Below are 72,089 nucleotides of genomic sequence, written 5' to 3'. Positions count from 1 at the left end.
GTACTCTGGAGCGGGATTGATTTGGAGGTGGAGGGTCTGTCATGGTCTGGGGCGGTGTGTCACAGCATCATCAGACTAAGCTTGTTGTCATTGCAGGCAATCTCAATACTGTGCCTTACAGACATCATCCTCCCTCATGTGGTACCCTTCCTGCAGGCTCATCCTGATATGACCCTCCAGCATGACAATGCCACCAGCCATACTGCTCGTTCTGTGCATGTTTTCCTGCAAGACAGGAATGTCAGAGTTCTCACATGGCCAGCGAAGAGCCCGGATCTCAATCCCATTGAGCACGTCTTAGACTTGTTGGATCGGAGGGTGAGGGCTAGGGCCACTCCCCCCAGAAATGTCCAGGAACTTGCAGGTGCCTTGGTGTGGGGTAACATCTGACAGCAAGAACTGGCAAATCTGGTGCAATCTATGAGGAGGAGATGCACTGCAGTACTTAATGCAGCTGGTGGCCACACCAGATACTGCCTGTTACTTTTGATTTTGACCCCCCTTTGTTCAGGGACACATTATTCCATTTCTGTTAGTCACATGTCTGTGGAACTTGTTCAGTTTATGTCTCAGTTGTTGAATCTTGCTATGTTCATACAAATATTTACACATGCTAAGTTTGCTGAAAATAAACACAGTTGACAGTGAGAAGATGTTTCTTTTTTGCTGAGTTTATAAACGCAACATGCAACAATTTCAAAGATAATACTGAGTTACAGTTCATATAAGGAAATCAGTCAATTGAAATAAATTCATTAGGCCCTAATCTATGAATTTCACATGACTGGGAATACAGATATGCATCTGTTGGTCACAGATACCATTGAAAAAAGGTAGGTGTGTGGATCAGAAAACGAGTCAGTATCTGGTGTGACCACCATTTGCCTCATGCAGTGCGACACATCTCCTTCACATAGAGCTGATCAGGCTGTTGAGTGTGGCCTGTGGAATGTTGTCCTACTCCTCTTCAACGGCTGTGTGAAGTTGCTGGATACTGGCAGAAACTGGAACACGCTGTTGTAACATCGATCCAGAGCATCCCAAACATGCTCAATGAGTGACATGTCTGGTGAGGATGCAGGTCATGGAAGAACTGGGACATTTTCAGCATCAAGGAATTGTGTACAGATCACTGCAACATGGGGATGTGCATTATCATGCCGAAACATGAGATTATGGCGGCAGATGAATGAGACGACAATGGGCCTCAGGAGGTCGTCACTGTATCTCTGTGCATTCAAATTGCCATCAGTAAAATGCAATTGTGTTCGTTGTTCGTAGCTTATGCCTGCCCATATCATAACCCCACCGCCATTATCTGGCACTCTGTTCACAACGTTGACATCAGCAAACAGACAGCCATACACGCTGTCTGTCATCTGTCCCGTTAGAGTTGAAACAGGGATTCATCCATGAAGAGCACACTTCTCCAGCGTTTCAGTCACCATCAAAGGTGAGCATTTTCCCACTGAAGTCGGTTACAATGCAGTACTGAAGTCGGGTCAAGACTCCGGTGAGGACGACGAGCACGCAGTTGAGCTTTCCTGAGATGGTTTCTGACAGATGATGCAGAAATACTTCAGATGTGCAAACCCACAGTTTCATCAGCTGTCCAGTGGCTGGATGTGGAGGTCCTGGGCTGGAGTGTTTACACGTTGTAGTGGTATTGCTAGAGAGGGGTAAAGATAAAGATTTTGTTCAGTTGCCAGGCAAGTATTAACCCTGCCAAAAGGAAAAGAGTAGGATAGAGAGAGTCCCACTACCAGACCCACACACATCAGCAGAAGAAACTGCTTAGAGTGTAGCCTGTTTGCCAGATAGCCATTGGAGATAAAAGATAAAGACACACCATATAAAAAACACATCACAGCACAGGGGTAACCCAACCAATAATACCTCATACAACAATAAGAGCAGAGAAATTGAACGGCAACTTCATAGAAACAATTAACAAGAAGAACCCAGTCATCAACAGAGGATTTGCAATAATCTGTATTTCCTCCCAGGAGGGCAGTGCAGGTGATATGATTGGTGTGGGTGTGTGTTCATAGACCAAACAAAGGCCTTAAAATTTCACCAAATCTTCTCGGCCAAATGTAAATAGTCCCACACCAAATCAATACAGTTCAAACAACAATAAACAATACTCTCACACTAACTCCCTTAACTAAAATATCACACCAAATACAACTGGCAGGGGACTAACAGTCTAACAACACTAAACATCAAAGGGAGCGTATTGACAACAACAAAAAGTCTGCTGCAGTGTAAAGCGCTGGAGCGAGAGAGAGAGAGAGAGAGAGAGAGGCTGTTGACTTCAGGCTTGCATTTGCACTGTCTGTCCGTCTGATGGTTTGTTGGTTTGTATGTCAAAGCTTCGCAACAATGTTGCTACTAATCCATGCGATCAATGACCGGTGCTGACCAAAAAGATACAACACGACCTAGAGTGGTAACACCGGCGATCGAGTTAAACACTTTACAAACTAAGCACACTGAAAATAAACAAGACTTCTGCAGAGTTGCACACACAATCAAACTGCAGCGCCAACTGAGAGCTTCCCACAGAGAGTCAGAAGAGCCATCTTCATTTCCTCCTTCCTGGCTGTTGATGCGCTCTTAAAGTGGCAGCGCATCTTGAAGGCTCCATGCAGGATTTTGCCACAACGTGGTCTGCGAATGTGAGGCCTGTTGGATATACTGCCAAATTCTCTAAAACGATGTTGGAGGCGGCTTATGATAGAGAAATTAACATTAAATTCTCTGGCAACAGCTCTGGTGGACAGCTCTGGTGGCATTCATATTTTTGTTCAGCAAAAATAACGCAAAAACAATATGAAGGAGAGGGATGTAATTATATATATTTTTGAAGTGAACTTATTTAAGTTTCGACCTCAATCATTTTTTGGCAAGCTTGCTATTTTGGTGGGTGTGGTGTGGCACCTTGCTTTATTTGCATGTAGAGTAGGCCTCTCATCGTTAGATTGGCACACCATGGAACCATGAAGTGTCTTTAGGACGTAAGCTGTCCAGTTCGACATGTCTTCAGTATAAATCTTAACAAGTTTTTAAAAACATTTCAGGGTTGAGCAGTCACTAGATAGGTTTAGGCCATGGCTGCAGGGCTAAAAAAGGGGTCTTGGAGAGTGCAGAGTTGTCTTTGTCTTGGCTCAGTTGGTAGAGCATGGCGCTTGCAACGCCAGGGTTGTGGGTTTGTTTCCCACTGGGGACCAGTACAAAAAAAGTATACACTTCCTATTTACTGTAAGTCACTCTGGATAAGAGCGTCTGCTAAATGACTGAAATGCAAAATGTACAATTCAGGAGACCTCCTTAACCATCTGCTCTTCTACCCTATGCCGTGTAATGTCTCCAACCATCGAACACAATAGCAGAAAATCAGCCTTGACAAAAACTTTTTTTTAAATGTAATTTACTTCTTTGATGAAAGTATTGTCTGGCACTGCTGTCCATACACATGTCACCTTAAACTTATTATTACACCTAACCCTCAACCTTACTCTTCAGTAGATCTCACAACCTTGTGCAATGCAATACTCTTTGTCATATCTATGTATTGTCTTCCAAATCAAATCAAAGTTTATTTGTCACGTGCGCCGAATACAGTGAAATGCTTTCCATATCTTACTTTGTTGAAATGTCTATTTGTATAAAGCATTCTGTTGCCAGGAACAAAACCTATTTCCCCCTTAGGGAAGTACTAATGGTTCAATTTCATTTTAAAGTGTTTTTACAACTGAAGCATTTTTTAAGTCAATATTTTGTAATGCCAGCAAGACAAGCATGCAATATGCCATTTACAATGTAGTTGCTCCTGAATGGTTTTAGACCCCTGATAATTTCCATTGTTTTCCCAGTTGTTTGTTTAAGGTTATGTTGAACAAAAACATAAATTGTTGGAAATATTTCTGGAAGTAAAATTTTGGATGGTAAGATGCAGAGCCCTGAGTCGGCCCTAACATTGTGTGGGCCCACTGAGTGATTAACATGTAACAGGAGTATGCATATATAACAAAATCTAAAGAAGAGATGCTGTGGGATGTGGAGATTGAATGGAACGCAAGTTTAGCTTTGGAACACATTTGAGGGATAAAAGTGTATGGGAAAGTTTGATGTTGGTGTGAATTACTCTGTTATCATAAAAGTTTGAAGGTATCGACTCGAAAGCAACTGACACACACCATGGGGAGTCTCTCTCTCTCTCTCTCTCTCTCTCTCTCTCTCTCTCTCTCTCTCGCTCTCATTCTTTTAGTTTTTCATATTTGCCAGCAGGCTTCATAGTTTGTTTCATTCTGACTAAATCATGAACACATTGGTGCATAGCTCAGAGCATTCTAACGCTTTCAATGTCAGCACCAGAGCAAAACATCTACAGTTGAAGTCGGAAGTTTACATACACTTGGGTTGGAGTCATTAAAACTTGTTTTTCAACCACTCCACAAACTATAGTTTTGACAAGTCGGTTAGGACATCTACTTTGTGCATGACACAAGTAACTTTTCCAACAACTGTTTACAGACAGATTATTTCACTTATAATTCACTGTATCACAATTCCAGTGGGTCAGAAGTTTACATACATTAAGTTGACTGTGCCTTTATACAGCTTGGAAAATTCCAGAAAATGATGTCATGGCTTTAGAAGCTTCTGATAGGCTAATTGACATAATTTGAGTCAATTGGAGGTTTACCTGTGGATGTATTTCAAGGCCCACCTTCAAACTCAGTGCCTCTTTGGTTGACATCATGGGAAAATCAAAAGAAATCAGCCAAGACCTCAGAAAAGAAGTTGGAGACCTCCACAAGTCTGGTTCATCATTGGGAGCAATTTTCAAATGCCTGAAAGTACCACGTTCATCTGTAGAAACAATCGTACGCAAGTATGAACACCATGGGACCACGCAGCCGTCATACCACTAAGGAAGGAGACGCGTTCTGTCTCCTAGAGATGAACGTACTTTGGTGCGAAAAGTGCAAATCAATCCCAGAACAACAGCAAAGTTCCTTGTGAAGATGCTGGAGGAAACAGGTACAAAAGTATCTATATCCACAGTAAAACGAGTCCTATATCGACATAACCTGAAAGGCCGCTCAGCAAGGAAGAAGCCACTGCTCCAGAACCACCATAAAAAAAGCCAGACTACGGTTTGCAACTGCACATGGGGACAAAGATTGTACTTTTTGGAGAATTGTCCAGCATCATGTTGTGTGGGTGCTTTGCTGCACGAGGGACTGGTGCACTTCATAAAATAGATGATAACATGAGGTAGGAAAATTCACCCAACTTAATGTGGAAAGCTTGTGAAAAGCTACCCGACACGTTTGACCCAAGTTAAACAATTTCAAGGCAACGCTACCAAATACTAATTGAGTGTATGTAAACTTCTGACCCACTGGGAAATGTGATGAAAGAAATAAAAGCTGAAATAAATCAATCATTCTCTCTACTATTAATCTGACATTTCAGATTCTTAAAATAAAGTGGTGATCCTAACTGACCTAAGACAGGGAATGTGTACTAGGATTAAATGTCAGGAATTGTGAAAAACTGATTTTAAATGTATTTGGCTAAGGTGTATGTAAACTTCCGACTTCAACCGTATGTATACAGTTATTTTTTTGTCTGCAATTGTTTTGCGACTCTTTCTTCCAAATCCAATCATATTCAAATACCGTTTTGGAGTTATTCTGCCTTCTAGTGTGTCCAATTGTTTCTTCATTTGTTGTTCTTTTACAGACCGAAGAATCAATGCCAGTTATGTTACTACATTTTATTAATTTGATTTTGTGGCTGCTGGGAACGGAGGGATAGTTAGGAGACGAGTGGTTTGAAACAATGGACACACAGGCTAGCCTCGTTCGACCATGCTGATCATGCAAGCTTACATTCTGTTTTGTTACTCGGTGTAAAACAAGCTGGCCCTCTCAATCTGACTGGCCTTCAGGACTGTCAATCACCCGCATATTCCAAACAATCAGGATGCTTGGATGCAATCCAGGGCTCTGACACCTCAAGTTAGTGAGTGCTTTCGTTACATGCCATCATAAGAAGAAGAAAGTGTTGTGCTGCCGGACTGTTCACATTTTCCTTCATAACCAAAGTGTTAGTATTTAGTATTTATTAGAATTCCCACTACTCTTCCCGGGGTTCAAACAGGATTAAAACAATTACATCACAACAAAACAACAGCCTACATAAAAAATAAAACAATACATCATACAAGATATTATTACATTATTAGTGTGCGTCCATTGGAATAAGTAACTGTTGTAAATGCTAGTGGGTTAGTGTTGGGTGTAATGTCAGTGAATGGTAGTTACTTTACCATGAAATGTAAATGTGTAGATAATTAATATCATGGTCGGGCCTTAGCGGGCCTGGCCCACCCTATCGCACCTCCTTGCCCATCCAAATAAAATATTGAAATATAGATAATTTAATTTACCAAGACGCACGCCAACAGAAAGCTGCATCAATCTCAGGTAAGCTTCCGAGCTAGTGAAACAGCGGCCCTCTGTCTCATTATGGGTACAACATGTGTCTGATGCTGTCTGGACCAAAAGAGTATGGCATGTCATACTACAGTATTTCTGGCCAGACTGCATCAGATGTATGGGCTACATATGTTATAGTAAGACAGAGGGGCGCTGTTTCGCTCACTCGGATGCTTTCTCCAGTGAGAGAGTTCAGCAGAGAGGAAGAAGCGAAGCGAGGGGGCTAACTCTTGCCAAAATCGGTCCAGAATAAGCCCAATGCATTTCTACAGTATGTGCATAATATGCAGACATAAGCTTGTCCCCTGCCTTACCGCATTTGGGACCACGACTCCAATTGTAACTGAATGCGCGAACGACTGCTTTTAATCAGGGAAAGGTGACCGGAAACATGACCGAATACAAACAGGGTAGCTATTCCCTCTGCAAGGCAATCAAACAAGCTAAGCGTCAGTACAGAGACAAAGCGGAGTCGCAATTCAACGGCTCAGACACGAGAGTTATGTGGCAGGGTCTACAGTCAATCACGGACTACAAAAGAAAAATCAGCCCCGTCGTGGATCACGATGCCTTGCTCCCAGACAGACTGAACAACTTTTTTGCTCGCTTTGAGGACAATACAGTGCCACTGACACGGCCCGCTACCAAAACCTGCGGGCTCTCCTTCACTGTAGCCAACATGAGTAAAACATCTAAACGTGTTAATCCTCGCAAGGCTGCAGGCCCAGACGGCATCCCCGGCCGCATCCTCAGAGCATGCGCAGACCAGCTGGCTGGTGTGTTTACAGACATATTCAATCAATCCTTATCCCAGTCTGCCGTCCCCACATGCTTCTAGAGGGCCACCATTGTTCCTATTCCCAAGAAAGCTAAGGTAACTGAGCAAAATGACTACCGCCCTGTAGCAATCACTTCCGTCATCATGAAGTGCTTTGAGAGACTAGTCAAGGACCATATCACCTTCACCCTACCTGACACCCTAGACCCACTCCAATTTGCTTACCGCCACAATAGGTCCACAGACGACGCAATCGGCATCGCACTGCACATTGCCCTAACCCATCTGGACAAGAGGAATACCTATGTAAGAATGCTGTTCATTGATTACAGCTCAGCATTTAACCTCTATGGGCTAGGTGGGACGCTTTCGTCCCACCTACTCAACAGCCAGTTGAATCCTGTGGCGCGTTATTCAAATACCTTAGATATGCTATTACTTCAATTTTTCAAAAATATGACTATTTTACACCATTTTAAAGATAAGACTCTCGTTAATCTAACCACACTGTCCGATTTCAAAAAGGCTTTACAACGAAAGCAAAACATTAGATTATGTCAGCAGAGTACCCAGCCAGAAATAATCAGACACCCATTTTTCAAGCTAGCATATAATGTCACATAAACCCAAACCACAGCTAAATGTAGCACTAACCTTTGATGATCTTCATCAGATGACAACCCTAGGACATTATGTTATACAATACATGCATGTTTTGTTCAATCAAGTTCATATTTATATCAAAAACCAGCTTTTTACATTAGCATGTGACTAGCATGTGACTAGCATTCCCACCGAACACTGCCGGTGAATTTACTAAATTACTCACGATAAACGTTCACGAAAAGCATAACAATTATTTTAAGAATTATAGATACAGAACTCCTCTATGCACTCGATATGTCCGATTTTAAAATAGCTTTTCGGTGAAAGCACATTTTGCAATATTCTCAGTAGATAGCCCGGCATCACAGGGCTAGCTATTTAGACACCCAGCAAGTTTAGCACTCATCAAAGTCAGATTTACTATAAGAAAAATGTTATTACCTTTGTTGTCTTCGTCAGAATGCACTCCCAGGACTTCTACTTCAATAACAAATGTTGGTTTGGTCCAAAATAATCCATCGTTATATCCAAACAGCGGCGTTTTGTTCGTGCGTTCTAGACACTATCCTAAAGGGTAAATAAGGGTGGCGAGCATGGCGCAATTCGTGACCAAAAAATTCTAAATATTCCATTACCGTACTTCGAAGCATGTCAACCGCTGTTTAAAATCAATTTTTATGCCATTTTTCTCATAAAAAAGCGATAATATTCCGACCGGGAATCTGCTTTTAGGTAAACAGACAAAGGAAAAGAAAGCATTCGGTCGAAGCGGGCACGCGCCTAAGCCCATAGTACTCTGAGTGGCCACTTGCCAAAAGCGATAAAGTGTTTCAGCCAGAGCCTGCCTCGATATCGTTCAGCTTTTTCCCGGGCTCTGAGACCCTATGGAAGCCGTAGGAAGTGTCACGTTATTGCACAGATCCTGAGTCTTCAATAAAAAGAGCCAAGATGAAACACTACTTCTCAGACAGGCCACTTCCTGCTTGAAATATTCTCAGGTTTTGGCCTGCCATATGAGTTCTGTTATACTCACAGACACCATTCAAACAGTTTTAGAAACTTTAGGGTATTTTCTATCGGGGGCAGTATTTACAGTATTTACACGGCCGGATAAAAAACGTACCTGATTTAATCTGGTTATTACTACTGCCCAGAAACTAGAATATGCATATAATTATTGGCTTTGGATAGAAAACACCCTAAAGTTTCTAAAACTGTTTGAATGATGTCTGTGAGTATAACAGAACTCATATGGCAGGCAAAAACCTGAGAAGATTCCTTACAGGAAGTGACCTGTCTGACAATTTCTTGGGCTTCTTCACTCTCTTTATTGAAAACTTAGGATCTCTGCTGTAACGTGACACTTCCTACGGCTCCCATAGGCTCTCAGAAGGCGGCAAAAAGCTGAATGATGTCTTTGCAGCCCCTCTCTGAAAAACATTAGCGCCTTTGGTAAGTGGTCTATCAGAGAACAATGAGACTGAGGCGCGTGCACGAGGCGACCCCATGTTTTTATTTTCTCTCTCTTTGAACGTAAACAGGGTTTCTCGGTCGGAATATTATCGCTTTTTTACGAGAAAAATGGCATAAAAATTGATTTTAAACAGCGGTTGACATGCTTCGAAGTACGGTAATGGAATATTTAGAATTTTTTTGTCACGAAACGCATCGGGCGCGTCACTCTTCTTTACCCTTCTGATAGTGTCTTGAACGCACGAACAAAACAGAGGATATTTGAACATAACTATGGATTATTTTGAACCAAACCAACATTTGTTATTGAAGTAGAAGTCCTGGGAGTGCATTCTGACGAAGAACAGCAAAGGTAATCACATTTTTCTTATAGTAAATCTGACTTTGGTGAGGGCTAAACTTGGTGGGTGTCTAAATAGCTAGCCCGTGATGGCTGGGCTATCTACTCAGAATATTGCAAAATGTGCTTTCACCGAAATCTATTTCAAAATCGGACATAGCGATTGCATAAAGGAGTTCTGTATTTATAATTCTTAAAATAATTGTTATGTTTTTTGTGAACGTTTATCGTGAGTAATTTAGTAAATTCACCGGAAGTTTGCGGTGGGTATGCTAGTTCTGAACGTCACATGCTAATGTAAAAAGCTGGTTTTTGATATAAATATGAACTTGATTGAACAAAACATGCATGTATTGTATAACATAATGTCCTAGGATTGTCATCTGATGAAGATCATCAAAGGTTAGTGCTGCATTTAGCTGTGGTTTGGGTTTATGTGACATTATATGCTAGCTTGAAAAATGGGTGTCTGATTATTTCTGGCTGGGTACTCTGCTGACATAATCTAATGTTTTGCTTTCGTTGTAAAGCCTTTTTGAAATCGGACAGTGTGGTTAGATTAATGAGAGTCTTGTCTTTAAAATGGTGTAAAATAGTCATATGTTTGAGAAATTGAAGTAATAGCATTTCTAAGGTATTTGAATAACGCGCCACGGGATTCCACTGGCTGTTGAGTACCTACCCTAGAGAGGATAACCAATATAATACAACTATTTAAACCTATATAATAAAATTAGTTGTGGTGTATAACTTATGAATACTAATGCTAAACATAAGAGGTTTATATTTATTAACATAGATTGAGCGACATATAATAGATATGACTAACTGGAGGGTTGCTGGCTAGTAGTGTAGGCTGAGTAGACTCGTGACACACACACACAATGCCTGGTTGTTGGGCCGCTCATGGACAGGTGTATGTGAGGAACTGATAGAGGGGAGAATGGCTGTGGCACAAGAACAGGCACTGTCCTTGGGTGTCTGACTCTCGGGTACACACACGAAGATAAGCTAGAAGACAACTATGCTTGGCAACAAAGATGTGTCTAGAGGCTGGGACCAGCCTGCACGCCAACGATAGGCTGGAGTAAGTCTAAACCACACCCAAGCCTCTATTATGACAGGCCCTCAGGGAGAAGGAACTACGTCTGTCAAGAAGTATTTAAGGAAGAACTTATGATGTCATTTCAGTTCTCGGTCTGCCCTGCGAGGTGTTACAGTGAACCCGTATATACGAACATTGCATTTATCACTATTTACTTAGCTTAATAAACAGCTGTGAAACAGTACTAGAGCCCAGAGTTTCTCTTTGTCCTGACACCAGATTCGAATTGACGCAACCTAACAAGCCCCCTATCTACATTGATGGGACAGTAGTGGAGAGGGTGGAAAGTTTTAAGTTCCTCGGCGTACACATCACGGACAAACTGAATTGGTCCACCCACACAGATAGCGTGGTGAAGAAGGCGCAGCAGCGCCTCTTCAACCTCAGGAGGCTGAAGAAATTCGGCTTGTCACCAAAAACACTCACAAACTTTTATAGATGCACAATCGAGAGCATCGTGTCGGGCTGTATCACCGCCTGGTACGGAAGCTGCTCCGCCCATAACCGGAAGGATCTCCAGAGGGTAGTGAGGTCTGCACAACGCATCACCGGGTGCAATCAACATGCCCTCCAGGACACCTACACCACCCGATGTCACAGGAAGGCCAAATACATCATCAAGGACAACAACCACCCGAGCCACTGCCTGTTCACCCCGCTATCATCAAGAAGGCGAGGTCAGTACAGGTGCATCAAAGTGGGGACCGAGAGACTGAAAAACAGCTTCTATCTCAAGGCCATCAGACTGTTAAACAGCCATCACTAACATTGAGTGGCTGCTGCCAACATACTGACTCAACTCCACCCACTTTAATAATGGAAAAATGGATGAAATCAATTTATCACTAGCCACTTTATATTATATAATGTTTACTTACCCTACATTACTCATCTCTTATGTATATACTGCACGCTATACCATCTACTGCATCTTGCCATCTGATGTAATTAAATGTACCACTAGCCACTTTAAACAATGCCACTTTATATAATGTTCTCATACATTACATTGCTCATCTCATATGTATATACTGTACGCTATACCATCTACTGCATCTTGCCATCTTGATGTAAGGTATCACTAGCCACTTTAAACAATGTCACTTCATATAATGTTTTCATACCCTGCATTGCTCATCTCATATATATATATATATATATATATATACTGCTCAAAAAAATAAAGGGAACACTTAAACAACACATCCTAGAATTGAATGAAAGAAATAATCTTATGAAATACTTTTTTCTTTACATAGTTGAATGTGCTGACAACAAAATCACACAAAAATAATCAATGGAAATCCAATTTATCAACCCATGGAGGTCTGGATTTGGAGTCACACTCAAAATTAAAGTGGAAAACCACACTACAGGCTGATCCAACTTTGATGTAATGTCCTTAAAGCAAGTCAAAATGAGGCTCAGTAGTGTGTGTGGCCTCCACGTGCCTGTATGACCTCCCTACAACGCCTGGGCATGCTCCTGATGAGGTGGCGGATGGTCTCCTGAGGAATCTCCTCCCAGACCTGGACTAAAGCATCCGCCAACTCCTGGACAGTCTGTGGTGCAACGTGGCGTTGGTGGATGGAGCGAGACATGATGTCCCAGATGTGCTCAATTGGATTCAGGTCTGGGGAACGGGCGGGCCAGTCCATAGCATCAATGCCTTCCTCTTGCAGCAACTGCTGACACACTCCAGCCACATGAGGTCTAGCATTGTCTTGCATTAGGAGGAACCCAGGGCCAACCGCACCAGCATATGGTCTCACAAGGGGTCTGAGGATCTCATCTCGGTACCTAATGGCAGTCAGGCTACCTCTGGCGAGCACATGGAGGGCTGTGCGGCCCCCCAAAGAAATGCCACCCCACACCATGACTGACCCACTGCCAAACCGGTCATGCTGGAGGATGTTGCAGGCAGCAGAACGTTCTCCACGGCGTCTCCAGACTCTATCACGTCTGTCACGTGCTCAGTGTGAACCTGCTTGCATCTGTGAAGAGCACAGGGCGCCAGTGGCGAATTTGCCAATCTTGGTGTTCTCTGGCAAATGCCAAACATCCTGCACGGTGTTGTGCTGTAAGCACAACCCCCACCTGTGGACATCGGGCCCTCATACCACCCTCATGGAGTCTGTTTCTGACCGTTTGAGCAGACACATGCACATTTGTGGCCTGCAGGAGGTCATTTTGCAGGGCTCTGGCAGTGCTTCTCCTGCTCCACCTTGCACAAAGGCGGAGGTAGCGGTCCTGCTGCTGGGTTGTTGCCCTCCTACGGCTTCCTCCACACCTCCTGATGTACTGGCCTGTCTCCTGGTAGCGCCTCCATGCTCTGGACACTACGCTGACAGACACAGCAAACCTTCTTGCCACAGCTCGCATTGATGTGCCATCCTGGATGAGCTGCACTACCTGAGCCACTTGTGTGGGTTGTAGACTCCGTCTCATGCTACCACTAGAGTGAAAGCACCGCCAGCATTCAAAAGTGACCAAAACATCTGCCAGGAAGCATAGGAACTGAGAAGTGGTCTGTGGTCCCCACCTGCAGAACCACTCCTTTATTGGGGGTGGCTTGCTAATTGCCTATAATTTCCACCTGTTGTCTATTCCATTTGCACAACAGCATGTGAAATGTATTGTCAATCAGTGTTGCTTCCTAAGTGGACAGTTTGATTTCACAGAAGTGTGATTGACTTGGAGTTACATTGTGTTGTTTAAGTGTTCCCTTTATTTTTTTGAGCAGTGTATATATATATATATATATATTCTGTATTCTATATACCGTCTACTGCATCTTGCCTATGCCGTTCGGCCATCACTCATTTATATATTTTTATGTACATATTCGTATTCATTCCTTTACACTTGTGTGTATAAGATAGTTGTTGTGGAATTGTTAGGTTATATTACTTAGTCCCTCCTGCAGCAAAGCACCCACACAACATGATGCTGCCACCCCCGTGCTTCACGGTTGGGATGGTGTTCTTCGGCTTGCAAGCCTCCCCCTTTTTCCCCCAAACATAACATTGGTCATTATGGCCAAACAGTTCAATTTTTGTTTCATCAGAACAGAGGACAATTCTCCAAAAAGTACGATCTTTGTCCCCATGTGCAGTTGCAAACTGTAGTCTGGCTTTTTTTATGGCAGTTTTGGAGCAGTGGCTTCTTCCTTGCTGAGCGGCCTTTCAGGTTATATCGATATAGGACTCGTTTTACTGTGGATAAAGATACTTTTGTACCTGTTTCCTCCAGCATCTTCACAAGGTCCTTTGCTGTTGTTCTGGGATTGATTTGCACTTCTTACAACAAAGTACGTTCGTCTCTAGGAGACAGAACGCGTCTCCTTCCTGAGCGGTATGACGACTGCGTGGTCCCATGGTGTTTATACTTGCGTACTATTGTTTGTACAGTTAGTGTGGTACCTTCAGGCGTTTGGAAATTGCTCCCAAGGATGAACCAGACTTGTGGAGGTCTCCAATTTTTTTCTGAGGTCTTGGCTGATTTCTTTTGATTTTCCCATGATGTCAAACAAAGAGGCACTGAGTTTGAAGGTAGGCCTTTAAATACATCTACAGGTACACCTCAAATTGACTCAAATGATGTCAGTTAGCCTCAGAAGCTTCTAAAGCCATGGCATCATTTTCTGTAATTTTCCAAGCCATTTAAAGGCACAGTCAACTTAGTGTATGTAAACTTCTGACCCACTGCAATTGAGATATAGTGAATTATAAGTGAAATAATCTGTCTGCAAACAATTGTTGGAAAAATGTATTGTGTCATTCACAATGTAGATGCCCTAACCGACTTGCCAAAACTATAGTTTGTTAACAAGAAATTTGTGGAGTGGTTGAAAAACGAGTTTTAATGACTCCAACCAGAGTGTATGTAAACTTCCGACTTCAACTGTATAAGCTTAAGTAACAAATGACCACCATGGTTGTAATAACACTTTAAAAGGTCGTTTTTGAATGTGTTTGTTTTGGGTCCAGACTGGTAATTTAACTTACGCAAATTAGACAGTCACATAGGATTTTTTTCGGAATAACTGGTCAGGGCATAGCACTTTCCATTCAGCTTCAGGCAACTTTGATTTAAGGCTTGATCACACCTGTAGTGACTACTTCTATCCGTCATGCCCGTTGTTGCTTATCCATTGCTCACTAGATATATCAATGTAGTTACACCCAACACAATGTTGAAAAACAGAATGCTTCCCACCACTAGACGTGATGTGATGTGATCCCAACACTGCCACCAATAAAGCGGAAGAAAGTGAAAATGCAACAGGGACTCTAACCAGGGCTCTTACGTGGCAAAGTAAGCTCTAACGGCCATTGCCATGAAAGTGTATTAGGCCTCAGGACAGAGGCAGTAGGTGTACAATGCTGGCATATACTCTGTTACAATAGCCTAAGTATATAACATGATTGACACAACCATAATAATCATCATGAAATGGCCTTGTACAGTAAGTGCCATAAGTGTAAGCCAACATTATTCATTATTTTTACAGTAGCCTGTTTAACTGCATTGATATGGATAAATTGATCGTAGTCCAGACTCATTATAGTTGCAAATACCATGCAGTTGCACAAGAGAAATTAAACCAAACAGATTTTTTTTGGCAGGTCCTCTGTTTCCCCACAGTTATTGATTAATGAATTTCCCATAATGAAAATGTATCTCCATTCCCCTTTCAAATACCTTCATCGATACCACAAAAAAAAACATAAATAAAGCTTTTATTCTAATCTGGCAACCCTCATAAAATCCGACATAGCACCGGTATCCCAAAGTATTAAGAGAAAACAAGCATAGAAAACAGCATTCGCATTAGTAAAAAAAAGAAAAAAAGTAAGGCTGCTATTATATTATAAGTATTTTGTTGACAACCTGGTTGATTAACAATATTGGGTTGTTAACATGTTTTTTTATATACAGTACCAGTCAAAAGTTTGGACACACCTACAGTACTCATTCCAGGGTTTTTCTTTATTTTTTACGATTTTCTACATTGTAGAATAATAGTGAATACATCAACACTATGAAATAACACACATGGAATCATGTAGTAACCAAAAAAGTGTTACACAAATGAAAATACATTTTATATTTGAGATTCTTCATAGTAGCCACCCTTTTGACAGCTTTGCACACTCTTGGCATTCTCTCAACCAGCTTCATGAGGTACTCACCTAGAATGCATTTCAATTAACAGGTGTGCCTTGTTAAAAGTTAATTTGTGGAATTTCTTTCCTTCTTAATGGGTTTGAGCCATGTGTTGTGACAAGGTAGAGTTGGTATACAGAAGATAGCCCTATTTGGTAAAAGACCAAGTCCATGTTATGGCAAGAGCAGCTCAAATAAGCAAAGAGAAATGACAGTCCATCATTACTTTAAGACATGAAGGTCAGCCAATCCGTAAAATATCAAGAACTCTGAAAGTTTCTTCAAGTGCAGACGCAAAACCCATCAAGCGCTATGATGAAACTGGCTCTCATGAGGACTGCTATAGGAAAGGAGTTACCTCTGCTGCAGAGGATAAGTTCATTCAAGTTAACTGCTCCTCTGATTGCAACCCAAATAAATGCTTGACAGAGTTCATGTAACAGACACATCTCAACAGCAACTGTTCAGAGAAACCACTACTAAAGGACACCAATAAGAATAAGATACTTGCTTGGGCCAAGAAACATGAGCGATGAACATTAGACTGGTAGAAATCTGTCCTTTCCGATTTTTGCATAGATTGTAATGGGCACATAGTACATGTGTAAAATAAATGTTTGAAGGTTGTACTGATTGTGATGAGCTAAGCTAATTCCAGCTATGTGTGGAGCCATGTTTGTTGACATACAATGCATTCTGGGTTTCACTTAATCGTCTGCCGGACCAAAGATGATATAACAAAATGAGGTGAGTAAGGGTTCACTCATTTTTTGAGAACTTCAGGAAGTGAATGGTGGGATGTGAACGATGGTAGACGACACATCCCTTCAACATGCATACTATAAACAGACCAATCTCATCTTGTTTCTCTTGTTATCTTTGGTTTCTGTGAGGAAAAAAAGCATGGCTGCGAGCTGAAACTTATCATCGTCGGATTACTTTCGATTTCTAGAAAGTGTTTTACTCAATTATTTCGATCAATGGTGAGCTCACCCCTGATGTGATTAATTATACATAGTAATTGGTATTAGCTAATTCATATTGTAGTTTATGTTAGCCGAGAGTTAGAAAATATGACCGCTTGTGTTGCTTCAATCTTTCCTCAGTTAGCGCTAGGACAAATTTAGCCTACATTTTTCCGGTTAGGATGATTGTGTTATGCTATAGATACTGCTGTGAATATCTGAACATTGCATCCAAAAATAAACTGCTCACATTCTGGACATAACTTTGTAAGGACTGTGTTTGTATAAATAGTTTCTGAGAAAAGTGTGGCAAGCTCAATTGCTGATTGTTGCATCATTCGAAACTAGCCATTCTAAATAAGCGTTCTAATCACACAGGTGTGATCGTATGCTTCAAGGACCACTGTAGAACGATCACACCCATGTGATGGTACGTTTGAAAGGGTTAAGTATACCTTCAAATGGCTCTCCTGTGAAGTAGTGACCAGTGACAAACGTCTAGTTTCCTGAAACGGGTCATACATGTAGGACCTCCTTCAAGACTGATGGAAAAGTATTTCAGGTGAAGCTGGTTGAGAACATGCCAATAGCGTGCAAAGCTGTCATCAAGGCAAAGGGTGGCTAGAATCTAAAATCTAAAATATATTTTGATTTGTTTAACACTTTTTTGGTTACTACATGATTCCACATGTGTTATTTCATAGTTTTGATGTCTTCACTATTATTCTACAATGTAAAAAGTAGTCAAAATAAAGAAAAACCATTGGATGAGTACCTGTGTCCAAACTTTTGACTGGTACTGTATATATCCATTGTTTCTTAAAGAATATAACTTACAAATGCCTCATGAGGTTAGTTCAGCTGTCAGACTCCATGAGAACCCTAAATATTAGCTTGTTTTTCTTCAATGTTTTAAACATTGTAAATGTAAACAAACACTGTATAGCCTCATTACATGGTTACAACAATAATTTGAAAATCATGGATGGTCAGTCCTTGCATCCATAGCTCTGTCTATTAATCTGAGAGTGGTTACATTTCGCCATGCTCATCCCTCAGCTTTTTACCAAAACAGAGGCGGGGCCGACGTGTTGTTATTGTTTCTTCTGTGGATTTGCCCTTTAAACAGCTGCATATTATCAAGATATCAAAGTATCACCAACAAAAAGGTAAACTATAGGCCTATAGCAAATGCAGCATATGGCATTAATTTTTCACATGTAAGTATAACTTTTCAGTAGTGTTCAAAGCATGCCATTCCATGATGGCAGCATTTATTGTTCAACACAAATCAATGAGCCCAATCAGTCCTCCATGACAACAAAATCATAAACAACAGAGCAGGGCTGGCTAATACGTTCCCAGTTTGGGGGTTTTGCTCAGGTAAAACAATTTGGCAAATCTATGCTTCCCTATTTTTCCAGTCCTATTCTTGAAGATCAAGGGGTATAAGATTTATTGGAAAACTGGAATTCTGATAGACTTTGGTTTCTAATGTAAAGATATAATTTAATCGTGTTATTATATTTAGTAGAAAGGAATGGGTTAGAAAAAGCCTACATAACCAACACATAAAGGAACATTTAACATCCATATATGGCCAGCTAGATAAACTTTAAAATTGATTTATCCTGCAATAGATGTCGTTCAATTGGTAACATACATTTTTGTCTTCTTCTAATGCCTCTTAAAGGGAAAGTAATCTAAAAGTAACTGAATGCAATCAGATTACGTTACTGAGTTTGGGTAATCCACAAGTTACGATATTGATTACAATTTTGGACAGGTAAGTAGTAACTATAATTGATTATATTTTGAAAGTTAGGTACCTAACTCTGACTACACAGTAATGTAAAAGTTATATTTTTTAGTGATCCAATACGTAATATAATATACTTAGGTAAGAAAATGTTTGTAGATCCTCTATGATACTATGGAGAGATCCAAACTGTGTATTTAAAAGAAAACACTCTGATACCTATCGCTTTAAGATGGATTGAGTTCCATCCAAACGGCTAGATGGCTCAGTCAAACTCAAGACCACATATGGATTTTTCAGAGGCATCTCACTCTTCCACTTCAAGGAAATTTGACTTGTCTCTTGGAAACCGATCTCTCGTGGCAGCAGGACCACTGTTCATGTGACTGCTGCTGCACATGCTGATCTGGTTTTAAGTCTTATAACAGTGAATGGAATGTCAGTTATATCTAGTGATATACAGGTAACTTCCTTTTTTTTTTTTTTAGCAGTGTTATATCCTGATATTTGCTGGTTGAAAATACAATCTACACAGGCTATTATTGCCCATTTTAATGGAAATCTATTACAGTAAGGTGCTTCATTGTTAATCAGAAATTATTTATTATTGATATAAACACAGCTGCATTTGGCATTTAAAGGAAAATACCATTCAAAAATCATCTTTTGATATTTGTTTCATTATTTCACTGGTGATACAGCCCCAAAATGTTTTGCATGTGAGCAATCAAGTTGTCAAGATATAGAACTTTCAAAATACAGAATGTGTCACACTATGATGCGTTTTTACCAAACACCAACCCCCAACCACCTGGTAAACGGATCACAATTAAGTTGGACGGAGTGAAGTTGACGCCCATGTAGACTTCAGCATGGAGTATTTAGGATGTAATGGGGAAACCTCTAACCAATATTTCACCCTTCTTAAGGCATTACCTATGTTGTTTTCATCACATCGAAAACCCCAGATAAATCGGGCATTGTATTTTTGGTTGTCAGATATCAGCTATATGGATATAAATGCAGCTTTTCCTAGACCTAGAACCTAACACTTCAATATAGCGTAAATATTTGTCATTTAACTTTTAAAATGTATTTCGTTTTATGTGTGGCATAAACACAACTAGTCACGATTCGGTTACTTCAAAAGTCTCCTGTAGACTACCTGCACATGTTCATCCACTCTAATATAATTCCAGCATCCAAACTGCATTCGATTAATGGAAAGGGACATCTGTTAAAAAACTACGAAAAGTTCATTAACATTTGTTATTTGGTATTTTATTAGGATCCATATTAGCTGTTGCAAAAGCAGCAGCTAATCTTCCTGGGGTCCACACAAAACACAAAACATGACAAAATACAGAACATTAATAGACAAGAACAGCTCAAGGACAGATCTACATACATTTCCAAAAAAAGGCACACGTAGCCTATATATCAATACATACTCACAAATGATCTAGGTCAAATAGGGGAGAGACGTTGTGTGGTGAGGTGTTGCTTTATCTGTTTTTTGAAACCAGGCTTGCTGTTCATTTGAGCAACATGAAAAGGAACGACGTTCCATAATGGCTCTATATAATAACGGCTCTATATAATAATGTACACTTTCTTGAATTTGTGCTTGATTTGGGAACTGTGAAAAGACCCCTAGTGGTATGTCTGGTAGGGTAGGTGTGTGTGTCAGAGCTGTGGAAAGTTAACTATGCAAGCATTTTGGGATTTTCAACACATTAACGTTTTGCAGTCAGTCTCTCCTCAACTCTTAGACAGGAGAAACTTGCATGCGTAGTATTTACAGTTGAAGTCGGAAGTTTAAATACACCTTAGCCAAATACATTAAAACTCAGTTTTTCACAATTCCTGACATTTAATGCAAATAAAAATGCCCTGTCTTAGGTCAGTTAGGAACACCACTTTATTTTAAGAATGTGCAATGTCAGAATAATAGAAGAGAGAATGATTTATTTCAGCTTTTGCTTCTTTCATCACAATCCCAGTGGGTCAGAAGTTTACATACACTCAATTAGTATTTGATAGCATTGCCTTTAAAATGTTTAAATTGGGTCAAACATTTTGGGTAGCCTTCCACAAGCTTCCCATAATAAGTTGGGTGAATTTTGGCCCATTCCTCCGGACAAAACTGGTGTAACTGAGTCAGGTTTGTAGGCCTCCTTGCTCGCACACGCTTTTTCAGTTCTGCCCACAAATTTTCTATTGGATTGAGGTCAGGGCTTTGTGATGGCCACTCCAATACCTTGACTTTGTTGTCCTTAAGCCATTTTGCCACAACTTTGGAAGTATGCTTGCAGTCATTGTCCATTTGGAAGACCCATTTGTGATTAAGCTTTAACTTCCTGACTGATGTCTTGAGATGTTGCTTCAATGTATCCACATAATTGTCCTCCTCATGATGCCATCTATTTTGTGAAGTGCACCAGTCCCTTCTGCAGAAAAGCACCCCCACAACATGATGCTGCCCACCCCCCCCCCCCTTCCCCGTGCTTCACGGTTGGGATGGTGTTATTCGGCTTGCAAGCCTCCCCATTTTTCCTCCAAACATAACGATGGTCATTATGGCACAAACAGTTATATTTTTGTTTCATCAGAACAGAGGACATTTCTCCAAAAAGTACAATCTTTGTCCCCATGTGCAGTTGCAAACCATAGTCTGGCTTTTTTTATGGAGGTTTTGGAGCAGTGGATTCTTACATTTACATTTTAGTCATTTAGCAGACGCTCTTATCCAGAGCGACTTACAGTAGCGAAAGCATACATTTCATCCATTTCCTTTCATGCATTTTTTTTTGTACTGGCCCCCCGTGGGAAACGAACCCACTATCCTGGCTTTGCACACACCATGCTGGCGTTGCAAACACCATGCTCTACCAACTGAGCCACAGGGAAGGCCCCAATTTCTTCCTAACTGAGCGGCCTTTCAGGTTATGTCGATATAGGACTCATTTTACTGTGGATAAAGATACTTCTGTACCTGTTTCCTCCAACATCTTCACAAGGTCCTTTACTGTTGTTCTGGGATTGATTTGCACTTTTTGCACCAATGTACGTTAATTTCTAGGAAACAGAACGCGTCTCCTTCTTGAGCGGTATGACATATGCATGGTCCCATGGTGTTCATATTTGCGTACTATTGTTTCTACAGATGAACGTGGTACCTTCAGACATTTGGAAATTGCTCCCAAGGATGAACCAGACTGTGGACATCACAACTCTTTTTCTGAGGTCTTGGCTGATTTATTTTGATTTTCCCATGATGTCAAGCACAGAGGCACTAAGTTTGAAGGTAGGCCTTGAAATACATCCACAGGTACACCTCCATTTGACTCAAATTATGTCAATTAGCCTATCAGAAGCTACTAAAGCCATGACATCTTTTTCTGGAATTTTCCAAGCTGTTTAAAGGCACAGTCAACTTAGTGTATGTAAACTTCTGACCCACTGGAATTGTGATACAGTAATTATAAGTGAAATAATCTGTCTGTAAACAATTGTTGGAAAAATGACTTGTGTCATGCACAAAGTAGATGTCCTAACCGACTTGCCAAAACTATAGTTTGTTAATCTGTTTGGAGACTGTTTTTTTTCTTCGGAATTCCGGATGACTGACATGCCCACAGTAAACTGTCTTTTACTTAGGCCCAGAAGCTAGGATAGGCATAGACTGGTAGCATTGGATAGGAAACACTCTGAAGTTTCTGAAACTGTTAAAATAATGTCTGTGAGTATAACAGAACTGATATGGCAGGTGAAAACCTGAGGAAAATCAATCCGGAATTATTTTTTGAGCTCCCATCCACTTCAAATGTGAAGATATTGGAAACTATGACTTCCGCCTCCCAGATTGCAGTTCCTATGGCTTCCACTAGATGTAAAATGGCTTTATACATGGTTTCAGGCTTGTTTTTTGAAAAACCAACGAGGAATAGTTGTTTATCCATGTGGAGCACTAAGGCAAAAGTGGTCTCTTTGAGCGCATAAACGAGGGCACACTCTTCGTTGTTTTCCTTCCCTATTGAACATACTATTCTCTGAAATAAGTATTATCGTTTATTTAGATATTCGACTACTTGAGGATTAATTAGAAACGTCGTTTGACTTGTTTGGACAACGTTTACCAGTAACTTTTGGGACTTCTTTGTCTGCCTGTTGAACGGGTGGATTACTGAACTCAATGACACCTACTAAAGAGACTTTTTGGGATATAAAGAAGGACTTTATCGAACAAAAAGACCATACAGTGCAGTATCGAAGAGCCCTCACTGCTGTTCGATCATCCTATTTTTCCAACTTAATTGAGGAAAATAAGAACAATCCGAAATGTATTTTTGATACTGTCGCAAAGTTAACTAAAAAGCAGCATTCCCCAAGAGAGGATGGCTTTCACTTCAGCAGTAATAAATTCATGAACTTCTTTGAGGAAAAGATCATGATCATTAGAAGGCAAATTACGGACTCCTCTTCAAATCTGCGTATTCCTCCAAAGCTCAGTTGTCCTGAGTCTGCACAACTCTGCCAGGACTTAGGATCAAGGGAGACACTCAAGTGTTTTAGTACCATATCTCTTGACATAATGATGAAAATAATCATGGCCTCTAAACCTTCAAGCGGCATACTGGACCCTATTCCAACTAAACTTCTGAAAGAGCTAATTCTTGTGCTTGGCCCTACTATGTTGAACATAATAAACGGCTCTCTATCCACCGGATTTGTACCAAACTCACTAAAAGAGGCAGTAATAAAGCCTCTCTTGAAAAAGCCAAACCTTGACCCTTAAAATATAAAAAACTATCAGCCTATATCGAATCTCCCATTCCTCTCAAAAATTTTAGAGAAAGCTGTTGCGCAGCAACTCACTGCCTTCCTGAAGACAAACAATGTATAGGAAATGCTTCAGTTTGGTTTTAGACCCCATCATAGCACTGAGACTGTGCTCGTGAAGGTGGTAAATTACCTTTTAATGGCATCAGACCGAGGCTCTGCATCTGTCCTCGTGCTCCTAGACCTTAGTGTTGCTTTTGATACCATCGATCACCACTTTCTTTTGGAGAGATTGGAAACCCAAATTGGTCTTCACGGACCAGTTCTGGCCTGGTTTAGATCTTATCTGTTGGAAAGATATCAGTTTGTCTCTGTGGATGGTTTGTCCTCTGACAAACCAACTGTACATGTCGGTGTTCCTCAAGGTTCCATTTTAGGACCACTATTGTTTTCGCTATATATTTTACATTCGGAAACATAATGTTAACTTTCACTGCTATGCGGATGACACACAGCTGTACATTTCAATGAAACATCATGAAGCCCCAAAATTGCCCTCACTGGAAGCCTGTGTTTCAGACATAAGGAAGTGGATGGCTGCAAATGTTCCACTTTTAAACTCGGACAAAACAGAGATGCTTGTTCTGGGTCCCAGGAAACAAAGAGATCTTCTGTTGAATCTGACATTTAATATTGATGGTTGTACAGTCGTCTCAAATAAAACTGAAGGACCTCAGTGTTACTCTGGACCCTGATCTCTCTTTTGATGAACATATCAAGACTTTTTCAAGGACAGCTTTTTTCCATCTACGTAACATTGCAAAAATCTGAAATTTTCTGTCCAAAAATGATGCAGAAACATTTATCCATGCTTTTGTCACTTCTTGGTTAGACTACTGCAATGCTCTACTTTCCGGCTACCCGGATAAAGCACCAAATAAACTTCAGTTAGTGCTAAACACGGCTGCTAGAATCTTGACTAAAACCAAAAAATGTGATCGTATTACTCCAGTGCTAGCCTCTCTACACTGGCTTCCTGTTAAGGCAAGGGCTGATTTCAAGGTTTTACTGCTAACCTACAAAGCATTACATGGGCTTGCTCCTACCTATCTTTCCGATTTGGTCCTGCTGTACATACTTACACGTACGCTTCGGTCACAAGACGCAGGCCTCCTAACTGTCCCTCGAATTTCTAAGCAAACAGCTGGAGGCAGGGCTTTCTCCTATAGAGCTCCATTTTTATGGAATGGTCTGCCTACCCATGTGAGAGACGCAGACCCCGTCTCAACCTTTAAGTCGTGGCCGGTTCCCCTCTCTCCACTGGGATTCTCTGCCTCTAACCCTATTACAGGGGCTGAGTCACTGGCTTACTGGTGCTCTTCCATGCCGTCCCTAAGAGGGGTGCATCACTTGAGTGGGTTGAGTCACTGACGTGATCTTCCTGTCTGGGTTGGCGCCCCCCCCTTGGGTTGTGCCGTGGCGGAGATCTTTGTGGGCTATACTCGGCCTTGTCTCAGGATGGTAAGTTGGTGGATGAAGATATCCCTCTAGTGGTGTGGGGGCTGTGCTTTGGCAAGTGGGAGGGGTTATATACTGCCTGTTTGGCCCTGTCCGGGGGTATCGTCGGATGGGGCCACAGTGTCTCCCGACCCCTCCTGTCTCAGCCTCCGTTATTTATGCTGCAGTAGTTTATGTGTCGGGGGGGCTAGGGTCAGTCTGTTATATCTGGAGTATTTCTCTTGTCTTATCCGGTGTCCTGTGTGAATTAAAGTATTCTAATTCTCTCTCTCTCTCTCTCTCTCTCTCTCTCTCTCTCTCTCTCTCTCTCCATGCATCATGACTACCTGGCATGATGACACTTTGTTGTCCCCAGTCCACCTGGCCGTGCTGGTGCTCCAATTTCAACTGTTCTGCCTGCGGATATGGAACCCTGACCTGTTCACCGGCCTCCCTCTCCTCTTTCTGTTCTGGTTAGAGACAGTTTACGCTGTTCTGTGAAGGGAGTAGTACACAGCATGGTACGAGATCTTCAGTTTCTTGGAAAATCCTTGCATGGAATAGCCTTCATTTCTCAGAACAAGAATAAACTGACGAGTTTCAGAAGAAAGTTGTTTCTGGCCATTTTGAGCCTGTAATCAAACCCACAAATGCTGATGCTCCAGATACTCAACTAGTCTAAAGAGGGCCAGTTATATTCTTTCTTTAATCAGACCAACAGTTTTCAGCTGTGCTAACATAATTGCAATAGGGTTTTCTAAAGATCAATTGTCCTTTCAAATTTATAAACTTGGGTTAGCTAACACAACGTGCCATTGGAACACAGGAGTGATGGTTGCTGATAATGGGCCTCTGTACGCCTATGCAGATATTCCATAAAGAATCTGCCGTTTAAAGCTACAATAGTCATTTACAACATTAACAATGTCTACACTCTATTTATGATCAATTTTATGTTATTTTAATGGATAAAAAAAGTGCTTTTTTTTTCAAAAACAAAGACATTTCTAAGTGACCCCAAACTTTTGAACGGTAGTGTCAGGTTATGGTAAATAATATCAAAGGCTGCAATGAAATCTAACAGTACAGCTCCCAAAATCATCTTATTATCACTTTCTTTCAACAAATCATCAGTCATTTGTGTCAGTGCAGTACAAATTGAGTACCCTTCTCTATAAGCATGCTGAAAGTCTGTTAATTTGTTTACAGAGAAATGGCATTGTTTTTTGGTCAAACAGTTTGCTAAGAGCTTGCAGCTAGCTGATAGGTCTGCTGTTAGAACCAGTTAAGGCCACTTTAACACTCTTGGGTAGCGGAATTACTTTGGCTTCCCTCCAAGCCTGAGGTCAAAGGCTTTCCTCTAGGCTCAAATTAAAGATATGACAGATAGGAGTGGCCATAGAGTCAGCCACCATCCTTAGTAGCTTTCCGTCTAAGTTGTCAATGCCAGGAGATTTGTCATTATTCATCGAGAACAACAATTTTTCCACCTGTCCCACACTAACTTTACAAAATTCTAACTTGCAATGCTTTTCTTTCATTATTATTTTTTTTATGCATGAATACGATTTGATGAAAGATGGAGTAGAATTTCTGGCCATCATTTAATTGAAATGACTCAAGTTTCTTTCCATCATTCTTTATAGGATTGATCTTGGCTTCATAATACAGTTTCTTCTTCTTTTTGTTGAGTTTAGTCACATAATTTCACAATTTTCAGCAAGTCAGCTAGTCAGATGTGCAGCCATAGTTATTAGCTACTCCTTTTGCCCCATCGCTTTCAAACATACAGTTTTTCAATTCATCAAAGGCGGATAGTACTGATTCAACTTGTCAACTAATCACCAAGCCCTCAATGAGTTGAATGAGGTGTGTTTGTCCAGGGCTACAAAGAAAAGGTGTTTTGTTGGGGATACTTGAGGACCAGGGTTGGGAAACACTGCTCTACTTGATTGTGGTGTTGAAAACACAAACATTTGCCAGGGCAACAGGGCACAGATTCCCTCTCCTTCCTACGTTCTCGTAGCCGCCCATCAATTGGGGGAGTCAAGGTCCATTGGCAGCTTCCGGGCTGCGAGTTCATCTTTGATCATCTCCAATAATCTGTGAAGGAACATGTCGAACAATGCTTATGGGTTCCAGGCACTCTCAGCTGCCAACGTGCAAAAATTCACCATGTAGTCTGCCACACTACGGGAGTCTTGACGTAGCTGGAGCAGCTTATGAGCAGCCTCTCTCCCGGACAACGGAGAATCGAACACCTTCCGTACTTCTGCCACAAACTCCTTCAGAATGACGCAGACGGCGGACTGTTGCTACCACACCTCTGTAGCCCAGGCGAGTGCCCTCCCGGACATCAGCGTTATGAGGTTACGAGCGGTCCGAGGGGAACGAAGAAAGCTGCAGCTCAAAGATGAGGGCGCACTGGGAGAGAAAGGCCCTGCAGGTTCCAGAATCTCCAGTGTAGCGCTCCAGAGGAAGTAAGTGGGGTTCTCGGGACACTGGGGTAGGCTGGGAAGAAGAATCGCTGGTGGCGGGGTTGCTGAGAGTCTGGGGGATTACTGGTGTGGCCCTCTGCCTAGCAAGGAATCCGCGGAATTGCTCCAGCAATGTATCAATCACCTGGTCATGGCATTCTGCCAGAATTGTCAGAACCGAGAAAACTAGGAAACAGAACTTGAGAAACAGGAAGCCTGGAAAGTACACTGGTAAGACCTGACAAGACAAGAGGAACTGGCTACAGACAAACAGAGAACACAGGTATAAATGCACCGGGGATAATGGGGAAGATGGGTGACACCTGGAGGGGGGGTGGAGACAAGCACAAAGACATGTGAAATAGATCAGGGTGTGACAAGGTTATTATTGTGGAGTAATTACAATGTTGTTGATCCATCCTCAGTTTTCTCCTATCACAGCCGTTAAACTCTGTAACTGTTTTAAAGTCACCTTTGGCCACATGGTAAAATCCTTGAACGGTTTCCTTCCTCTCCGGCAACTGAGTTAAGAAAGACACCTCTATCTTTGTAGTGACTGAGTGTGTTAATTCAACATCTAAAGTGTAATTAAAAACGTAACCGTGCTCAAAGATCTATTCAATGTTCGCTTTTTTTTTTACCAGTCTACCAATTTCTGCCCTTCATTGTGAATACTTACTGACTCAAGACATTTCAGCTTTTATTTTGAAATAATTTGTAAAAATGTCAAAAAACATCATTTCACTTTGACATTATGGGGTGTTGTGTGTAGGCCAGTGACACAAAATCTACATTTAATACATTTTAAATTCAGGCAGTAACACAACAAAATGTGGAAATAGTCAAAGGGTGTGAATACTTTCTGAAGGCACTGTATACATAGCCAATAGGGCCTGGGGACCATAAAGACAGATGGGATGTTCAATGGCGATACAGATTATTAGATATGAGATAGAGGACCGCAATTATTTGGAGCATTATTGTCTGTGGCTTTGGGTTATGCCAGAAGGCTAATGTGATCAGTGATGTCCAGTCTGCCAAGTGTTATAGCAGGGATTGGCTTTACTCTTGGTCAGACACCAATCTGAAAGTGAAATCTCAGCATCCTGACTTTTCCCCATGACCAATGTACTGGAGCTGGGTCATCACTATATTATGTACTGAGTCTGACAGCCTGGTCTCATGATTTTGAATGTCAGTATGTAATGAAAAAGGAATTTGACCAGTTATCTAGTCTTGAGTTTCCACCATAGCCAAAGGAAGGGTCAGGGTTAGGATTAGGGGTCAAACTATCTTCACAGGCTATGGTTGAAACCTATGACCAGAACTGAAGAATTCACCTTAATAATAAATAAATACATAATCTGGATAATAAAGCATATGCATCTATCATCACATTTGCAGACAAACAGTAAAATACTATTCCTAATGTGATGACTAGGCCTATGACTAGATTTGGTACCAGTAGCCTAGTCACTGCAGGTTATTGAACTCAACGACTATTTGCAAAAATTACCTTCTGTACAGAGCGCACATTCGAGGCCCAGGGGTAAATTATTTTAGGCTGTCCTGGAAAATGTTGTCCTTTTACAAAACAATTGACGTCATTTTACAGACTGGAGAAATTAGCATCATCTTTTTTTATACCACAAAAAGACCAAAATGACAGGCTACTTTGATATTGACAAACTGAAAACAATAAAAATGATCTCCTCTTGAATGAAACCAATAGCGTATGTGTACAAAAGGGAGACACATAGATTGTACAATATGATGTCAATCTAATCTAATTACATAATTCTTGCTATTTTTATTCAATTTACCAGGGGGTGCTGCAGCATCTCCAGCACCCGTACTTCCCGCGGCTATGAATTGCAGGCTTTGGTTTCAACCTACAACTAACTAAAAACACATTGCTCATATTACAAGGGGAAGGATGAGAAGATAAAAAATCCAATATAATGTCTGTGTAAACCAATAAGGGTGATCATAAAAACTGGTGTCACCAGTCTTTGACCTCTGTGACCTCTAGGTATGAGGTAATTTCCTTTTCTGTGTTAGTCAACTCCCTGATTTGATTGGAGACAGCATCTGGATATAGCAATTGGCCATTGCCCAAAAAAGGGCAAGGGAAATCTAATGTGAACCCATCTTTTTCAGACCCTCAGCATTTCAATTAAATTCAATGAGTGAAATCATTTTGATTTCACTCATTGTAAAAATGCACTGAATTCAAGGATTTTCTACACAAAGGGTATTTTCTAATTCAACTCTACAAACAAGACAGAGCTTTTGTGTTTCAATAATGTCTCATTAAAGTTCACATGATCAGGCTGAATCCTTATAGCAATAGTTTACCATTGTGAACATACTGCCACCATGTTCACAGAGCTGCTCAAAGTGTCTTCACATACAGAGTCTTGAAGATATTACGGGCCAGTTACAAAAGGTCGTACAAGACAAATAACAAGTGGTCATACTGTGCCAAAGAGTTGGACTAAGATAGACATCTGATAGGACTCTTACTGCATTGGGTTTCATGAGTGCTCAACGGGGGCACCGCTCCATGTGTCAAGGAAAGTATGACTTGAGAAAGAGAGATTGATACAGTAGATTTTGACAGCAAGTTACAGAGAGGAGATTGAGAATGAGAGCGCAAGTAAGAGGAACAAGATAGAGAGAGAGGGTGGCTGGGGGAGGGACGAAGACAGAGAGAAATAGGAGGGGTTTTAATACTGCCTCTCAAAAAAAAATGTAATGAGGTACCAGTGAGGAGAGGCGGTCACACACACACCCACACCCACACCCAATCCACACTCAGACTCGCTCAGTCATTCAGTCAGTGAAGACAGATATGGCTAAGCAGAGCTGAACTTCTTGTCAGTCAACATCCGGACATTGATCTTTCCCTCATTTGGTGTCACTTCTTTCCTTCTCTTTTCTCCTCATCGTTATGCACTTCAAGTGGGAAGTAATTGAATCATCACCAGAGACAGGAACTCTGCTCCAATGACTCTAAAACTGGACTCTACTCTTTTCTACTTGCCTAGGTCAGCCAGATGAACACACACAAACCAGCCCACAAAGCCAAGGTAGGTCCCCCACTCTGGAACCTTGGCATTTTGGGCATCTCATTCGGATTCAACTTGTATCGTTCCAAGCTTTCTTTGTTGTGGGCAAAAATGATGGGCTGGAAATTGTAAGCACCTGAATGCTGAATGCTAGATATTTTGTTATCGACCTTTGTTATTAACATTAATGACATGTATTTATTTGTTTAAAATTATGTATTCATCATGGCTGTGCATTTTGTTTAGAGTATAAGGTTACTGTTACTGTGAAGAAGATCGATGGTTCCAGTCTGTACTGTGAAACACACCCAGTGTAGCCAATGGATCTTAGGGAGTGAGAAGAAATATTGGAAGCATTTTTTTGTTGCTTATGAAATGAGCTTGGGACGCGTCACAGGTTTATGAAACAACTTCTGTGGCCCAGCTAAAACACACAGCACCACACTGAAAAATTAACATTTAGGATGACATAAGAACACTGTCTTTTTTAAAATGTCTCTTGAACTTATTTGCTAAGCTCAGCCGAGATCTCTCTCTCCAGTGGTTCTTGTTGGTTCTTTGAGCTTCTAGTTTGTGTAACCATTGTAATGCCAGAAAGGCAATCCTGTAGGTTTATTCATAGTCACAGGAAGTTGTTTGGGGGTGGGGGTGCTGCGTTTTCCCCGACAGGCAGGCTCTGGGTGTATCATACATGTATATAACCGTAGTGAATGGGCTGGATGGGGAGATGTGTTGTGAAAAGAGGAGTGATTGAAGCAGACAAAAAGCCACATCAATGGAATTAGTCAATTTCCTGCACAAAGACTTCACAAGTTTAACCCCGTGAGGTCAATTTTCGTGCCCCCCGTGGAAATGTAATTAGCATAAAAATAAATATATCAGTCCAAGTTAGAGATACCTGCTGTTTTGCATTAGATGCGTCTCAATCCACCACATCCGCTATGTCTCACTTCCGCATCTGTGTAGAAAGGTGACAGAGCTAGAGCAGTGTTTGTCAGACCATGAAAATCCCTAAAATTGGTCTTCTCACAAACTAGTCTCTATCTTTCGAACGGTTTGGCCTACAAAAGACAGACGAGTCTCTCACGAACACGTAGATGTCGGTTGTTTTGCTCTAGAATGCTCACAGGCCTCACAAGACTCGCCTGAACGTCCCCGGGTACCAGTTGAAAAATTCATGGAAGTATACTGATGAAAAATATAAACGCAACATGCAACAATTTCAAAGATTTTATTGAGTTACATTTCATAAAAGGAAATCAGTCAATTTAAATGAATTCCTTAAGCCCTAATCTGTGGATTTCCTATTACTCAGAATACAGATATGCATCGGTTGGTCACAGATACCTTAAAAAAAATTGGCCACACAATGTGCCTCAGGATCTCGTCACGGTACCTCTTTGCATTCAAATCAAATCAAATCAAAATCTATTTGTCACGTGCGCCAAACACAACAGGTGTAGACCTTACAGTGAAATGCTTACTTACAAGCCCTAACCAACAGTGCAGTTTTTAAGTAAAAAATAGGTATTAGGTAAACAATAAATAATTCAAGTAAAATAAAAAGTCAAAAACAGTCAAAAATAACTGGTACCGCTTGCCATGACGTAGCAGAGAGAACAGTCTATGACTGGGGTGGCTGGAGTCTTTGACAATTTTTAGGGCCTTCCTCTGACATCGCCTGGTATAGAGGTCCTGGATGGCAGGCAGTTTAGCCCCAGTGATGTACTGGGCCGTGCGCACTACCGAGCAGTTGCCGTACCAGGCAGTAATGCAACCAGTCAGGATACTCTCGATGTTGCAGCTGTAGAACCTTTTGAGGATCTGAGGACACATGCCAAATCTTTTTAGTTTCCTGAAGTGGAATAGGCTTTGTCGTGCCCTCTTCACGACTGTCTTGGTGTGTTTGGACCATTCTAGTTTGTTGGTGATGTGGACACCAAGGAACTTGAAGCTCTCAACCTGGCCAGGTCTCTGACGCCTCCCTATAGGCTGTCTCGTCGTTGTCAGTGATCAGGACTACCACTGTTGTGTCGGCTGCAAACTTAATGAAGGTGTTGGAGTCGTGCCTGGCCATGCAGTCGTGGGTGAACAGGAAGTACAGGAGGGGACTGAGCACGCACCCTGAGGGATTCCAGTGTTGAGGATCAGCTTGGCAGATGTGTTGCTACCTACCCTCACCACCTGGGGGCGGCCCAACAGGAAGTCCAGGATCCAATTGTGTTTGTTGTCCGTAGCTTATGCCTGCCTATACCATAACCCCACTGCCACAATGGGGCACTCTGTTCACAACATCAGCGAACCACTTGCTCACCCAATGCCACACACGTGGTCTGCTGTTGTGAGGCCGGTTGGACGTACTGCCAAATCTCTGGCAACAGCTTTGGTGGACATTCCTGCAATCAACATGCCAATTGCACACTCTCTCAAAACTTGAGACATCTGTGGCATTGTGTTGTGTGACAAAACTGAACATTTTAGAGAGGCCTTTTATTGGAAAAACGCACCTGTGTAAAGATCATGCTGTTTAATCAGATTCTTGATATGCCACATCTGTCAGGTCAATGTATTATCTTGGCAAATAAGAAATGCTCACTAACAGGGATATAAACAAATTTGTGGACAAAATTTGAGAGATATAAGCTTTTTATGTGTATGGAACATATAACGTGTATGGAAATATATATGGGATATTTTATTTCAGCTCATGAAACATGGGACAAACACTACATGTTGCATTTATATTTTTGTTCAGTGTAGATATGGAGACTGTTTAGTGACAACAATGTGGGGTTAAATACACTATATATACAAAAGTATGTGGACATCCCTTAAAATGAGTTGATTAGGCTATTTCAGCCACACCCATTGCTGACAGGTGTATAAAATCGAGCACACAGCCATGCAGTCTCCATAGACAAACATTAGCAGTAGAATGGCCTTATTGAAAAGCTCAGTAACTTTCAACGTGGCACCATCATAGATGCCACCTTTCCAACAAGTCAGTTCGTCAAATTTCTGCTGTTACTGTGAAGTGGAAAATATATGGAGGTTTCAAGTTCCATCCCAGTGATAGAAAGTTGTTTTTGAGATTTTAATGCCTAAACTTAACCTTAAACACTTCAAAATTGGACTTTTGCAATAACTTCGAAATGTTACATTTGAGAAAATGGATGAACGTCTAATTTTGACATGAGACTATGAGAGCTAGTTGGTATATAGGACCTGCTGATACTAAAGGTGTCCTATTTCAGATACCAGACACAAATATGATCATTCCAATGGCATGTATACATCTATGGGATCAATGATTTGCATGAAAAGTTCAACAATTTGCCACAATCTGGTGTCTGTTACTATGACTGAAGATGTGAATTATGTCTGAATCCTTATAAGTAAAGCATTTTTTGCTAACGTTTTCACAGAGAAGATGATTGATAAGCATTATGATAGACTGAATAATCTCCTCCTTTACTTATTTTCCTTCTTTCCCTTCCTGTACTATTGGGTGGAATTCCCTGGCACTGTGGTATGGAACCTGGCTCAAACTGCTCAGACACAGGGTATTCTGCAACATGCAACAGCGGTAACCCCAATAGAAGGGTGTCATGTTGAGACAGTCACATTTTCGAATGCAACATTTTTCAACTATTCTGTTAGAATCTGGGTACGATAGCAAATTGAAGAAATTATGAATGATTGTATCGTCCTTTTTTGTAAAACGGATTAAATAAGCATGGATGATACATAGGTGCTGTCCTATGATTCTAAATATTCTGTGTTCAAAATATGATCCACTCCCTCAAACAGTGCTTTTGTTGCAAATGTCAGAATATGCACCCAAACCTTAAAAGGGAAATCAGCAGTTGCTACATACATTTTTTTACTTATAAATTAATTATATATACCTATTGATTCCTGAAGAATATACAGTGTCTTCAGAAATTATTCACACCCCTTGACTTGTTCTTCATTTCGTTGTGTTACAGCCTGAATTTGAAATGGATTACATTTAGATTTTGTGTCACTGGCCTTCAAACAATATCCTATAATTTCAGTGGAATTCTGTTTTTAGAAATGTTTACGAATTAGTAAAACATATAATGTCTTGAGTCAATAAGTATTAAACCTTTTTTTTATGGGAAGCTTAAATACGGACTCACTCTGTGTGCAATAATAGTGTTTAACATAATTTTTAAATGACTACATCATCTCAGTACCCCACACATACAATTATCTGTAAGGTCCCTCAGTCGAGCAGTGCATTTCAAACACAGATTCAACCACAAAGACCAGGGAGATTTTCCATTGCCTCGCAAAGAAGGGCACCAATTGGTAGACATTGAATATCCCTTTGAGCATCTTGGAGTTATTGATTACACTTTGGTTGTTGTATTACTACACCCAGTCACTACAAAGATACAGGCGTCCTTCCTAACTCAGTTGCCGGAGAGGAAGGAAACCGTTCAAGGATTTCACCATGAGGCAAATGTTGACTTTAAAAGAGTTACAGAGTTTCAAATCAAATGAAATTGTTTTTGTCACATACACATATCTAGCAGATGTTATTGTGGGTGTAGCGAAATGCTTGTGTTTCTAGCTCCAACAGTGCAGTAATATCTAACAATTCACAACAATACACACAAATCTAAAAGTAAAATAATGGAATTCAAAAATATATAAATATTAGGATGAGCGATGTCGGAGTGGCATTGACTAAAATACAGTATAATAGAATTCAGTATATACATATGAAATGAGTAAAGCAGTATGTAAACATTATTAAAGTGACTAGTGTTCCATTATTATAGTGAACAGTGATTATATGTCCATGTAAATAGGGCAGCAGCCTCTACGGTGCAGGATTGAGTGACCGGGTGGTAGCTGGCTATTTAACAATCTGATGGCCTTGAGATATAAGCTGTTTTTCAGTCTCTCAGTCCCAGCTTTGATGCACCTGTACTGACCATTTCAGATCGTCAGTGATGTGTACGCCAAGGAACTTGAAGCATTCCACCCACTGCGGTCCCGTCAGTGTGGATAGAGGTGTGTTCCTTCTGCCTTTCCTGAAGTCCACGATCAGCTGCTTCATTTTGTTGACTTTGAGGGAGAGGTTATTTTCCTGGCACCACTCCACCAGGGCCCTCACCTCCTCCATGTAGGCTGTCTCATCATTGTTGGTAAGCCTACTATGGTTGTGTCGACTGCAAATTTGATGATTGAGTTGGAGGCTGGTTTCCCTTTGTAATCCATGAGTGTCTGTAGACCCTGCCACATACATCTTGTGTCTGAGACGTTGAATTGCGAATTGCTGTGATAAAACTGAGGATGGATCAACAGCATTGTAGTTACTCCACAATATTAACCTAAATGACAGAGCAAAAAGAAGGAAGCCTGTACTGAATAAAAACAATCCAAAACATGCATCCTGTTTGCAATAAGGCACTAAAGTAAAACTGCAAAAAATGTGACAAAGAAAAAAACTTTATGTCCTGAATATAAAGCGTCATGTTTGGGCCAAAGGACTAGGGAGTATTGTTTAGGATAAAAAAATAAACAAAATAGAGCTAAGCACAGGTAAATTCCTAGAGGAAAACCTGGTTCCGTCTGCTTTCCAACAGACACTAAGAGACAAATTCACCTTTCAGCAGACAATAACCTAAAACACAAGGCTAAATATACACTGGAGTTGCTTACCAAGACGACATTGAATGTTCTTGAGCGGCCTAGTTACAGTTTTACTTAAATCGTTTTGAAAATCTGTAGCAAGACTTGAAAATGGTCAACAACTAACTTGACAGAGCTTGAAGAATGTTTTTAAGTATAATGTGCAAATATTATATAATCCAGGTGTGCAAAACTCTTAGAGACTGAACCAGAAAGACTCACAGCTGTTTTCAATGCCAAAGGTGATTCTAACATGACTCAGGGGTTTGAATACTTATGTAAATGAGATATTTCTGCATTTAATTTTCAATACGTTTTCATTTTGTCAATATGGGGTATTTTGTGTAGATGGGTGAGAAAAAAATATTTTTAATCCATTTTGAATTCAGGCTGTTACACAACATGTGGAATAGGTCAAGGGGTATGCATACTTTCTGAAGGCACTGTAAATGCCACATGAGCTTAGTTTAACTGTTGTACCCCATCAGAAACCAAAATATAATCTTGTTTGTAAACAAAATACATGTAAACAAGCACTGTATAGCCTCAAAACATGTACTTAAAACTATAGTGTTGATATCATGCATGGTCATTACTTGGATCCATATCTCTTGTCTATGAATTTGACAGGGATTCAACATTTCTTCCACATGAACGGACGCTACTAATATAATTATATTTTTATAATTGTTTGATATGAGGCTGTTTTCTCAGAAAGGCAAGTCTTGGAATTCCTCTCTTCAGGAAACTGCTTCAAGATGTAGTAATAAGATTATTTTATTATTCCATTAAACATGTTAGATTTCATTATTGCATTTGATTTTTTTCATGAAAAATACATAACTCATTAATTTTAATGCTGTCATTGTGACATAAAAATCTCTATATGTACTTTTTTTCAACAAAAGTCCTGTTTTATACAGTGGGTCACAAATGGTCTTCATATTAAACAAAGAACTACTGTACTCATATTGTTGGGATAGTGGAAGCAGGGTGTTTACATGAGTTGAGTTAATTGAAATAAAAATACTTGACTCAACATCTTCAGTGCTGTTGGAGTGCTTCATTAGAACAACACCCACCCATCAATAACTGTTGTTTTTGGCCTCCACGGTGCTAGCCGATGTGTACATTAACATATTATTCACATGATGATTTTTTTCTGTTCTGTTTCAAAGATGGGATGCATGTGACCGGTGGCTGATGTCTGAGTATGTCTTGAAATGAAGTGTTCTCTGGTGTATGGTTAGGGCCATGACGTAATCTATGGAGGCAACATCTTCTGATGAACACGTGTTATTTCAATATTATTCATTTTTTATTATTATGGCATTAATCCATATAACATTTTATACTGTTGTGAAACATATCAATCTTCATCATTTACATATGCCATTTTTGCTGTGAAAGAAAGGGAAATAAATAAGCCCACAGGTTCCATCTGGTCATGATTTTGGAGAGAATAACCATAAAATACAAATGCCGTATCGTAATTTGATCCTCCTGTTGTTGCAGGAAATGCAAACTTGTATAGCCACAGGAAGTGTGTGTGTGTGGTGGAGGTGGGGAAGCTGGGGAATGTTTGGCTGCGTTACAGACGGCTATGTTGGAGTAAAGGCCCAGTGCACTACTTTTTGAAGATTTTTATTTAATATTTTTAATGTACTTCTTATGATTTTTCAAGGGGTGCTGCAGCACCCTCACCCCCCTGCCTTCCGCGGCTATGAACTTGTAGCTTGTAATGTATTCTATGTTTTAAAAGTCTTCTAAAGTTTGTCATTTCCCTAACGATAATTGTATCGTGTACGTGTGTGTGTGCATGTGTGTGTGCGTGTATTTGTTAAAGATGACATCTTTACGTCCTTATAAAAAATAATAATATTCATTTTAAATTACAATTTGTAAAAATGACAACATTGTCTTGAAACAAGTGTCTTCAATCAGGTAGAACCAAATAATTCGTATTCACTGCTGCAAGAATTTAATTTCTCACTCTGTCTTTCACTTTGTCTTTCACTCTCTCTTTTTTGATGTGATGATATAGGATATACTGTTAGCTGTTCACTTTTCCAGATGTTTATAACCAGTGATCTGCAAGAGTATGGGAATTGGCAGCAGAGACACTGTAGTACTTTACAATCACTTTCAGTATGATCCTTACAAGTTTGCTCTCATCAAAAACTCTGTGTTCTCAAATAAACAGGATACAATTTGATTTTAAATGAAACTAGCATGATTTTAATGACTATCAAATTTGAAGACATATCCAAAAATGTGTCATACCCCATGTGACCTAGAATTGTATATACTTAATGTGTAATTTAGTTATCACGTGTGGATAAAAGGCACCATTGTGCCTAACATTTTGGAACTCATTATTGAACATTATTGAGCCCGATTCATGGCTTTGCTCTTCTTTATGGGAACATATGGTTCAGTGTGAACAACTAAACTTTGACTTGTTGTTCCCTGAGCAGTAGATGTAGTGGAAATATAAGTTATTGTTGTAGTACTATGTTGTAGTAGTAGTAGTAGTAGTGGTAGTAGTTATGTAATAATACTGTTCTGTTAATTTCAGGCTAGGCATTTGTGCTTCGTCGTCCTCCTCTGCTTCCCTTTGGCGTGGGCTGGCGTCCCTGGTCCATGTCGGCACTCTGTGACAAAGGGTCACCTCCTCAACCTCAATCGCCTGGTGAGGACACTTCATACCACATTAAATCATGCAGTGATATCCACGAACTAAAAATCAACTTGAAATATAGTTGCTTTCAATCACTCAAACTGTCATATAACTCATGCCCGAACATATTGATGTTAATGAAAGATTTCCTCCCAAGTTAGTTAGTGTATTATCTAAATGTAGGATTTTTCCTTCTGTGACCCACACACATAACGAATGAGAACAAAATGAGGCAGATGTGAATTCTGTATGGCTGCATGACTACCGAATTCCACACTTCTGTTTTACATTTCACTGTTTGTATCTTTGTTTACCACGCAGATTGACAATCAGTTGGAGAATGGCTGTTCAATAACCTATGCATTTACTGAGCTCCAGAGTTTGGTGAGTACTTCCTTCCTACAACACTGCAATCACATATTTCACAACAAAATGAGTTTGATGCGTGTACATAAAGGACATTATACCATAGATATACACAACATCACAACCAGTCACTGTCAAGTTAGTCTTGTTCTTTCAAGATGTGCCAGGCTGGCTTACTGATTCAAACTAATGCTCTCACTTCTGACATTACATGTCCAAGTTCATCACATCTCTTGCTCCATCCAGCCGTTATGCAAAAATTGAATTATATTTAGAAGAAAAAGTATAATGCCATGAACGAGCCAGGTTGTTCATCCCCTGGAATGGAAATGTTTTGAAAATACCTCTGAACAGTAGATAGATAAAGAGAGAGAGCTGTGTGGCAGTATGGAGTCAAGTCCCCCCCCCCTAGTTTAACTTGACAACGATCAGGAAATGGTTTACAGGTTAACAGTTTACTGCAGTGGGCTAAATCAAGGTCACACAGAGTGTTTCTTGGTAGTCTTAAACAAATGTACTTTGTAACAAAAGTATACACCTCACAAACATGTTTATGGGCTTAAAAAAAGAAGACCCCTGTACCATGTCAGATTTAGAGTTTAAATGTATTTTGAGTTTGCATCCCAATATTATACTTCATATACATGAAAGAAGACAATATTATACTTTATATACATGAAAGAAGACTGAAATATAACAAAACTGTTTGACATAGAAACACCGCCGTTTACATTTTTTTAAGGTTTATTATTTATGACATTATGAAAAATTTTGGTAACATTCCACCCATGCGGCCACTAGGTCATTTGACTGCAGGAAAGGGCTATCAAGGTTTCTGAACTGGTGAAGGTCTGTTTAAAGTTTGTGCCAATAACTACCACAAGGACCTGTTGGTACGTAGCTAACTTTTCCTGCACCTCCAATTAAGTCTAGTGATACAGGAAGCAAAGTCACTATGGCTAAGTGGAAATTATTGTTGAGTCATGAGTGACTTTCCAGGTCTGCTTTGGAAAGGAAGTTCAAGCCTCAATGGAAATCTGTGTTAAAAAATGCAGTGATGATAGGTTTCTTTCTCCTTTGAACCACAGAGTGAAGTCTGTTATGTGAAAGCAACCTTTCCACAAATCCTGGAGCTTCTGAACACAAACTTCAATTATGTCATGAAGTCGGACAACGGGCGCTATGTCAAATCCCTGAAGAAGGTCATATACAACCTTTACTCCCACAACTGCATACCTGAAATCAACGAGGAGATTGAGGTGCGTGCTACTTACTTATGAGCATTGCTACTCTAGTCTGGGAATAGGCTTAGCTAAATCTCTTCCAAAGGTCTGTTGGATTGTGCCAGACTTCAACTTTTATTGATGGCAGCATAATTACTTCTCAGAAGTAAACAAAGTAAAACAGTGCTTGGGTTGTTGGTGCATGAAGTGCAGCCTTATTAAATTGGACTACATGAAAAGGCATAGTAGTATGCAGTGATGTTAATAATGTTTATCTTAAATTCCAATAGGACATGGTAACTCTAAACACATTGCTTTATTACAATATGGCTCCTTAGATATATATTATGTTCTCTAAACATTTTAAGCTGTTCAGTGATCATGATGGTTAGATAGATCAAATAGATAAAGTAGGGATAAAATACAACCAATCAAGCAATCCAGCTTCCTCAGACCTCAAATCAATTCAATTTACAGAGTACAGAGGAAAAGTCACCAATATTCAATTTAGCATTGCATTCTTTCTTCAATGAGATTTTGACCCCTGATATGGCAGGGTTAATAGAATATGTTTAACAGCATGGAAAAAAATGTGATCTCTATTAAGTTGGCTTGGGGAGGTAGCAGGGCCCAGGAGACAGCATAAGCATGCACACTTCAGAATGCCAGTAAGTCTGGGAAAATCATCTTGTGTCTATATTAGATTAGTGTTAGATTAAGGTCAGACATGAGACTGGTGCCCCGGTATGTCTCTGGGTACCCTGTGATGATGGTATCAGACAATGGTCCCTCTTCAGGTGACCCCTGTCTCTTAAGAGCATGCTTGTCCAACATCTACACTGTAAAGTTTGGGCTTGCTAAATGTGTCTGTTTTGTGAATGGCTGTAGTCTTATCCAGTATCAAATATTAAATGAACTCCCATACTATTTTGAAATACTTTTACTTTCAAGTAATTTGTTTTAGAGTGCTTCACAAAACCCTTTTAAACTATGAAATACTGAAGACTTAAGCCAAGGTGGCCAATAGCCAATGAAGTGGTGTTGGCCAATAGCCTGCTCATCTTGCAACTCCCTTCACAGGATCTGAGTTTTCATAATTAGAGTTGATTAAACATTCATTAGGTATGAGGCATTAACTGAGTGCCATTAAAAACAACTTGAAAGTATTTCAGGATGTTTTGAATTGTTAGTAGAGAATGTGACCCATCCCGTCACCACTCTCCCTCTCTCCTCTTGTCTCTGTCACAGGACAACCCAGTGAAGTTTGTGAGGGCGCACAGCACCTCGCCCAGAGAGGCTCTGAGGAAAGCCCGCGGGGTCATTGAGATGTACATGACCCTGATGACCAAGAGCAACGGGCCTGTCGACTGGAACTGTGAGGAAGAATACGCTGAGGATTACCCAGAATCCACAACTGCCCTCCCCACCCCAACCAAAGGTAGAGTGAGATTAATTATACTATACATTAATATCTATTCTAAGAGACAGTTGAAGTCGTTGTGAATTGTTTACTGTCTCCCATAACTACCACAGATTTTATTGATTGTTATTGCTGTTTGTCCCCCGTAGTGGAACATTTTATGAGCATAGGCTGGAAGGATCATCTTTCATTTGGAAGTGCTGGCTTAAAAGTTATGAGGAAAATATAACATTATAGCCCATATAAAAACCAGTCAAGGCCTAAAGTATCAACAGAAAATCTGGGAAACACGCACCTAAACAATGCTTCCTTTTTAAAAGCCAGCAAAGCTCCCAGCAATGATTTAGAGATTTTGTGTACGTGTTTACTTTGCTGTTTAGGAACCAAACATTTTTGCCACACATGATTACTCCAAGCTGTTTTCAGACTATTCTCCTAGACCTATTTATCATGACCATGATAGAGACAGTTCAAGGTGTCCCCACAAAAAATGCACCCTCCTCCCCAACATAAAAAATATTTTCACATGACCTTCCCCTTGTACTGCAAATAAAATTGCACACCCTCCCCCCTCATAGAATTAACTCTAAATAATGTTTACCACCACAAATAACAATAACTAAAGCGACCATGTGTTTATAAACGTGAATATCGACTTTGCCACTTTTGTGGCACAGTCAATGCCAAGCAGAGCTACAGGCCAGAAAGTTGAGGGTTCACCGATCACCACGGACGAGCTCACTCTCCCTGTTTGTTTCTTTAGGCATACATTACAATCAGAGCCGGCTGCAGACAATGGTGAGTTTGGGGGAAATTAGATTTTCACAATTTCGATGCCATATTTATTAATGTCTAAAATATATGCAACAAATTTTAAACCAACATGTTTCTGTGCAAGTGCACCACACAACCAATAAACAAAGCATACTGACTTTGCGCACTTCGATATCATGGTTTGCGTTTTCAAGATCACAATAAATAGACTATGTCAATCTCGACAAACAGAAAATACATCCTTACCTACCTTGAAGGTCTACCCAGTATTAAAGGCTTGGACAATCTCCAAATGTCGTTAAACTTTTTGGTGTTCTGGTACAGATGTCTCTTTCCATTCAACAAATGGCTGCTGCGAAGTTTGTATTGATTGATTAATTGTATTTGTCAGTAAGAAGACATACAGTATATGGACAAAGTACATGCTCCTTAAAATGCTCAACCTCCAGAGGAGTATGAGGGGAGTTTAAGCCCAATTCTTACAATCTTGTTTTGGATAGTCTGTAGCTTATTCTTTAGATCACATGTGTCAAACACAAGGCCTGTGGGCCGAATCCGGCCCATGACACATCTCTATCTGGCCGCCCAATGATTTGGGTTGTCAATTCAATTAGGCACGCTTCCATACAGCCCACGACGCGCTGCACTCCAAGTCACAGTAAGCGCTGCCAACGTGCTGCACGCCAAATGGAATTGCCACACACACACACAACCCCCTCTTCCAAGGGTTGCTAAGGGGTGCTGCAGCACTCCCTGGAAAATCGGCTAAAACTTTTTCCCACCTTTTTCATTTTTTAAGCATGGCTTTGAACAACCAAAAAACAAAACCTACAACACCATGCAAAGGAGAAACATGTAGACCTATTACAATCAATCAATCAATCTATCAAATGTATTTATAAAGCCCTTTTTACATCAGCAGATGTCACAAAGTGCTATACAGAAACCCAGCCTAAAACTCCAAACAGCATGCAATGCAGATGAAGAAGCACAGCAACATTTGTGCAGTAGCCTAGGCTGGCTACTCAACTACAAGACATTTTGAGTGGCCATACAGCAATTCTGCATTCAACCGCATTGGTGATCCATGCATTCCAAAAAAATATATACTGCTCAAAAAAATAAAGGGAACACTTAAACAACACATCCTAGATCTGAATGAAATAAATAATCTTATTAAATACTTTTTTCTTTACATAGTTGAATGTGCTGACAACAAAATCACACAAAAATAATCAATGGAAATCCAATTTATCAACCCATGGAGGTCTGGATTTGGAGTCACACTCAAAATTAAAGTGGAAAACCACACTACAGGCTGATCCAACTTTGATGTAATGTCCTTAAAACAAGTCAAAATGAGGCCCAGTAGTGTGTGTGGCCTCCACGTGCCTGTATGACCTCCCTACAACGCCTGGGCATGCTCCTGATGAGGTGGCGGAGGGTCTCCTGAGGGATCTCCTCCCAGACCTGGACTAAAGCATCCGCCAACTCCTGGACAGTCTGTGGTGCAACGTGGCGTTGGTGGATGGAGCGAGACATGATGTCCCAGATGTGCTCAATTGGATTCAGGTCTGGGGAACGGGCGGGCCAGTCCATAGCATCAATGCCTTCCTCTTGCAGGAACTGCTGACACACTCCAGCCACATGAGGTCTAATATTGTCTTGCATTAGGAGGAACCCAGGGCCAACCGCACCAGCATATGGTCTCACAAGGGGTCTGAGGATCTCATCTCGGTACCTAATGGTAGTCAGGCTACCTCTGGCGAGCACATGGAGGGCTGTGCGGCCCCCCAAAGAAATGCCACCCCACACCATGACTGACCCACCGCCAAACTGGTCATGCTGGAGGATGTTTTAGGCAGCAGAATGTTCTCCACGGCGTCTCCAGACTCTGTCACATCTGTCACATGTGCTCAGTGTGAACCTGCTTTCATCTATGAAGAGCACAGGGCGCCAGTGACGAATTTGCCAATCTTGGTGTTTTCTGGAAAATGCCAAACGTCCTGCACGGTGTTGGGCTGTAAGCACAACCCCCACCTGTGGACGTCGGGCCCTCATACCACCCTCATGGAGTCTGTTTCTGACCGTTTGAACAGACACATGCACATTTGTGGCTTGCTGGAGGTCATTTTGCAGGGCTCTGGCAGTGCTTCTCCTGCTCCTCCTTGCACAAAGGCGGCGGTAGCGGTCCTGTTGCTGGGTTGTTGCCCTGCTACGGCCTCCTCCACGTCACCTGATGTACTGGCCTGTCTCCTGGTAGCGCCTCCATGCTCTGGACACTACGCTGACAGACACAGCCAACCTTCTTGCCACAGCTCGCATTGATGTGCCATCCTGGATGAGCTGCACTACCTGAGCCACTTGTGTGGGTTGTAGACTCCGTCTCATGCTACCACTAGAGTGAAAGCACCGCCAGCATTCAAAAGTGACCAAAACATCAGCCAGGAAGCATAGGAACTGAGAAGTGGTCTGTGGTCCCCACCTGCAGAACCACTCCTTTATTGGGGGTGTCTTGCTAATTGCCTATAATTTCCACCTGTTGTCTATTCCATTTGCACAACAGCATGTGACATTTATTGTCAATCAGTGTTGCTTCCTAAGTGGACAGTTTGATTTCACAGAAGTGTGATTGACTTGGAGTTACATTGTGTTGTTTAAGTGTTCCCTTTATTTTTTTGAGCAGTGTATATATATAAAAAAAAGTTGCAACCCGTTATTCAGGGCAAGTGGGACAGAGCCCCACTTGTTGAGCCCCACTTGTTTAGCAAAATCACTTAGAAAGCAACACTGATTGAGAATAAATTTCACATGCTGTTGTGCAAATGGAATAGACAACAGGTGGGAATTATAGGCAATTAGCAAGACACCACCAATAAAGGATCCAATCCCCGAGTTGACAAGGTAAAAATCTGTCATTCTGCCCCTGGGTGCCAAAGACGTGGGTGTTGATTAAGGCAGCCCCCCGTACCTCTCTGATTCAGACGGGTTGGGTTTTATTTTTTTATTTTTTTTATTTCACCTTTATTTAACCAGGTAGGCAAGTTGAGAACAAGTTCTCATTTACAATTGCGACCTGGCCAAGATAAAGCAAAGCAGTTCGACAACATACAAAAACAGAGTTACACATGGAGTAAAACAACATCCAATCAATGATACAGTAGACAAAAATAAGACTATATACAATGTGAGCAAATGATGTGAGATAAGGGAGGTAAAGGCAAAAAAGGCCATGGTGGCAAAGTAAATAAAGTATAGCAAGTAAAACACTGGAATGGTGGAATTATAATTTGAAGAAAGCAAAATAATAAATAAAATAAATAAATACAGTAGGGGAAGAGGTAGTAGTTTGGGCTAAATTATAGATGGGCTATGTACAGGTGCAGTGATCTGGGAGCTGCTCTGATAGCTGGTGCTTAAAGCTAGTGAGGGAGATAAGTGTTTCCAGTTTCAGAGATTTTTGTAGTTCGTTCCAGTCATTGGCAGCAGAGAACTGGAAGGAGAGACGACCAAAGGAGGAGTTGGCTTTAGGGGTGACCAGAGAGATATACCTGCTGGAGCGCGTGCTACAGGTGGGTGCTGCTATGGTGACCAGTGAGCGGAGATAAGGGGGGACTTTACCTAGCAGGGTCTTGTAGATGACCTGGAGCCAATGTGTTTGGCGACGATTATGAAGCGAAGGCCAGCCAACGAGAGCTTACAGGTCACAGTGGTGGGTAGTATATGGGGCTTTGGTGACAAAACGGATGGCACTGTGATAGACTGCATCCAGCTTGTTGAGTAGGGTATTGGAGGCTATTTTGTAAATGACATCGCCGAAGTCGAGGATTGGTAGGATGGTCAGTTTTACGAGGGTATGTTTGGCAGCATGAGTGAAGGATGCTTTGTTGCGAAATAGGAAGCCAATTCTAGATTTAACTTTGGATTGGAGATGATTGATGTGAGTCTGGAAGGAGAGTTTACAGTCTAACCAGATACCTAGATATTTGTAGTTATCCACAAATTCTAAGTCAGAACCGTCCAGAGAAGTGATGCTGGACAGGCGGGCAGGTGCAGGCAGCGATCAGTTGAAGAGCATGCATTTAGTTTTACTTGTATTTAGGAGCAGTTGGAGATCATGGAAGGAGAGTTGTATGGCATTGAAGCTCATCTGGAGGGTTGTTAACACAGTGTCCAAAGAAGGGCCAGAAGTATACAGAATGGTGTCATCTGCGTAGAGGTGGATCAGAGATTCACCAGCAGCAAGAGCGACATCATTGATGTATACAGAGAAAAGAGTTGGCCCAAGAATTGAACCCTGTGGTACCCCCATAGAGACTGCCAGAGGTCCGGACAGCAGGCCCTCCGATTTGACACACTGAACTCTATCAGAGAAGTAGTTGGTGAACCAGGCGACGCAATCGTTTGAGAAACCAAGGCTACTGAGTCTGCCGATGAGGATGTGGTGATTAACAGAGTCAAAAGCTTTGGCCAGGTCAATGAATACGGCAGCACAGTATTGTTTCTTATCGATGGTGGTTACGATGTCGTTTAGGACCTTGAGCGTGGCTGAGGTGCACCCATGACCAGCTCTGAAACCAGATTGCATAGCGGAGAGGGTGCGGTGGGATTCGAAATGGTCGGTAATCTGTTTGTTGACTTGGCTTTCGAAGACCTTAGAAAGGCAGGGTAGGATGGATATAGGTCTGTAGCAATTTGGGTCAAGAGTGTCACCTCCTTTGAAGAGGGGGATGATAGCAGCTGCTTTCCAATCTATGGGAATCTCAGACGGCCCGAAAGAGAGGTTGAACAGGCTACTAATAGGGGTTGCAATAATTTCGGCAGATAATTTTAGAAAGAAAGGGTCCAGATTGTCAAGCCCAGCTGATTTGTAGGGGTCCAGATTTTGCAGCTCTTTCAGAACATCAGCTGAATGGATTTGGGAGAAGGAGAAATGGGGGAGGCTTGGGCGAGTAGCTGTGGGGGGTGCAGTGCTGTTGAATGCAGTTGGGGTAGTTAGGTGGAAAGCATGGCCAGCCGTAGAAAAATGCTTATTGAAATTCTCAATTATAGTGGGCTAAATGCAGAAGACACATTTCAGTTGAAGGAATTCAGTTGTACAACTGACTAGATATCCCCCTTTCCCTGTTATAGGATGACTTGGGAGAATGATGATCTGCAACAGACACCCCATCTCAGTATCAGAAGTAAAAATACAGCCAGACTGGCCAGCTACTGTGCCTTTCTAGACTGTATAAACTGTGGAGAGTAGACTCACAACCAATCCAAATAGAATTAAACATTCAAACCACACAGCTTCTGCGCTGTTATTCAAATGATGTTTTCACTGCAGAATTTTGTACTCATTTGAAAACAATAATGCAATTATTCATTGCATTGTGGTGTTGTAGGCTAGTCTATGTAGGATAATTGTATTGTCCCTAAACAGATCAACAGGGGAGCTTTTTGAGCTGCGTGTCTCATGTCTTCACTGTTCTTTCATGCGCAGTGATGCACCTGGCTTATCTGCTGCCTATCAGCTATTCGTATTTGTTCATGTGGATTCATATAGAAAATATATGCAGCTTTGAAGGCTTTTATGTATGCTATGATTGCTAGTTAGCCTATTGTAGATCTGGACAAACAATCCACCTACCACTATTGTCGCTATGAATGGTGGATAGAGAGCAGGATAGAGAGTTAGATTGGTTGACTATACTGACCTGTGGTATAGTAATAGTTAGTGTGTTGAAAAGCGTAGGTCATAAGGGAGTACCAAAACACCTTGATATAGGGGAGGAGCATGCAAGCAGATGAGGACATTTGGCTAGGATGGAAGAAATTATGTAGTAAAACCTGCAAAAGAATGAATGTAAACCAAACCCCTTACATCTTCCTCTCATCTGCCCCTAGCTGAACCTGAACCGGAACACCAGTGTGCATGTCCAACAGTGGGTCCGGTGGCCCCTGATGTCTCCCTAGTCTCCCACAGTGTATGGAGCAGTCCCCCACAGCCCACCCTCTCCCAACCCACCTCAGCCATGCAACCCAGGCCTCCTCACCCACCCATGGGTACCCACAGCGCTGACCCTGGGGTGTTCCTAGGGAGTCCTGGTACCGTCGGACCCCCCTCCCTTAGGGAGCTGCAGGTGACTGTCCCCGATGGACATTCACTTGGAGAGGGCAGAGAGGGGGAGTTACACTGGGACTCTCGTCCACCTCCACCCACTGGAACTGAGTCAGACTCTGCACTCCATAAAACACGCTCTAACCCCCCTTCTGCCACAGACCACCCTTTAGTGTCTTCCCCTCCCAGCCTAGTTCTCCTGGAGACTGTTGGCTCCAAGGACAACGCTTTTTACTACCCCCAGACTGAAAGGGCGATGGAGGCTTCTGCAGACAAACCAGCAGGGAGAGGGGCAGCAGGTTCACCCCACGATCTCTTTGCTGTCCCTGGGGTCAAGCTGGTCACACCTGTCTCTTTCTTGTACAAGGTGATGGGCATCACCCTCAGTAGTGATGAGAGCACTGCCTATGTGTTGGCCAAGAGGTCACTGGACGCCAGGAACTATGGAATATTTCAGGATGGAGTTTCAACAGAGACCCCTCAACTAGAGGACACTACAAAAATATACCCAAGCACAGAGAGATATTCACATGACTGGAACCATCCGATTGGGAGCACTACGACTGAAGCATCTCCACATTTGAAGATGACAGAGGAGGAGCCAGACAAACTACACACCACTACAAAGGTCCTGGGCCAAATCAGGAAGACTGAGTCAAAACATACTAGGACATACTATGAGGAAGTCTTGAGCACAGGTAAATACTGTAGCATTGCACCCTGTTTGAACTACTTTATGTGTCCTCCTCCTGATTCAAAATACACACATTCACTTGCATAGAGATTTGGCTGTTTTCTCTGGTATGTACCTGATATTTACCTGATACTTTAAAGAAAGTATTGGTAAGTATGTGGTACTACCAAATTATGCTTTTTTTATGAATTTTAAGGAAACAATAAAGTAATGCTTGTTGCTGTGTAATACCATTTCACCATGTAGAATAATCATAAATACCATGCCATTTAAATACCATGCCATCATCCCTCAGATATCCTGTCAGAGAAGACAGATGTGGATGACGCTCCTATTTCAGAAAAGCCCAGGGATGGCTCAGAGAAGAAATTCCAGAATGGGAAAACTGGTCATTACGATTCCAGCACCTACTACCAGACAGCCTTTATCATTGCAGCCGTGTGCAGCGGACTTCTCCTCATCACAACTCTATTCAGTGAGAAGAAGGTAAGAGGGAACACACACTGAACAAACAATTGTAGTGCCCAACTAAGCTGTCAGAGACAACTGGTTGACATCTGCCTCCACATGTGGGGATTAACCCTGCTAACCAATCCCACTCTAATTCCTACATAGTAGTCTAATTGAATATTTTTTTCATTTCTCAGAGACTCCGAGCCCTTCTTCACAGTGCCACCATAATTGAAAACCAGAGGTAAAAAATTATATTTCATATTAACCTTAAATGTCATGGTGGTAAAAACAGAAAACTGAAAAGACAGTGTAGTCCTTTGAAGGCTATTTACATTAATCAGGGCGGCACTATTGCTAGGCAACAACCACAACACAAACATTCAGACATGGTGATGGTGCAGTCAACAGTGACAGAAATCGTCAGGCAATGAACTCATGGTTTTGGCTCAAGATGATCATCTGCAACTTATACTCAACTCCAACTCAGAGTCATATTGATTTTTACTCAAACCTTCTCTGGAAATCAAAATCTATAAATAGGCTAACTCTTATTGGTACGTTCAGTCCTAGTGATCTGATGTCTTCCACATGTTCAGATGAATTCATTCATTTAAATAAATGTATTGTTGATTAATTTATTAATATAAAACTGCAGCAACTGTCTGTTCTGTTTAACTTAAGTAGCCTATATTTACACAACGATCACATGCTACCTCACCCTCACAATGCCATTGACTAGTCTTCACTAAAACCTAACCCATTGTGTTGTGTTACAGCCTGAATTCAAAATGAATTATATAGATTTGTTTTCTCACCCATCTACTCACAATACCCCAAAAAGACAAAGTGAACATGTTGGGAAAATGAAATACAGAAATCTCATTTACATAAGTAGTCACCTTTAGCAGTGATTACAGCTGTGAGTCTTTCTGGGTAAGTCTCTAAGAGCTTTGCACACCTGGATTGTACAATATTTGCACATTATTCTTGAAAAAAGTCTTCAAGTTCTGTCAAGTTGGTTGTTTCAAGTCTTGCCATGGATTTTCAAGCTGATCTAGGCCACTCAGGAACATTCAATGGCATCTTGTTAATATACACTCCAGGGTATATTTTGCCTTGTGCTTTAGGTTATTGTTCTACTGAAAGATGAATTCATCTCCCAGTGTGTGTTGGAAAGCAGACTGAACCAGGTTTTCTTTGAGGATTTTGCATGTGCTTAGCTCTATTCCTTTTTTCTTTTTTTTTAAACTCCAGGACATCGCTTTGTATTCAGAACATAAAGTTTATTTCTATGCCACATTTTTTGCAGTTTTACTTAAAATATTAAAAAACATGCATCTTGTTTGCATTAAGGCAATATTCTGTACAGGTTTCCTTCTTTTCACTTTGTAATTTAGGTTAGTATTCTGGAGTAACTACAATGTTGTTGATCCATCCTCAGTTTTCTCCCATCGCAGCCATTACACTCTGTAACTGTTTTAAGGTCAACATTGGCCTCATGGTGAAATCCCTGAGTGGTTTCCTTCCTCTCCGCAACTGAATTAGAAAGGATGCTTGTATCTTTATAGTGACTGGGTGTATTGATACATCATCCAAAGTGGAATTAATAATTTCACCATGCTCAAAGGGATATTCACTGTCTGCTTTTTTTGTTGTAAACCCATCTACCAGTACAGTAGGTGCCCGTCTTTATGAGGCATTGGAAAACATCCCTGGTCTTTGTGGTTGAATCTGTGCTTGAAATTCCCTGCTCGACTGAGGGACCTTACAGTTAATTGTATGTGTGGGGTACAGAGATGAGGTAGTCATTAAAAAATCATCTTTAACATGATTATTAATAACAGATTCCATGCAACTTATTATGTGACTTGGTAAGCACATTTTTACTCCTGAACTTATTTAGGCTTGCCATAATAAAGGGGTTTCATACTTATAGACTCAAGACATTTTAGCTTTTTATTTTTTATTAATTTGTAAAAAGCATAATTTCACTTTGACGTTATGGGATATTTTGTGTAGACCAGTGACACAAAATCTAATTGTAATCCATTTAAATTCAGGCTGTAACACAACAAAGTGTGGAAAAAGTAAAGGGGTGTGAATAATATCTGAAGGCACTGTAACATGTTCCACAGGGCATGCCACAGCATTAAGGACATTGAGCTGCAGTATTATAAAGCCAAGGATTGAGAGATCTGGTAAGAGCCACTAACATTCCTTTCCACTTCTTCAGCAAGAATGAATGCTAAATTATTTATTGAGTCATTAGAAAACATCCTTCATTCCTATCCAAGCACTTCAGATGGCCAGGGTTTGGTATGTTCTTTTTAATCCCCCATATGGGACTAATGCACCCCTATTGAGATCTGAGGGAAACAGTTTAAGATGCTTGAATTCCAGGGGAGTACACTGCTGCCCTCAAATCATGACACGGTATATCATTCACACAATGACTAAGAAGTTAGACTCTCTCTCTCTCTCACTCTCACTCTCACTCTCTCTCTCTCTCACTCTCTTTCTCTCTCTCTCTCTCTCTCTCTCTCTCTCTCTCTCTCTCTCTCTCTCTCTCTCTCACTCTCACTCTCACTCTCACTCTCACTCTCTCTAGGATTGGTTTCAACTGCCAGTAAGAGCCCAATAACCACATCATTTGTCAATCAAGTAGAAGACATGGACATTTGGCGGAACTATTTTACTCGTGTCACTCTTTTGTATATAAATATCTAACAATATCTAAAGTAATCTATTTTTATAGAAATTAAGTTTATTATTGCTTGAAATATTGCTGGATTTTCTTTTTACAGAGAATCTTATGCTATTAAAGTTATACAATATTGGCCTGCTTCCATTTTTTTTTTTTTTTAAGGTTTGAGTGAATTTGTCGCTCATAGACTATTTGGACGGTGTCATGTGCAACAGAATTTGGATCTTCCATGAAATAGTGGGGACCAATCAATCCTCCAAGGACTCTTCATCACGGCAGGGGTTACTCGACTTCACCTAATCCTGATGCTTTTTCACTGACACTGCCCTACCATCAAACATCTCCAAGCGTGAATGATAGATCCTCACAGTGAATTGCACAATTCAAGAGGGGAAGAACCTCGTTTTTTATTACATCGGCATCTGTGTTTGGATGTGTCTCCCAAGTCAACATCAAACTTAAGAAAGTTTGTGTGACTGAAGTACTCCCATGACATTGTTGAATGGAGTTGGGTTCTTGAGTCAAAGTAATACCAGGTGGCATTACCTCAAGCTGACAGAGGATGTATCTTTGGGGATAAATAAATTAAATAGAAAAAAAACCACAATGTTTTTAGTGAATTCCATAAATAAAATGATGCATCATACTGGATTAATTTGCATTTAAACATTACTCTGTTTTGTCCCTTTCAAATTATGACAATGATTTAAACCTGTCTCTCATGCCATGTTGTGCTGATACCAATGAGAATGTATGACAATCTCCAGCAGTTTGTAAACCTATTAGAGCGTTCCATTCCATACAGTGAATCATGTCCATATACAAAGGAATGTGTTGTAGTCATGTGGCTTGAGGGTTTTTATAAATCACAAAAGTTGAACATGTTGAACATTTGTATGTTGGTCCTTTGTCCCTTTCAATTGCTGAATTGTGAAGTAACAGAATGCAATTGAAGTGCTGTTAATTGATGAATGTGCCGAGAACCTTCAACTAGCACTACACAATTAAATAGAAACTGCAATTCCATTTTCAGTTTGTTACCTAAATTATGAAATGTTTCAATATGGCTTGTGCCCTGTAATAAGTGCAATTGAACATCTTGACAGTGCTAACCCATATGAGTCACCCTTGGATTATGCTGTATTTCGGATAAATTGTGTTGATTCAATGCAATGTATTAGATAATGTTAAGCCCCAGGATCATTTATGTATTACTTTAATACTGTATACAATAATAATAATAATAATAATAATACAAATAATAATGAAGATTGACATGGAACTATTAAATATTTTGACTCTTATGTACAATTGCAGTAAATAGAAGTTGAGGTGTTGTCTGTTCATATTGGTCTTTGCATTGGCCACGATTCAATCCAAAAAGGTATTAGAGCCATGTTATAGTGCATTTGACGTAAAGGTAATCCGATTGAGCTGACATCTGCAGTGTTTACCGTCAATGCAATCTCAGCAAAAGTGGGGACATTGCCTTTGAAAGCTGCATTGTCTTTAGATTTAGGAACTCAATTTGATCACCCTGTTGTATAATAATTTTCAGGAAATTGCAGGAAATGTAAAACTTGTAGTGTTTTTGATATTTAAAAAGGTTTCTGAAGTTTGTAATTTCCACTTTGAAATGTCAGATTTGATTTTCCCTTAAAAATGCATCAACCCCTACAAAAATGTCCATTAATTATAATCCACATTATAATTTACATGTCCTGTTACTGTAGCAAAGTGGCTCATATTAAGATCCTACATCTATACATGCGTGAACGGCTTGAAGCCTTAGTGTCTAAATGCAGAAAGAACAATATATTAAAGGAATCCTCAATAAAATTGGACTGGAATGAATCCCTGGTTTTGCCTGTTATTGTGATGATTCTGTTCAGTTCGTTATTGCTTTGATGTCTTGGATCCTATGAAAATGTCACCAAGGTGTAAGATGACTTCAGTAAAAAATAAAGAAAATATAGCAAGTACCCTTTTTGGAGCAGACGTTGGCTGAAATAGATGTGTATTTAGGTATTTGTATTTGAAAATCCTATTTTCTGTGTATTTGTCACGTCCTGACCAGTAATAGGGGTTATTTGTTATTGTAGTTTGGTCAGGACGTGGCAAAGGGGGTATTTGTTTTATGTGGTTCGGGGGTTATGTGTATGTAGAGGGGTGTTTTATTTATGTGTTCCGGGGTTTTGGTGTATGTTCTTGTTTTGGTATTCTAGGCTTTTCTAGTTTGTATATTTCTTTGTTGGTCTGTGTGGCTCTCGATCAGGAACAGCTGTACGTCGTTGTTCCTGATTGAGAGTCATATATAGGGAGCTTGTTTTCACCTGGTTGTTTGTGGGTAGTTGTATTTTGCACTGCTGTTATTATTATTAGCCTGTGAAACTGGCGGTCTTGGTTTTGTGTTCACTTTAATTAAATCAAATAATAATAATGATGAGCACGCAACCCGCTGCGCCTTGGTCCCCTTCTCTCTTCAACAACAGCCATGACAGAACTACCCACCAAACACGGACCAAGCAGCGGAGGAAGGAGCAACGGGTGGACTGTCGTGAGTCATGGACTTGGGAGGAGATTCTGGCTGGAGAGGGCCCATGGAGGAAGTCTGGTGAGGACCGGGAACGCTACTGGGGAACACGGCTGGCGAGGAAGCCGGAGAGGCACCCCCAATAATTTTTTGGGGGGGGCACACAGGTAGTTTCGCTGGGCCAAGGGTGAGCCCTAAGCCAGCTCCCTGTGGTTATTATGGGGAATGTATGAAGTGGAGAGCGCTGAGGTATGCTGAAGTGCGCACGATCTCGCCCATACGCACGCACAGTCCGGTGCGAGTGATCCCAGCCCCTCTCAAGTGCCGTGCTAGAGTGGGCATCCAGCCTGGTAGGAGGATGCCTGCGCAGCACATCTGGTCACCGGTGCGCCTCCTAGGTCCAGGCTACCCTACACCCGCTCTACGCACAGCAACCATCAGGCCCCTGCACAGCCCAGTTCGCCCTATACCAGCACTCTGCTTATACAGGGCTACTAGTTCTATCCAGCCAGGACGGGTTGTGCAGGAAGTGCGATCGAGACCGCCAGTGTGTCTCCACGGAACGGTATATCCAGTACCAGCACCACGCACCAGGCCTCCAGTACGTCAGCCCAGTCCAACTCAGCCTGTTCCTGCTCCTCGCACTAGCCTTAAAGTGCGTGTCTCCAGTCTGGTAGCTCCACTACCAGCCCCACGCATTAGGCTTCCAGTGCGTCAGCCCAGTCTCGAGCTTCCAACGACAGTGTCCAGTCCAGAGTGTCCGGCAACAGTGTCCAGTCCAGAGTGTCCGGCAACAGTGTCCAGTCCAGAGTGTCCGGCAACAGTGTCCAGTCCAGAACCGAATGGGACGGCCTACGGTCCGGAACCGAGTGAGTCGCCCTACAGTCCAGGGTCTACAGTGACACGAGTCAGGCCTAGGTATTTGGGAGGAGTAGACTGGTCAGGGGGTGGTCTTAGGCCCGAGCCTAAGCCACCTCCACTGTAGGAGGTTTGGGGAGGGGGGGTGTAGCACAGGAGACGTCGTTGACGGCAGCCACCCTCCCTTCCCTCCCTTTAGTTAGGGGTTTATTTTCATTTTTTTTGTTGAGGTGCATACGGGGTCTGCACCTTTGGGGGGGGTACTGTCACGTCCTGACCAGTAATAGGGGTTATTTGTTATTGTAGTTTGGTCAGGACGTGGCAGGGGGTATTTGTTTTGTGGTTTGGGGGTTGTGTATGTAGAGGGGTGTTTTATTTATGTGTTCCAGGGTTTTGGTGTATGTTCTTGTTTTGGTATTCTAGATTTTTCTAGTTTGTATATTTCTTTGTTGGTCTGTGTAGCTCTCGATCAGGAACAGCTGTACATCGTTGTTCCTGATTGAGTCATATATAGGGAGCTTGTTTTCACCTGGTTATTTGTGGGTAGTTGTATTTTGCACTGCTGTTGTTATTATTAGCCTGTGAAACTGTCGGTCTGTCATTCTTTGTTTCTTGTTTTCGTGTTCACTTTAATTAAATCAAATAATAATGATGAGCACGCAACCCGCTGTGCCTTGGTCCCCTTCTCTCTTCAACGACGGCCGTGACAGTATTTTCAAATAAACAAGCCAATACAACGACTTCTTTAAGAAGTATTTCATCCAACACATACTTGAAACCAAATATTCTACCAGATTCATAAAACAAAGATCATTGTGACTCAGACTCCTCTTTTACATAATAATAGATGGTTTAACTATAACAGTATTTGACTTCACATCACATTAAATTGACCATGATATTGCCCTGGGGTATGTTTCACAGGTGTTATTTGGCAGTAGTTCTGGGAAAGGATCATGTTATGTGTGATATCTCCCCAGGCATGTTCATGAGGATGCCAGTTTGTGTCAGTTTGATGTGTTTGGTGCAGAGTGACAGTAGAGAATTAAGATGGTGTCTCACTGCCCTTGTAGCTGATGTACAGAAGAGCCAAATAATCTCTCCATATCTGACAGGGTAGGACCTACTGTACACAGCAGTTCTTCTCTCCACGATCAGCCCCTAAAACGCTCCAACACTCCTAAAACACCCCTGACTAATCCCTTACCAACCCAACCAGCACAAACTCAGAGGAACTTGACTTAAAGGGGCAGTGCAGTTAAACTAGATTTTTACTGATATTTCCACTCTGTGGTTGAAATAACACTCTGAAATAATAACAATTATGATAATGCTCTTTTTTGTAAGCGCTGTCTGAAAAAAAAAAAAATGCCTGGAATTTCAGCCTGTTCAGGTGGGATGGAGTTTTTGGCCCAGATCATGACATCCTGAACTGATTGGAATAATAATCATTTATTTGCATATGTATCCTCCTACTTTGAAGGGATAAGCGGGGTAGACTCTCGAGTCTAGACGATCCTATCCGCCAACCAAGGCTGTAAATATATTTCAATGTATATCAATACGCCCACACTATCAAGTTTCAAGGTAAGACCCAGGTGCAGACAACGTTGAAGTAACAAAAGTTGATTAAATCAAACACGGGCAGTCAAAGTTACAAGACGGCAGGCAGGTTCAGAGTCAGGTCAGGCAGAGGTCGGTAATCCAGAGTAGTGGGGCAGAGGTACAGGACGGCAGACAGGCTCAGGGCGGGCAGAGGTCAGTAATCCAGAGTAGTGGGGCAAAGGTACGGGACGATAGGCAGACACAGGGTCAGGGGCGGCAGGAAGGTCAAAACCGGGAAAACAGGCACTATCGACAGGCCAGAAGCAAGGGGAAAACCGCTGGTAGGTATGACTGAACAAAATTAACTGGCAACAGACAAACAGAGAACACAGGTATAAATACACAGGGGATAATGGGGAAGATGTGCAACATCTGGAGGGGGTGGAGACAATCACAAAGACAAGTGTAACAGATCAGGGTGTGACACATCATCAGACTGAGCATTTCATTGGCAAAAGGAGGCTCAGGTAAATAAATGATTACAAATATGTTTGGAGTTATTTTCATAAAATAAACACACAGTGATTTATTAGACATACTGCACAGTGATGACATAAAATTAAAAAGACAACATGGGAGCTACATGTTGGGGCTATGGGGCAGTATTTGCACGGCCGGATAAAAAACGTACCCGATTTAAACTGGTTACTACTCTTGCCCAGAAACGAGAATATTTCTGGCGGCTTTAGAGAGCCAATGGAAGCCTTAGAAAGTGTCACGTAACAGCACAGATGCTGTAATTTCGATAGAGATGCAACAGAAGGACAACAAATTGTCAGACAGGGCACTTCCTGCATGGAATCTTCTCAGGTTTTGCCCTGCCATATGAGTTCTGTTATACTCACAGACTCCATTCAAACAGTTGTAGAAACTTTAGAGTTTTCTATCCAAATCTACTAATTATATGCATATTCTAGTTTCTGGGCAGGAGAGGTAACCAGATTAAATTGGGTACGTTTTTTATCCGGCCATGAAAATACTGCCCCCTATCCCAAAAAATATATTATCTCACTTCATGACATTTAGCTTGTTTGATTGCCTTGTAGAGTGAATAACTACACTATTTATATTCTGCCATATTACGAGTCACCTTGTCATGGTTAAATGCGGTAGTTCGCACTTTCAGTTTTGCGCGAATGCTACTATCTATCCACGGTTTCTGGTTAGGGTAAGTTTTAATAGTCACAGTGGGTACTACATCTCCTATACACTTCCTTATAAACTCAGTCACCGTATCGGTGTATGCGTGTAGATTATTTTTGCAAGCTACCCGGAACATATCCCAGTCCACATGATCAAACCAATCCTGAAGTGAGGATTCCAATTGGTCAGACCAGCGTTGAATAGTTTGAAGCACGGGTACTTCCTGTTTGAGTTTCTGCCTATAGGACGGGAGGCGCAAGATGGAGTCATGGTCAGATTTGCCGAAAGGAGGGCGGGGTAGGGCCTTGTAAGCATTCCGGAAGTTTGAATAGCAATGGTCGAGAGTCTTAGCAGCACGAGTAGTACAGTCAATATGTTGATAGAACTTCGGCATCCTAGTCCTCAGATTTGTTTTGTAAAAATCCCCAGCTACAATAAATGCAGCCTCAGGAAATGTGGTTTCCAGTTTGCATAAAGTCCAGTGAAGTTCTTTGAGGGCTGTCGAGGTATCGGCTTGAGGTGGGATGTAAACGGCCATGGCAATGACAGAGGATAATTATCTTGGGAGATAATATGGTCTGCATTTAATTGTGAGGTATTCTAGGTCGGGTGAACAAAATGACTTGAATTCCTGTATGTTCCTAGAATTACACCATGAGTCGTTAATCATGAAACACAACCCTCCGCACTTCTGCTTCCCGGAGAGATATGTATTCCTGTCAGCGCAATGTACTTAGATTCCTGCTGGCTTTACCGACTCCGACAAAGTATCCCAAGAGAGCCATGTTTCCGTGAAACAAAGTATGTTACAGGCCCCAATGTCTCTCTGGAAAGATATCCTTGCTCTAAGCTCATCAACTTTGTTATCTAAAGACTGAACATTAGTGAGTAATATACTCGGAAGTGGTGGGTGGTGTGCACGTCTCCTCCTTAAGTTTCATTTTTGGGTGTTGTACTTTCGGTTTTGTACACAAGCTTCAAACAGCTGAAAACACAATATTTTGGGTTATTGAAAATATATTTCACAGTGGTTTAGATGGTACAATGGTTCTCTACACTATACCCATATTGCAGGTGATTCTGGGCCACTTATGACAACTATTTAGCACTGCTGGCCCAGCCTCGGCTATGGCCAGTGCTATGTGGGCCAAAAGCGGGCCGAGCACAGCATACAATTCTGTATTCATTATCGCACGCCCATTTTGGGCCAATTGTGGCTTGTGATACAGTGGCTTGTGAAAGTATTCACCCAACCTTGGCATTTTTCCTATTTTGTTGCCTTTCAACCTGGAATTAAAATAGATTTTGGGGGGGGGGGTTTATCATTTGATTTACACAACATACCTACCACTTTGAAGATGCGAAATATTTTTTGATGTGAAACAAACAAGAAATAAGACCAAAAAACTGAAAACTTGAGCGTGAATAACTATTCACCCCCCAAAGTCAATACTTTGTAGCAATTACAACTGCAAGTTTCTTTGGGTATGTCTCTATAAGCTGGCACATATAGCCACTGGGATTTTTGCCCATTCTTCCAGGCAAAACGGCTCCAGCTCCTTCAAGTTGGATGGGTTCTGCTGGTGTACAGCAATCTTTAAGTCATACCACAGATTCTAATTGGATTGAGGTCTGGGCTTTGACGAGGCCATTCCAAGACATTTAAATGCTTCCCCTTAAACCACTCAAGTGTTGCTTTAGCAGTATGCTTAGGGTCATTGTCCTGCTGGTAGGTGAATCTCCGTCCCAGTCTCAAATCTCTGGAAGACTGAAACAGGTTTCCCTCAAGAATTTCCCTGTATTTAGCGCCATCATCATTCCTTCAATTCTGACCAGTTTTCCAGTCCCTGCTGATGAAAAACATCCCAACAGCATGATGCTGCCACCACCATGCTTCACTGTGGGGATGGTGTTCTGTGGGTGATGGGAGGTGTGGTTTGCGTCAGACATAGCTTTTTCCTTGATGGGCAAAAAGCGCAATTTTAGTCTCATCTGACTAGAGTACCTTCTTCCATATGTTTGGGGAGTCTCCCACATGCCTTTTGGTGAACACCAGACGTGTTTGCTTATTTTTTCTTGAAGCAATGGTTTTTTTTCTGGCATCTCTTCCGTAAAGCCCAGCTCTGTGGAGTGTATGGCTTAAAGTGGTCCTATGGACAAATACTCCAATCTCCGCTGTGGAGCTTTGCAGTTCCTTCAGGGTTATCTTTGGTCTCTTTGTTGCCTCTCTGGTTAATGCCCTCCTTGCCTGGTCTGTGAGTTTTGGTGCGCGGCCCTCTCTTGGCAGGTTTGTTGTGGTGTCATATTCTTTCCATTTTCTAATAATTGATTTAATGGTGCTCCGTGGGATTTTCAAAGTTTCGTATATTTTTTTTATAACCCAACTCTGATCTGTACTTCTCCACAACTTTGTCCCTGACCTGTTTGGAGTTCTCCTTGGTCTTTATGGTGCCACTTGCATGGTGGTGCCCCTTGCTTAGTGGTGTTGCAGACTCTGGGGCCTTTCAGAACAGGTAAGATTGAGATTATGTGACAGATCATGTGACAATTAGATTGCACACAGGTGGACTTTATTGAACTAATAATGTGACTTCTGAAGGTAATAGGTTGCACCAGATCTTATTTAGGGGGTTCATAGCAAAAGGGATGACCACTTCTCAGTTTAAATTTGTTTTGAATTTTTTGAAACAAGTAATTTTTTTCATTTCACTTCACCAATTTGGACTATTTTGTGTACGTCCATTACATGAAATCCACATAAAAATCATTTTAAATTACAGGTTGTAATAAAACAAAATAGGAAAAACGCCAAGGGGATGAACACTTTTTCAAGGCACTGTATGTTGCCCGAAATATATTTGGTTATATATTTTTTCAATTTTTAATAAAAGAACACATACATTTTCACTGTCTGAATGCCTAAGTGACACTGATTGAAAATATTCATCATCAGGAAACTTTGGGAACAGTTTGATTATACAACTAGACAATTGTAATGATAAGAATAGCCCATATTTAATTGATCAGAGGTGTAATGTCAGCAGCATGCCAAGCCAACAGGTTCTGGGTGAGATCTTAAAACACATCAGTTTTCACTATCTGAACCCCTGAGTCACATTACATGGGTTATGGTTGAATATACTCATCAGGAAACTTTGGAAACAGTTTGATTGTACTACTAGACACTTGAAACAAAAATATTTTACACAAAGATCACCATTTTTCCATTCACTATAATCCTATTTTCTCAAAGCAATGCCTGCATTTGGCATTGAACTTCCATGGCTTACATTTTAGTAATTTAGCAGATGCTCTTATCCAGAGCAACTTACAGTAGTGAGTGCTTACATTTTCATACTGGTCCCCCACGGAAATCAAACCCACAACTCTGGCGCTCCAAGCGATATGCTCTACCAACTGACGCCTTGAATGAGAGGCCCACCCGGACCCTCCCCTTTAGAGTCAGCTTTTGCGACCGGAGTCCGCACCTTTGGGGGGGGGGTACTGTCACGCCCTGGCCATAGAGGGTTTTGTTCTCTATTTTGGTTAGGCCAGGGTGTGACTAGGGTGGGCATTCTATGTCCTTTTTTCTATGTTTTGTATTTCTTTGTTTTTGGCTGGGTATGGTTCTCAATCAGGGACAGCTGTATATCGTTGTCTCTGATTGGGAGCCATAGTTAGGCAGCCTGTTTTCCTTTGGATTTTGTGGGTGGTTAATTTCTGTTTTGTATTGCTTACCTGACAGAACTGTTTGGCTGTCGGTTTCTGTTTCTCTGTTTGTGTTCTCGGTAAAATAAATACATGATGAGCACTAACCACGGCCAGGGCGTGACAATGCTTCTTGTCGTTAAGTTTAGTTTTTGCATCTTTTTACTTTCAGTTTTGTACACCAGCTTCAAACAGCTGAAAATACTATAGCTGTTTAGATGATACAATGAATCTCTACATTTCATGTTTTGTCACATAAACTGAAATAAATCAAACAGTTTATCATTTTTATCCAGGTAATGCCGGAGCGATTTCTACACACTGCACCTTTTACAACCATACTTTTGGTACAAGGTTTTGAACACCACAGTGGTGTAGTTCACAGAGTCATCATTATCATTGTCCTCCCCGTCCTTCCCATCCTCCATGTCCTCCTTATCTCCTTTGTCTGTCTCACCCCCCTCTCTTTCTTCTGTTGGGCTACATATCCTGGCAGAGGCCTCTTCTGTCTTCACCTCATCGTAATAGTCATCCTCCTCCTCCTCTGCCTCTCTTAGCTATTCCTCCACGTTCTCGTAGTCATCTCCAGGGCGGATCGTCCATCGACCATGGTGCCTTCCTCCCAGGACAGATGCCACGTTCTCATAGTCCTCCCTCAAAGACGCCTCAGGGGAAACGTTGATGTAATCCTTGTCTTGGCCGAATGCTCGGACACTGGGATTAATGCAGGGGCCAAAGGTGAAATCCTCCGACTAGAAACAACACAGGGAAAATGTAAACTTTACACACTGTTTTTCCTATAGAACTTATTCTGTATTTTATAGAACTTAACCATTGTCAGGATTGGGCACATCTCAAGTAAACTTTTCTAACAGAATAGCCTAACATAATGTTCTCCAAGTTATATTATGTTATTTTTAGCTTCATGTTGTTATGGCAATAATCAAAAGCAGAGGTTTTAGAGGGTTCCTGCTTCCTGTGAGGTCAATCACTGAGTCATCAGATCTCGTTGAGGAACTCTTGTCATCAACAAAATGGAGATATCCGTATTGAATTTAGTTTATAAAGTCTGTATGTACTTGAATAATGTCTGGTCTACATTGGTTAATTGTAAAACAAATATAGCATGAGAATGTACATAACGATTAGCATACCAAGTGGGAATGTTACATATACACAGGAGAGAGATCTGTTTACCTGCACCCTCTTCAATGACTCCGGTGAGATGATGGTGTTGGTGGTACATAATAAATGCAGTCTCCCAGTCATAAGCATTGCCATGAGCTGTATTTCTTGGGGTGGTCCTGGAGAATCCTACTTGGATTTTGCCTCCACCTTGGTTGGATTTGGCTGGATTTAGTGAAAGACAAAAATGTTTTCATATGTTGATTTATGAGTGGATGTAATGGATAAGATAGCTGCTCAGATTTACCTAACAGATAATGCCCTGTATGTTACAGACATCTAGCTATTGTTCCCCAAACGGGACGAAGAGCATTAAGAAAGTTAGAGAAGAGTGCTAGTTTATGCATGCCATGTAGCTGATGCTTTTATCCAAAATGACTTACAGCCATGATGCATACATTTTTTGTATGGGTGGCCCCAGCGGGAATTAAACCCATTATTGCGCCAGAGGACCACATCTGTCTTGAGATGCAGCCATTGTATTTAACTTAAACTTCTGTGTATGTCATGCGTTACAGGATGTCAACTTCATTTACTCAAAAAGATTTCAAGTGAAAATTAGAGTTTATGTAAGTACATTATTGACACCGGTGAGATTCTGATGTAACAGGGCTAGGATCAATTCAAATTGAAGGCAGTCAATTCAGGAAGTGATTCCAATATAAAATTCAAACATTTAAAAACATTTGAAATATTTGGCTTCTTCTTTTCAGTTCATTGAAAATCATTGAAATTGGAAAAATTATTGAATTGGAATTTCACTTTACTTCCTGAATTGACTGCCTTGAATTCAAATTGACCCCAACCTTGTTATGTAAGGAACAAGGTTATTGACATGTGAGATTATGATGACATCTGATTAATGAACCATTGTTTTAAGTTTAAATGATCACCCTTAACACTCACCCCTTCGCTTCTTCAGAACCACCAACACGATGCTAAGGTTATGGCAGTGCCTGCTCCTATGGCCATGTAGAACACCAAGGGGTTTGGCCCACTGCGAAAAAACAAATAACACAGTGGGTGAGGATGTATTGCCTTTGAGCCGAATACTAACTTATCTTATCCGATCTGTTTTTGTTCAAATCTTCGATGGACAATGCATGATTTATGTGAAAGTCTGAGTCAAGCGGACACATATCAAGTTAGGATTTGTACCAGTTAATATGTCATTGATATAACAACACTAACTATTGTCGGTCATTCCATTTCTATCAAACCTCAGGATAAGACCCAGATGCAGACACAGGAGGCAGATGGTTCGAGCCTCTGATATTTATTAAAATACAAGGGGCAGGCAAGAGGCAAGTCGAGGACAGGCAGAAGTTCGTAAACCAGGTCAGAGTCCGAAAGGTCCAGGGCGGCAGGCAGGCTCGAGATCAGGGCAGGCTGAATGGTATGGCATGGCAGGCGGGTTCGGTGTCAGGGCAGGCTGAATGGCATGGCAGGCGGGTTCGGTGTCAGGGCAGGCAGAAAAGGTAATAACTGTTAACTTATTGTTTCTCCAGTCTCTGGAAACTTGGCAAAAAGCTGCTCACAGTTTTCAATGATAGGCCAAACTGGACATTTCCATAGCCAGTAAGCATTTGAACACTTAAATCCCACAGAGCCTCCAAGTTTCCCATGAATCTACTGAACTCCTGAACCACCTGTTGAAATTGTAGAATTGTCGCTTTGTATGTTTTTTTATTTAGCTCTAATTTGCATGCAAATTCCAAATGAGGATACCAGATCTGTTATAATTCACACAGGACCGGTTTTGTGATCTGCTTTTTTCTACACTGTCAGTCATTTTCTTGTACTGTATATCAATTTCAGTGAACAGAACAGTAGCTTTAAGCCATGCTAGCTGGGGCCAGCCACTCAACAAAATCTATGGGCTTTTAACAATGTTGTCCACCTTTTAGTAAAAAAAACGAAATGTTTTCATGTTTGGTTAACTACTTCATTCAGTTAATGAATTGACTTTATTTAGTTACTTTAGTACCCCCCCATTTAACTCAATGCATTGTGGTCTGTTCTATTGAACCTTACCTTCCAACCTGGTAAGCAGAAGCATCCTGATAAGAAAACTGTAGACTCTCTTCATGTTCATGTACTGTATTAAAGTCCTACTACTCTAGGCCTAAGGTCTCTGACCCGGTAAATGTGCTGTTGTCTCTGGGTGTCGACATGCTTCGGCTACTTGATTCTAAAACATTATCCACTCTACACCGTCAGTACTTAGTTCATCTTATGCTTGAGCAGTTTATAGACCAATAGATCAGACAAAGAAGCCAACCCCCAGTGAAAACTTGTTGACCACAACCACTCTGTAGAGAGGAAACCATGTTGATGTTGAACTGCACATGAGGTGGAGTTGCTTGAAAGTATTGCTGAAAATAAATGACATTTCAGTCTGCTGGATTACAGTGACCATTTATTGAATGGTGTCATCTTTTTGATTTCCAGTCGCATTCATAAAACTATCACAGATATCAGAACGGAAATATGTTGCAAAACATAGGGTTCACACACACATATATGGGTAACACATGACAGTGGCTGTCTGTTGTAAACAAGAAATGATAAAGTCATTATAAAGTAATGTCATCAATAGCTGTCATGAATCGTCATAGATGATATAGTAATATTTCAAGTGTAGGCCTTGGAATTCTGTCTGCTTTTTACACATAAATATATCTACCTACATCATATTGTCAGGCACTGTTCAAAATATAATCAAATACATAACTGAGAGACGTAGAGCCCATCCTAATAACTATCATTTCCCGTAACGTAGGCCAAAGGAGTTATGGTTGTACGAGGACCTCCAAGCTCGATTCTGACGAATCCTGTTTTGTGGGTGGGGCTTCGCTGGGAACCACCACCACCACATCCTTCTGGGTAGTTCCGCCTCTAACAGTGGATTGTCTACGTCATTGGGTAGAAGAGCAGGAAGTTTGTCAGGGGGTGGGCCCTCTGTTGATGCAGTGGATAAATCTCTCAAGACCTTTAGCATTGCATTGTCTGGACTCTCCCCTGTGGAAACAAAGTTTATATTGCATTGTAGATCCAAATATGAGCCTTAACAGTCACCACAGCAAAAACAACACATGCCTCAGTCACCCTTTATATTTCTGTTATAATACTGTCATGTCATAGTAAAAATTATGATTTTAGGACTAACACTCATGTGAAGCATGACCTTCATGCTTTCTATCTCATCTCATTTGATCTAAACCACTGATAATTTGTCCTCTTAAGGCACATACATACTGTATTTACAGACACTATTTAATTTACATGAGTGACTGTACCTTGGGTATAGTGGGAGTATCTGAGGCTGCTAGCGGGGAAAGTCTCTGTTAGTGAAGCGATTAACATCAGAACCACGGTGAGCTGCAGCATGGTTGGTGGTGTTAACCTGGAACCCACCGCTTGGTTGAATGTATCTGTAAGGAGAAACAGGAGAGAAGTCCAGTACATTAAAGGTGCAGTAATGACCAACATTTGAATAGTCCTTAGGGTAGTAAGAAGGCCTTAATAAAAGTTAATTATCTAGCCAAAATAAAGCATGGTAAAAAGAAAACTGTATATGTACATAACTGTATATTGTCCACCTGCTCACCCATTTAGATCAACATGGATTCTGTAAATGGATACAGTGCATCTTAGCAGGGATGGGTTTAGTGTGAAATGCAGTTTGATGTATCGTGGATACGTATAAAACGCAGTTGACGTATTGGGGATGTATGTAAAGGCATTTTGATGTATTGGGGATGTGTGTAAAAGGCAGTTGATGTATTGGGGATGTATGCAAAAGGTAGTGTATGTAATTAAGAGATGTGTAAAAGGCAGTTTGATGTATTGTGGATGTGTGTAAAAGGCAGTTTGATGTATTGGGGAGGTGTGTAAAAGGCAATTGATGTATTGGGGATGTGTGTAAAAGGCAGTTTGATGTATTGGGGATGTGTGTAAAAGGCAGTTGATGTATTGGGGAGATGTGGAAAAGACAGTTGATGTATTGGGGATGTGTGTAAAAGGCAGTTTGATGTATTGGGGATGTGTGTAAAAGGCAGTTGATGTATTGGGGGGATGTGTAAAAGGCAGTTTGATGTATTGTGGATGTGTGTAAAAGGCAGTTGATGTATTGAGGATGTGTGTAAAAGGCAGTTTGATATATTGGAGATGTGTGTATAAGGCAGTTGATGTATTGGGGAGATGTGTAAAATGCAGTTTCATGTATTGGGGAGATGTGTAAAATGCAGTTTCATGTATTGGGGAGATGTGTAAAAGGCAGTTTGATGTATTGGGGATGTGTGTAAAAGGCAGTTTGATGCATTGGGGATGTGTGTAAAATGCAGTTTGATGTATTGGGGATGTGTGTAAAAGGCAGTTTGATGCATTGGGGATGTGTGTAAAAGGCAGTTTGATGCATTGGGGATGTGTGTAAAAGACAGTTGCTGTATTGAGGATGTGTGTAAAAGGCAGTTGATGTATTGGGGATATGTGTAAAAGGCAGTTGATGTATTGGGGATATGTGTAAAAGGCAGTTGATGTATTGGGGAGACGTGTAAAAGGCAGTATGATGTATTGGGGATGTGTGTAAAAGGCAGTTGATGTATTGGGGAGATGTGTAAAATGCAGTTTCATGTATTGGGGATGTGTGTAAAAGGCAGTTTGATGTATAGGGGATGTGTGTAAAAGGCAGTTGATGTATTGGGGAGATGTGTAAAATGCAGTTTCATGTATTGGGAATGTGTGTAAAAGGCAGTTTGATGCATTGGGGATGTGTGTAAAAGACAGTTGATGTATTGGGGAGATGTGTAAAATGCAGTTTCATGTATTGGGGATGTGTGTACAATGCAGTTTCATGTATTGGGGATGTGTGTAAAATGCAGTTTCATGTATATGGGGATGTGTGTAAAAGGCAGTTTCATGCATTGGGGATGTGTATATAAGGCAGTTTGATGTATTGGGGATGTGTGTAAAATGCAGGTTGATGTATTGGGGATGTGTGTAAAATGCAGTTTGATGTATTGGGGATGTGTGTAAAAGGCAGTTTGATGTGTCAGGGATGTGTGTGGTTACTGGGCAACTTGCCAATGTGACCTCAGTGTTAACTCATATCACCTGCTCTGTGGAGATGAAAGCAAGTCACCCTGCAGAGCACACAGGAGGAACACAGGGGAAAGGTTGGGGTACTGACCTCCCACAGCTGACTGAAAACTCCCAGAGCTGCTCATACTCTTCTCAACGAAGACAGAAACTCACTCTTTCAGACACACACATAGATTGTCATGCATGCACGCACGGACGCACACACACACAAAACAAAATGATCTCCTCCTACCTCCCCTCATTCCCTCACATACACACACACACACACACGCACACACACACCCACAAAAAGTCAACAGTTGACTTCAAACAGGAACATCAAAGGTCTGTGACATCATTACCAACCACTACTTCCTCAGTTATCTCTGGCTGACAGAAGGGATGCGCTTGATATTCAAGTGTCCCGTTTACTCACTGCTAGAGTCCCATTTCTGCCCAAACACCACATTGTAAAGATGAAAAAGTAAACATTTCCAAATCTTTCATATTCAAGGAGCTTTCCAGGGAGCCCTGAATCACTTTTTATTGGCAGATTATTTTCCCTGACTTGCTTACTTTGGACAGTTAAGCGGACGGGAACCAATAGCTACGAATGTTTTAAAAGGTCTTCATATACTGATAAATCCTGAATTATATTAATGATATTAAAAAAAATCCACTTTGGACCCACATAGAATATTTTCATTAACCAGTTGAATGTATCTATTCAATACAGTACTCATAAATTCAAGTTAAATGTGGTCTTATGTAGCTCAATTGGTAGAGTATGATGCTTGCAATGCCAGGATAGTCGGTTTGATTCCCAGGAACACCTATTTATGTAAAAAAGGTATGCACACATGACTGTAAGTCACTTTGGATAAAAGTGTCTGTTAAATGGCATAAAAAAAAACAAATAGAATAGCCCAAAAATAATATTCTCTTCAGAAACCTCCAGATTGTGGTTTTGATGGAGGGGAACCTTGACTCAAGCCTTGACTCTTCTGGCTCGTTAAACACTAAAGAGGCCTGTAAACTAGTAGTTTATCTGCTCCAGTCAAAGACACTGATCCTGCAGCGCAGATCTCAGTTAACAAAGGGATACTGATCACTGCTGGCCTCAGCTGTGGATCTGGTTAACCTGGTACTCCTCTGGTGCATTACAGTACACCACACTAACCACAACCTTTACTACATTCCTGAAAACCTTGACAAGGCATATGTACAGTACATTGAATGTAAATACAGAGAACGATAGACTGACAAAAATAGGTGATTCTTGACATCTTCAACTTCCTGGAAACCCAGTTTTTTCCTTGAATACTACTTGCTGAAATTTAAGCCAAATACCTTGTTTGTTTAGAAACAGGAGCAATCAATGTGGTTGATTTCAACACCAAGTTGACAAACCACTCAGTTTTAAGGCAATGGCATACATATTGTGTTCACCATTTAAAATAAATCTACCACGGAAGGAACAACATTGGCTTACCTGTTTCCCTGTGGAGCTGCCTGAAGAGGAAAGATATGTAGACCACTCCGACTGTGTCCTCACTACCCACCCCAAAGGGGCTTTTGTAGGGTGACCACTTGCGTCATCGTCCCTGTGTTGTAACCTGGTGTTGTTGGACCTCCTCCCTTATTTCTATCTCTCCTTTCATCCCCCTGTTCTCTCTTCTGTTTGGTGATTGCCAGAATTTCTCAGAAGTGAATCCTCTGAATTGGACCCAATTAAGTTTTATTTAGACCCGTCCAGCACACAATGCAGGGTAATTGAGTTTTATGTCAAGATCATCCGGACAATAAACAAAATAATGTAACATGTCAAGATCATCCGGACTATAAACAAAATAATGGAACATTGCAAAGGAGAAATGGTTTGATGAATATGTAGCCTCATACCCAATGTCTTCTTGATGTTGTTCCTTGTATTTGAACTACACAAAAGGGGGATGGGATGTTACAAACTAGCACTGGCTACAGTTGCTAGTCCATTTCCCCCAAAAAGGAGTGGAAAGGTAATTCACTAGACATTCTGAATAATCAAATGCATATCTATTATTATATAATGGGAATTCTAATCCTGAAGGCTGGTTAAAACCACATTCCAGCCTGTGTCTATTCCACAAGTTACCACCAGCTAAATCTATGATGTTAAAATGCCTATTTACTCTGTTCCATCTGACTGTGCAACCCATTGTCTTATTAGCCCAGCCAGGCAATTTATCAACTTGTCAACGTATCCAAACTTTTGACCGGTGCTGTATATCTTCCAAACACAGGCTTCTCGGGCATTATCACTTAAGTAAATGTTATATAGGTAACACACAACACTTTCTAAATGTACAACATACCATGGAAATATTGTTCATTCTGAAACTATTCAGTCACCTTGGCTTTTTCGACATTTTGTTACCTTACAGCCTTATTCTAAAATGGATGTATATATATATATATATACACACACACACACACACACACACACACACACACACACACACACACATATACATATATATATATATATATATATATATATATATATATATATATATATATATATATATATATACACACATATACATATATATATACACATATACATATATATATATATACACACACACACATATATATATATATATATATATATATATATATATATATATATATTATGTATATACCTGGGGCGGCAGGTAGATAAGTGGTTAGAGTGTTGGGCCAGTAACCGAAAAGTTTGCTAGATCGAATCCCTGAGCTGACAAGGTAAAAATCTGTCGTTCTGACCCTGAACAAGGCAGTTAACCCACTGTTCCCCATTGTAAATAAGAATTTGTTCGTAACTGACTTGCCTAGTTAAATAAATCTACTCACAATGACTCTACAAGCTTGGCACACCTGTATTTGGGGAGTTTCTCACATTTTTCTCAGCAAATCCTTTCAAGCTCTGTCAGATTGGATTGGGAGTGTCGCTGCACAGCTATTTTCAGGTCTCTCCAGAAATGTTAGCTTGTGTTCAAGTCCGGACTCCGCCTGGGCATTTAAATGTCAAGGACATTTAGAGACTTGTCCTGAAGCCACTCCTGCGTTGTCTTGTTTGTGTGCTTAGGGTCATTGTCCTGTTGGGATGGTGAACCTTGGCCCAGTGTGAAGTCCTGAATGCTCTGGAGCAGGTTTTCATCAAGGATATCTCTGTACTTTCTTCTGTTCATCTTTCCCCCGATCCTGTTCAGTCTCCCAGTCTCAGTCGCTGAAAAACATTCCCACAGCATGATGCTGCCAGCACAATGCTTCACAGTAGGGATGGTGCCAGGTTTCCTCCAGATGTGATGCTTGGCATTCAGGCCAAAG

At 41.1% G+C, this 72,089-nt stretch overlaps 2 protein-coding genes across 2 annotated transcripts; one reads left to right on the top strand and one right to left on the bottom strand.

The window, feature by feature from the left end:
- Positions 1 to 30,296: 30,296 nt before the first annotated feature.
- On the top strand, positions 30,297 to 54,478 carry csf1a (colony stimulating factor 1a (macrophage)). The gene is made up of 10 exons (XM_014167747.3): positions 30,297 to 30,558; positions 38,783 to 38,896; positions 39,206 to 39,268; positions 40,339 to 40,509; positions 41,722 to 41,911; positions 48,560 to 49,471; positions 49,763 to 49,953; positions 50,115 to 50,161; positions 52,056 to 52,118; positions 52,529 to 54,478. Exons 1-9 carry the CDS (start codon positions 30,526 to 30,528, stop codon positions 52,108 to 52,110), a joined length of 1,776 nt encoding a protein of 591 aa, XP_014023222.2. The 5' UTR covers positions 30,297 to 30,525; the 3' UTR covers positions 52,111 to 52,118; positions 52,529 to 54,478.
- Positions 54,479 to 66,058: 11,580 nt separating this feature from the next.
- kiss1 (KiSS-1 metastasis suppressor) lies at positions 66,059 to 71,171 on the bottom strand. The gene is made up of 3 exons (XM_045705799.2): positions 70,231 to 71,171; positions 66,956 to 67,090; positions 66,059 to 66,677 (listed from the first exon to the last, which is right to left on the bottom strand). The coding sequence occupies exons 2-3, from the start codon at positions 67,044 to 67,046 to the stop codon at positions 66,421 to 66,423; spliced, it is 348 nt and encodes a 115-aa protein (XP_045561755.2). The 5' UTR covers positions 67,047 to 67,090; positions 70,231 to 71,171; the 3' UTR covers positions 66,059 to 66,420.
- Positions 71,172 to 72,089: the final 918 nt, after the last annotated feature.

Source organism: Salmo salar, chromosome 22 (genome assembly GCF_965601325.2).
Source record: "Salmo salar chromosome 22, fSalSal1, whole genome shotgun sequence".
NCBI classification, from domain to species: domain Eukaryota; kingdom Metazoa; phylum Chordata; class Actinopteri; order Salmoniformes; family Salmonidae; genus Salmo; species Salmo salar.
This window is presented reverse-complemented; position numbering and strand designations above follow the sequence as displayed.

Excerpts from the sequence above, each read along its gene's own strand:
- csf1a (XM_014167747.3), top strand. The coding sequence starts at position 30,526 with ATGAACACACACAAACCAGCCCACAAAGCCAAG. Across the intron at positions 49,472-49,762 it reads TGAGGAAGTCTTGAGCACAG|ATATCCTGTCAGAGAAGACA; the intron begins GTAAATACTGTA and ends ATCATCCCTCAG. Across the intron at positions 50,162-52,055 it reads ACCATAATTGAAAACCAGAG|GGCATGCCACAGCATTAAGG; the intron begins GTAAAAAATTAT and ends CATGTTCCACAG.
- kiss1 (XM_045705799.2), bottom strand. The coding sequence starts at position 67,046 with ATGCTGCAGCTCACCGTGGTTCTGATGTTAATCGCTTCACTAACAGAG. Across the intron at positions 66,678-66,955 it reads ATACTCCCACTATACCCAAG|GGGAGAGTCCAGACAATGCA; the intron begins GTACAGTCACTC and ends TTGTTTCCACAG.